This window comes from Euleptes europaea, chromosome 12 (genome assembly GCF_029931775.1).
Source record: "Euleptes europaea isolate rEulEur1 chromosome 12, rEulEur1.hap1, whole genome shotgun sequence".
Taxonomy (NCBI): Eukaryota; Metazoa; Chordata; class Lepidosauria; order Squamata; family Sphaerodactylidae; genus Euleptes; species Euleptes europaea.
This window is the reverse complement of record NC_079323.1, coordinates 18,534,270-18,596,641: the sequence shown is the minus strand read 5'-3', so window position 1 is coordinate 18,596,641 and position 62,372 is coordinate 18,534,270. Positions and strand designations below refer to the sequence as shown.

Below are 62,372 nucleotides of genomic sequence, written 5' to 3'. Positions count from 1 at the left end.
GGTTATTTTTAAAAAATGCTGGGAACTCCATCCATGCAACTCCAAGCGTCAGTTGTAGTTGACCTATGGGCTAGCATTTTCATCAGTTCTGGTTCTGACAATACCACAGCCCTCTCTTCTTATGAACCCAGACTTTGGGCTGCCCAAGGCTGGCATGGTCAGCGCTTGCCAAGGCCCACAGCCTGGCAGAGGGTGCGCTGATGACACTGGCTCCCATTTTCTAGTGGGGGAAGTCCCCAGTAGCAGCAGAGGAAACAGAACCATGCTCTGTGGCTTATTCCTCATAGGTAAGGACTAAAGGCCCAGAAGAAAGATAGTTGCTGCAGAAAAGTGACAGGCAGGGAACCAACTTCTGATTGGTATGTGCTTCCATTTTTTGCTTCTTCTTGCCAGAAAACCTAAAGGTGCAAAATGATAACTGGCTCCACCCAGCAGCATATTTATCTTTGCAAAAAGCATTCCATATAGGATGCTTATAAGAGTTTCCCCCTGAAACATCTTTCCTTACCCCACCCTCAGTGTTGCCAACTAAGGTTGCCAACTTCCAGGTGGAGCCTGGAGTTCTCTGGAAATTATGAGTGACCTCCAGATCACAGAGATCAATTGCTCTGGAGAAGATGGCAGCTTCAGAGAGTGAACACTATGGCATCACTTCCCTGCTGAGCTCCTTCCCCTCCTCCGACTCACCCCCCCAAATCTCCAGGAATTCCCCCGACTGGAGTTGGCAGGGGTTCTCTGCTGCAAAGTAACATAACTTTGTTACCTGCCGAGCATCGGTTGCAAAGGCCTATAAAGGTAGGGGTGCCAACCTCCAGGTGGGGCCTGGAGATTTCCTGCTGTTTCAACTGATCTTCAGACAATAGAGATCAGGTCCCCTGGAGAAAATGGCTACTTTGGAGGGTGGGGTCTATGGCACTGTGCCCTGCTGAAGTCTCTGCCTTCCTTAAACCCTGTCCCCCCGCTCCACCCCCCAAAATCTCCAGGTATTTCCCAACCTGAAGCTGGCAACCCTACTTCAGGAATAGAAAAGGGCCAGAGTCCAGTAGCACTTTAAAGACTAACAAAAATATTTTCTGGTAGGGTATGAGCTTTCGTGAGCCACAGCTCACTTCTTCAGATACAGCTAGAATGTGAATCCATCTGTCTTTAAGTAGAGAAGAGTGAATTCAGACAAGCATTAGTATGTAAATGTTAACAGTATGTCAATGTGAATAGCAGGCGTGATGGGATTAGGTGTGGTATGCAGAAGAGTCTGTGGTGTCCAGGGGAGAGACGGGGGTGGAGAAATCAGCACTGGTCATGAGCCATGAATGCAAGGTCTTTATTCAGCCCAGGTCAATGCATTGACTTTAGTTTGAATATCAACTGTAATTCAGGAGTAATTCTATTTCAGGAATTTACTTCAGTGTAAACGTGCCTAGGGCTGGCCTGCATGTCAGCATCACTGCGGAAAACAAAGCAGCTTTACTTATTGCAGTTTTGCATTAAGAAAATATTTATGTAGTGCTGAGGAAGTGTTTCAGAAATAAGGAGTTTCAGAAATAATGGAGGACGCGGCGTTTAAATCCCCCCCCCCACACACACACTATGTCAAACAAGGGGTTAATTCGGGCACGTCTGCGGGCATGACGGGAGTTGTAGGCGAAGAGCTTCATGGGGGTTGTAGTCCGCTTCCGTTCCAGCATGGCTGCCTCCGGTAAGGCAAGATTGCGCTTGCTTTAATCGGCGGCGTTTGGTCTTGATACAAGAAACAGCCTAGAAGGTCCCAACAGCTTAATCCAAGAGTTTAAATTGGTATATGATGTAAAACGATTTCAGTGCGTGACTTTGCAACCAGCGTTTAGACTCCAGCTTCTTTACAGCAAGAGTTTGTTCAGCAGGGATTGTAATGCACAATTTTTGGGGGGAATGGGAGGCTTGGAGAACTTGTTGTGAAAATCAGTTTTCAGTGGGATCATTTAAAGGATATTCTCTGATCTAATCCCTTATTTGTACTTTGTGTTAATTTTATATTAGGTCTTGATTTAATAATATTGGATAGGATAAGAACAGGTTAAAAATAATATTGGCATTAGCTCCTTTAGCGAAAGTATATACAATTTATTTCTAGATGGAAGAGGGAGAGGGGGAAGTCATTTTATTGTCAAATTAGTGATATTATTTTTTATTTTTATTATTACTATTTAGTATTGGATGTTGATTTTATGTTGATATATTAAATGAAGAAAATAAAAATTATTTTTTTTTTTAAAAAAAGAGTTGTTCAGCAGGGGAATCGGCCGCCTAGGCAGGTAGTGAGGCTCCCCCTGATTAGCAGCCTTCCAGCAGCGGCTGGACCTGTCAGGGATGCTGTAAGCTGATCTTGCGTTGGGCAGGGGGTGGGACTAGATGGCTGTGAGGTTCTCCAGCCAGCCTCGGCAATCCCAAAAAGCCACACGCTCAGACAGGCAGGTCCAAAGCAGGTAAACGTTTATTCAGGAGCCGCAGGTGCAACATGAGCAATCCACAGTTTCAAAGCTGCTAATGGCGACCCAAACTACAAAGCATAACTTTAAGCATGGAGTCATCCCAGGTGCAAAGCTAGGCGGCCTGGGAATTATGAGATAGCTGGTAGGAAGCAGGGAGTGAGCAAGCCAAAAATACTGAAGTTGCCTGCTAGCGAGTCAAGGTCAGAGCAGGGGGGCAGGGAAGGAGGGGGAACAGCTTGAACAATTCAAAGAAATAAACCCAAAGGATAACAAATGAACCGACATGGGCCTAACTCAGGTCAACAGCCTGTCTTCAGACAGCATGGCCATGTCAGAGAAACGAAAGAGAAACAAAACCATTAGAAATAAGCATGGCCCTTGGCATGACTCTTGTGGCATGCCTCTTGACATAGAAACACTCGAACAGCATGACACTTGTGGCAGGACTCTTGGCATGCCTCACTGGCATGACTCCTGACAATGGCCTCTATGGCCCCTTCCAACTCTATGATTCTGAGCAACTGAGTAAATGTAACATTAGCCAGAGCGCAATGGGCTCGATCGTTCCTTTGCTGCATATTTAAGTTAGTGTTTTGAGCATTGCAGCCGAAAAGACTCTTCACTGAACTGCTTGTATTTAAGGGTTCCTAATTCGAACTTGTTCATAATATTTATTGGGGGGGGGGTAATTGGGCAAAAGGAGTGATTTAGCTGCCTTGCCAAATATGTGTGTGCGTTTTAAAAAGCGAGAACACTCGTGTTATTACTGGAGTCAGGACATTTGCAATACATTGCTGAAGAAGAAGAGTTGGTTTTTATATGTTGACTTTCTGTACCACTTAAGGAAGAATCAAACTGGTTTATAATCACCGTCTCTTCCCCTCCCTTCAATAGACACCCTGTGAGCTAGGTGGGGCTGGGGGAATGTGACTAGCCAAGGTCACGCAGCTGGCTTCATGTGTAGGAGTGGGGAAACCAACCCTGTTCACCAGATTAGCGTCCGCTGCTCATGTGGAGGAGCGGGGAATGAAACCCGGTTCTCCAGATTAGAGTCTACCGCTCTAAACCACTGCTCTTAACCACTATGCCATGCTGGCTCTCATTGTTGAAGTAGGTGTTTTAAGGAAGAAACCTTGAAAATTACAGAAGATTACTGTAAGGAACACCAATTGAGGTTTAATGCGCGATGCATCTGATGAAGTGGTATCTAATCAGAACCTTTAACACCAGAATAAATGTGTTTGTCTTTAAGATAACTACAAGGCAATCTTTGATGTATTTGCAATTCTGACCTGCTGGAATTCAAGGGAACCAGTATCCAACATATCTGTATGTCTTCTGTATTTGCAGCCTGATTGTACGCATGTTTGTTGAGTGCAGTTCTCGAAGGGACTCACTCCCAAGAAATTGTACATAGGATCAAGGCCTAAGAACCGGGGTGGGGGATGGATAGATATAGGAACCCTTTACCAGAGGTCAGCTAAGTCTGCAAGCAGTTTTCCATGATAAGGTCTATTTATGTCATTTCAAAGATAAACCAGACATTTTTATTCTATGACTTTTTGAACTGTAGGCATGTTGTATCACTTTGTACTGGACTGAGAGAAATGATGTTTTGGACCTGCTTAGGAGTGAAGTCCTAGGGTGACTAGATTCGAAGGATAGCTGTTCAGAAGAGGGAATTTTATCTTGTGCAGTTTTCCCCCCCATTCCTTACACGAGCCAAAATGCTCTCTTCTCTACAACTGTTAAAGGTATAATAGCCCCAGCTTTCTCTGCATTTGACAGCCAGCGTGGTGTAGTGGTTAAGAGCAGTGGTTTGGAGCGGTGGACTCTGATCTTGAAAACCAGGTTTGATTCCCCACTCCTCCACATGAGTGGCGGAGGCTAATCTGGTGAACTGGGTTTGTTTCCCTACTTCTATACATGAAGCCAGTTGGGTGACCTTGGGCTAGTCACAGTTCTTAGAGCTCTCTCAGCCCCACCTACCTCACAGGGTGTCTGTTGTGGGGAGGGGAAGGGAAAGTGATTGTAAGCCGGTTTGATTCTTCCTTAAGTGGTAGAGAAAGTCAGCATATATAAACCAACTCTTTTCCTCCTCATAGGGTGAAAAGGAGCTGCATTTATGCTGACGTAGTCTATTTGTTGTGCTCATTATGCTATTTACTTGGACTGGAAGCTGTTCTCCAAGGTCTTGTGTATAGATCTTTGCCTGCCCTGTTTGTTCATATCTTTATGTGGACCTGCCAGGGACTGAACCTAGAACATTATAGATGCAATTACGATAGCAAAAAGCTCTCCAGTTGCGGGGGGGGGGGGGAGGGGGAGAATGACATTTGAGATGGACAGTGGCTGTAAAACGGTGCCCATGTGGGTAGAAGCTTTGAAAATCTGCACCTTCTCATTCACGTAGTGTTCAATCCAATTTGACTACAATCTTCCTGGAAATCAAAGCAGGGGAAAAGTTGAAAAGTACACAAAAATGGCCAACAATATCATGCAGACGCTCTGAGAAAGGCTGCTCCGGTTTTGGCACTGAGGCTGAGCAAAAAGCCACTTGGAAGAAGCCTTTGATGTATTAGCTGGCAGATACTGAGATCTTTAAAAAGGCTGAGCCATTTCACTCAGGTAATGATTATGACCAAGCTGGCTTTTATACTTCTGTGCTTGGAAACTAGGAATTAAACGGAAATGAAAAGTGTGAGGGAAAATTATAATTGGGTAGAGTCTGCCATCTGCTGGTACACAGGCACATCTTCCAGGTTTTAACAATACACCAATGCATTGCTTTGGGGGTAACAAAAGAAAAAGAATGGATCAGACTGTGACAGCAATGCTGTACGGTGCGGACTCATGTGTGTTTGCTTTTAAATAAGTCCTATAGTGAAAGATTCAGGATCATTACTTACAAAAACTAAATCTTTCTTTTAGTCACCTCTCTTCTTATAGGTATTGAAACCACTAACCAGCAGTGGGTCAGATAACTAGCATATCCCTTTCCAGAAGGATTAGGAAGGTAACCAATAGATTTAAAGAGGTAAAATGCAACTGTAGGATATGTATGCTTTGCTCTGAAGCACCTGCAACCAAGTGTCTGAGTAGCTAGGTTATGTCCTTTGTGTAATTTTGCAAACAAAACAAATTTTCATATGTTTACTCATTGTGCATGTTTTATTCTGCTTCTGCCAGTCATGAGAAGGGGAAAAGAGCGATACATGACACTAATATTGTTGCCTCTGGGCCCTGGAAACCCTTCTTAGCTATCTTTTCTAGCTTCGAAGATTTTCCTGTGTGTTGCTCACAGCTATTTCAGCCTGGCTTTGCAGCATTAAGGGTTCAAAAGATCTCTGGAGTGCTAGAATCTGTGCCTGATGGCAGTTTTTGCAGTTGAGCGGCAGGATTGCAGAATCCCAAAATATATTCTGCTACAACCTGTAATTGTAATCACTGTTCTTAGCAGACATACTGTGCATTTCAAATGTTCAAAGTTCCTCCTGGTGATGATCACTAATCTTTACAGGTAAGCCAAATGCAGTGATCCTTATGTTTATCATTTGACACTTGAGTTTTGACTGTCTTGAAGGAGAGGCAATTCCACTGTTGTGGCGCAGTGACTTAGGATGTGACTGAGCTGAGGATGAGTTCAGTAGATTTTAGAAATTGTGAAGGAGCACGGGGAAAAGGTTGTTGTGTAGTTTTTCACATTGATGACAGCAAGTGGCAATATCTGGAACTTGCTGTCTTTTTCCTGCAAGGAAATTTTGAAGGGGGTTATTTCTTTCTTCCAGTGGCCTCCGATGACGTATTCTACATGGAAATTGACAGCGTCAGAAAACTGAACCAGAAACTCAGTAAAACCGAGAAGAAATTGCGACAGAAACAGATGAAGGCCAGAAATACTTTACTGAAGCATGAGGGCATTGAGTGTGTCTCGTTGCCTACGAAGGTAATTAGCAGGCCTGATTGTTGCCATCCTAATGGCGAATGTGAGTTGTGCACTGTGATCCTAAGCATGTCGAATTGGAAATAAGTCCCAACTTATTTCAGTGGGACATAGTCCTTAGTAACTGTTCATATGAATACAGCTTTATGAGTGTTCTTAGAGCTTTTCTGCATTCTTATTTTCATCACTTGTGTCCCATTGCTTCATTCCCCCCCCCTTTTCTGTACATATTTTGCTCCCTGTAGTGGTCAATTCAATATTACTTCGCTGTGTGTCCGGCATATTTAATAAGGTAAAGGTCCCCTCTGCAAGCACCAGGTCATTCCTGACCCATGGGGTGATGTCACATCCTGACATCTACTAGGCAGACTTTGTTTGTTGGGTGGTTTGCCAGTGCCTTCCCCAGTCATCTTCCCTTTACCCCCGGCAAGCTGGGTACTCATTTTACCGACCTCGGAAGGATGGAAGGCTGAGTCAACCTTGAGCCAGCTACCTGAAACCAACTTCAGTTGGGATCGAACTCAGGTCATGAGCAGAGCTTCGACTGCAGTACTGCAGCTTACCACTCTGCGCCATGGGACTCCTCCCCGGCATATTTACCTACGCTTTAAATCTACAGGGAGATGTGCTGGACATACAGCAATGTAATATTGAACTGACCACTAGAGGGAGCAAAACACATATGTAAAAGAACACACACACACACACACACACACACACACAAGCAAGAAAAAGGAGAATGTGGAAGAGCCCTTAGTGTGAGGTAGGACATGAGAAAACCTTTAAAGGCCTTCATGGACTAGGCATCCATGCTTGAAGGACCCCACTTGCCGTTGTGTCCCTTTTTCTTGTGTAGGACTCATTATAACCTGGGACAACCTCATGGTTGCTAAGGCAGCCACAATGTCCTGAGATGGACCAGGCAAAAGGGGACTTGGTGTGCTAATATTATAAATTGTGAGCCCTCCAGCACTAGGCTCAAGACCACAGGACCAGTTTACCATCCAAGCCACCTACCACTATCTTTCCCACTTGAGATGGGAAACAAGCTGGGGGGTGCTGATGTAGGCGAAAGCAGCAGGTGTGCTGCACCTGTTGTTGTCTCTTATGGCACTGTTGCTGCTGTTGGAGTCCATGGCCTTGGGTGGTTCCCAGGTGGCATGATAGGCATGATGAGCCTTCTGTGCTTCTGCCCATCCCCGATCCTTCCATCCAATACAAACTAAAGTGGTGTTTCCTCTGCATCCTGCCTTGGAGCCTGGAGCTGGTCTCGTGAGACCGCCTCCATCTGCACAGCTAGAGGGTCTGTTGGGCAGTTAGGGGGATGCTAAACAGACAGCGGTCGTTTATGCATGGGTACTTTCACTCACGTTTGCCCCCGTCTGTCTTGGTTGTATCTTGGAGTTATACATGAGTTTTCCGTCCTTTAGAGATGACCTCGCTGCCAGCCCTCACAAATCTCAGGATTTCCTGTTCCTCTGTTAATCTGATTCTTCCCTCTCCCCTGAGCTCAGCCCGGGTGAAATCCCCATGCAGAAGGCGAAGCACGGGACACGCAAGCTTAGTTTCTCTCAAAGCAGTGTGTGAAGAGGCAGGGATTCAAATGCTTCCTCGGAACTCTTTCGGAGCAGAAAAAAGGCTTTTTAAAACTGAGGCTTGGATTCCCCCCTCCTTTCAGATTGCTCCGTTTTTTGTTCTTAAAATGCTTTATTATTATTATTTATGCAGCAATTGGGTTTTTTTGGGGGGATTTTCTCTCACAGTAAGCTCTACAAGGCTAGCCTGATCTCGTCAGATCTCAGAAGCTAAGCAGGGTCAGCCCTGGTTAGTATTTGGATGGGAGACCACCAAGGAACACCTGGGTTGCTGTGCAGAGGAAGGCACTGGCAAACCACCTCTGTTAGTCTCTTGCCATGTAAACCCCCAAAAGGGGTTGCCATAAGTCGTCTGCGACTTGATGGCACTTTACACACACACACACACAAGCTTTACAAAGTAAGCCAATTACAAAGTAGCATTTAAAGGGACGGGGACTTGATTTGAGCTTGGAGACTGCTGGTTCATAGATTCCCAACAGGAAACTGTGGGTCCAGCAAGCAACGAACCTCAGGTAAAACTCCCATGCATAAACCAACAGCGTCTACCATCTGTCTCTGGAACCCAGGGCAAGAAACACACAATTAAGGCCAGTTGCTATCTGCACTGCAGGCCTGAAAGATGTTGGCTTGGGTTCTGCAAGCTGCCAGAGGACAGCGCTGACTGTCTGGAATCTTAGCTGCCCTCCGGCCTTCCCGGAGCTCTTTCCAGTACCAGAAACATTTATTCCCAGGGAGGAGTAACTTGCATGTACCAGGAGCTTCAATGAATACCCCTCTCCTCCATGAACATGTCCACTCCCCTCTTAAAGCCTTCCAAGTTGGCAGCCATCAGCTGCTTCAGATGCCCATCATCTGAGCCTAGGTGGGTATCAAATCGAGAAAGGGCCTTCTTGGTCATTGCTCCAAAACTTTGGCACTCCCTCCCTAAAGAGATTGGTGTGTCTCCCTCTATCATTGTCTTCTGCCAGTGGGTAAAGACTTTTAAAATCTTGTTTAGCGTTCCCTCACTAACTCCTATTAACTATCCTCCTTGTTTGTGCTTTTATGTGTGTTTATATGCTTTATTTCTTTTAAAGAGTTCATATACACATGAATGTATTTTAAACACTGTTTTAATGTCTGGAATGTTTTAATGGTTGGATGTTTGCCGCCTTGGGGACCCTGTTTGGGTGGAAAGGCAGCACAGAAATGTTTTAAATGAGTTAAATAAATACTATCAGCTGCACAGGTTGGTTGGCTGTAGTAGAGGTGTGAGTGTTAAGTGCCGGCAAGTCGCTTCCAACTCATGGCCACCCTATGAATCAAAGTCCTCCAAAATGTCCTGTCTTTGACAGCCTTGCTCAGATCGTGCAAATTGAGGGCTGTGGCTTCCTTTATTGAGTAAATCCAACTCTTGTTGGGTTTTCCTCTTTTCCTGCTGCATATTTAGACATCTTGTGGCTAAACATTGTGAATAACTTTATGTGCGTTGATTACCCATTAATATCAGTGCCGTGCATATGTAAGCACTTTGGTTTTTTAATCATAATATACCCAGCTATTTGAAATCTAAACATTTCATTCAAATTATCAGGCAAAATTAACCACATGGCATTTCTGGGCTAGCGGCCTCATTTTCTCTTTATTGCTCTGCTGTGTTTATGAGATTCTGTTCTCAGAGGAAGAAATTAGTGTTGATTATTCATGTCTTGTTTATTTTTTTGCCTCCATCCTTTCCGCTGATTAGAGCCTGGTTGTTGCTAATGGAGGACTGGGTAATGGTGTAAGTAGAAGCCAACTGCTTGACGTGGTAGAAGAATGTGGATCGGTGGAAGCTCTCTTAATGCCACCAAATAAACCCTATTCCTTTGTGAAATATGGGTTGGTAGAAGACTGCAAGCGAGCCTATGACACTCTCAATGGGAAGGAGATAATGTTGGAGAACTCCAGCCAAGGCGTTGTTCTCTATGTCAACTTTGTGGGAAAAGGTATTTGCATTTTACACAGTTTAATACAGATCTGCAGGAGCCCCGTGGCGCAGAGTGGTAAGCTGCAGTACTGCAGTCAAAAGCTCTGCTCATGACCTGAGTTCGATCCAGACAGAAGTCGGTTTCAGGTAGCCGGCTCAAGGTTGACTCTGCCTTCCATCCTCCGAGGTCTGTAAAGTGAGTACCCAGCTTGCTGCTGGGGGTAAAGGGAAGATGACTGGGGAAGGCACTGAAAAACCACCCTGTAAACGTAGTCTGCCTAGTAAACGTTGGGACGTGACGTCACCCCATGGGTCAGTAATGACCCGGTGCTTGCACAGGGGACTATCTTTACCTTTAATACAGATCTGCTGACTGAGGCTGCCTGCCTCCTTTTCTTCTGGCTGCTACCCCCTTCTCTTACTATGTGTACTCTGCACCCCATTAAAGTTGGAAAGTTGTCCATTGATTTCAATGGAATTAGAATACAATGCAGCCAGCTCGAATACTTGCAAGTCCTATTGGTTCCCTGGGGAAAGAAGTAATTATATGCTTAAGGCTTTGGTCCTATTTGTACTTACTAGGGTGTAACTTCCATAATTAATCATAATGTCCTGAGTTTGTGTTTAACCACAGTTTGGTGTACAGAGTCCCCGGTTAGTTTGCTGGATGTACATCATACAAGTACAAGAAGAAGAAGAGTTGGTTTTTATATGCCGACTTTCTCTACCACTTAAGGAAGAACCAAACTGGCTTACAATCACCTTTCCTTTCCCTCCCCACAACAGACACCCTGTGAGGTAGGTGGGGCTGAGAGAGAGTGACTTGCCCAAGGTCACCCTGCTGGCCTTTTGTGTAGGAGTGGGAAATCCAACCCAGTTCACCAGATTAGCATCTGCTGCTCATGTGGAGCAGTGGGGAAATCAAACCGGGCTCTCCAGATTAGAGTTCACTGCTCCAAAGACCGCTCTTAATTACTACACCACACTGGTGGTGGAGTACACCACTAGTTCACTTGTAAAACCAAGTTGCTGTTTATCTTTTTTCCTGCTTCTGAGCAGAATCCTTGGATGCTATTCTGAGCTTCCTTGCACAGGTGCTTGCAAAGTCTCATTAGGCACATAGCCCACACACTGTAGTTCATCTGCAGTAAATGGGCAAAGAAAGAGTGGGGACAATGAGGGCAATCCAAGCCATAGTTGGGATGGTTGGTTACCTCCCTACCCCTTCCGTCTAGCTCTAGCTGTTTCACAGAATCACTTTTGTACTCTGGAAAAAGCCCCAACAATCTTTTACAGCTCATAGCCCCTCCTTTCTGTTTCACTGAACCTTTCAGATATAAATTAAACACTTGGGAAGCAACACAGTCTTGTGCTTGACTCCGTCTCTCTTTGAAAGGGGAGCCGTTGTGGGCTACTTTTGACTGCAGTAGCAGTGTTTGGTATGGAGGCAGTTTCTGTTGGATATTTTGCCCGGCTGAACAAAAGTATATGGTTCAGCAAGATGTTATGTCCTTCAGCCGCTCCCAAAGGGAAATTTTGAAGGCAGAATTCACACAGATCTGCGGGGGATGGGGTGGGGAGCATGGTGGGGCATAGAGAGAAGAAACCGGGAGTGGCAGGATTATTCTGAGAAACCACAATCAGTAGCTGGATACACATCAGAAGAGCCAGCATGGTGTAGTGGTTAAGAGCTGTGGTTTGGAGCGGTGGAGTCTGATCTGGAGAACCGGGTTTGATTCCCCACTCCTCCACATGAGCGGCAGAGGCTAATCTGGTGAACCGGGTTGGTTTCCCCTCTCCTCCACATGAAGCCAGTGGGTGGCCTTGGGCTAGTCACAGCTCTCTTCAAGCTCTCTCAGCCTCACTTACCTCACAGGGTGTGTGTTGAGCGATTTTAGATTTATAGTTGAGTGTTTTTAGATTTATATTTATGCTAATTCCAATTATGTAATATATTTAAAATTATGCGTTTAACGGCTTTTATGAGTGAGAGATTGTAAGATGTTATAGGGGCACGCACTTGATACTCTTTTATATGTGTTATGTTATGTATGTATATCTGGTATGTTTTTATGCTGGTCTTGGACCGTATTAAACTCTTTATTTTTTATACAGGGTGTCTATTGTGGGGTAGGGAAAGTGATCGTAAACTGGATCGATTCTTTCTTGAGTAGTAGAGAATTTTTTTTAATTTAGACATTTATATCCCTCTGCTCTCCCCATTGGGGGACCCAAAGCAGCTTGTGACATCATTCTCCATGCCTCCATTTTATCCACAAAGCAGCAACCCTGTGAGGAGGGTTATTCTGAGAGAGAATGACCGACCAGGGTCACCCAGCGGGCTTCCATGGCAGAGTAGGGATTTGAATGTGGGTTTCCCAGATCCTGGCCTGAAGTTCTGAGCACTACACCAGAGATCCCCAACCTTTTTGAGCCTGCAGGAACCTTTCTGACACAGGGTGATGGGTGCAACCACAAAATGGCTGCCACAAGAGGCAGAGCCAACCACAAAACATCACAGGGGGAGGTTATGCAAAACTAATAAAAACTCTTCCAACATTTCAAGCAGACGCTCGGCTTAACAGGATGGCTTTTAAAATGAACATACTGTTTAATAATATTTGTTTGCACACACACAGCTTACCTTCAGTCACAATACAGAGCTTGTGTAGCTACAGAGGCTGCTGCTGAAGCAATGTTTTAAAAAAAAATGCATAGCCAATCAGATGCCCTGCTGGGTGTGTGAAAACAATCCTGGCCCAGCCCACTTTCTAAAAACTTCAGGATCCGGCTGCCCGTTGATGAAGTGCTCATTGCACTGATATTGGTGGAACTTCCGAATCCAAGACCCCTTTTGGGGCTCCTATTGTTCTCAGGCATCCAAGCGTCTTTCTCCCGAAAGCACCTGGGGAGCTACATGTCTTAACTGAGAGACTCTCCCTTGTCAAAGAGATGGATTCATCTGCAGCTCTGACTTTGGAAAGTGCATAAGAACATTAGAAAGGCCATGATGGATCAGACCAAGGCCCATCAAGTCCAGCAGCATGTTCACACAGTGGCCAGACAGGTGCCTCTAGGAAGCCCACAGACAAGACAACTGCAGCAGCATTATCCTGCCTGTGTACCACAGCACCTAATATAATAGAATAGGCATGCATCATGACTAGTATCCATTTTGACTAGTAGCCTTGGATAGCCCTATCCTCCATGAACATGTCCACTCCCCTCTTAAAAGCCTTCCAAGTTGGCAGCCATCGCCACATCCTTGGGCAGGGAGTTCCACAATTTAACTGCGTTGTGTGAAGAAATACTTGCTTTTGCCTGTTTTGAATCTCTCACCCTCCAGCTTCATGGGTTTTTTGGAAATTTGACATTTTTGGCTTACATAAGAACATAAGAAAGGCCCTGCTGGATCAGACCAAGGCCCATCAAGTCCAGCAGTCTGTTCACACAGTGGCCAACCAGGTGCCTCTGGGAAGCCACAAACAAGACGACTGCAGCAGCACCATCCTGCCTGTGTTCCACAGCACCTAATAGTCATGCTCCTATTATTGCTGGCCCGGCTTGTGGTGCCGGGCCAGCGAGCTGCTCAGGAGGTGGTGTGGCTGTGCTGTCCCTGCCCCCCCTTAGGATTTCTCTTTTAGACACTCTGCTGCTTTGAACATTGGGAAATGGTCTATACTCATTTTTAAAAAAATACTTGGCTCCCGTTCTGTAGGTCATGTAGACGTTCTTTGCCTGTCATCAGCTAGCAACTGAGAAACCTCAGGAGCCCTGGAAATAGACAACTGCATTCAGCTGCAATCTCACCTGAAACAGCTGGGGAAAAGGATGACCTTTCTTTTGACGGAGGAGTCGGGCATTTGAATCTTCAAAACACTGAGATTTTTATGTCCCAAAAAGAGGTGTTGTGTGTGTGTGTATGTGTGTAACACATCACAATGTGTAGGGACTGTCCTGCGGTGTCTGGTAATTACTCTCTGTTGACAATTCCATTTGGCTTGACCACTTAATTCGCTAGTGGGTTTTCCAGACGCGTATAAGGCTTCTCCCACTTAGGCGAGTGTCCAGAGATGAGCAGGGGGTTAATAGTTTTATCTTGATGTGGTCTGTATCTAAACATTTTATCATTTTATCTAAACACAGGGCTTCCAGCCTAGAGGATTTGGGCACAGGAAAGGTTAAAAAATCTATATAAATTCAGTACTTCTTATTTTTTTAAAAAAATGAACTGTGACTCTGATAAGCTTGCTGCCAGCTTGCAAGGACACCAAGTGTGTAATTTTCATGGGGAGCCTTCACATTTTTATTCCTGCAGTTTCTTGGGAGGTCACAACTCCTGCAGCCTTGCCTCCGGGCCTGAGGGTAATTGAAGATCTGGTTTCTCCTGAAGAAGAAAGGCAACTTTTGGAAAGCATTGATTGGACAGAAGATGAGGTCATTCCAAATGGTAAGTAATACATCTGGCTTTCCGAACGTTTCTGGTGGACTGTGTTTTTTTGTGTCTGTTACTGACAAGAAGAACTGTTTTGTTTTTTACGTGGCAAAAATCTCCATTTGTGGGCTCAGTAGGGGATTTTTGGCACGATGAACTTGTCTTTGGCTCCCCCTCCCTACCAACTGATTGTGTCAAGATAGATGTTCACCTTGAGAACCAGCATGGTATAGTGGTTAAGAGCAGTGGTTTGGAGCGGTGGACTCTGATCTGGAGAACCGGTTTTGATTCCTCACTCCTCTACACGAGCAGCAGAGGCTAACCTGGTGAACTGGGATAGTTTCCCCACTCCTACCCATGAAGCCAGCTGGGTGACTTTGGGCTAATCACAGCTCTCTTTGAGCTCTCTTAGCCGCGCCTACCCCACAGGGTGTCTGTTGTGGGGAGGGGAAGGGAAGGTGATTGTAAGCCGGTTTGATTCTTCCTTAAGTGGAAGAGAAAGTCGGCATATAAAAACCAACTTTTCCTCTTCTTCTTCTGCTAATAATGCAGCAGCCAAACGACCTCCAGGGCTGTTGTTTGTACCACATTGCCTCCTTATGGTACACTAGGACTCGTGAGAATTGACAGTTTTTGGCAGGGTAGGTTGGCTTTGTCACTGAAACACTTGTTTGGCAGAGGGAGAAATTGGATTCCAACAATGCACACCCTGGGGCTCGCATCCCTTGGAGCCCAGTTTCCTCTCCACCACTTCCTCGGTGTGTGTGTGTTATTTTTTAATTTTTTTAATTTTTGTGATTTGTAGCCCTCCCTCCCTGGCCAAAGCCAGGCTCCGAGTGGGTAACATCATTTAAAAATACGACGAAATATTAGAACAATAAAAATAACAGTGAATCCTAAATTTAAGCAATAAAATCTCAATTTAAAAACAATTCCCACGAATCCCAAGATGGCGCCTCATTCCAATCATTCTGACAGAGGTATAGACAGAAGGCTGCCCCCTCAGTTGATATAATATATCATCTGGAGGGGGTGGTGTAGGGAGGCCAGCAGATTTGAGACCCACGGCTGCCCTCAACTATAGGTGATTGTAGGACTGTGAAACTCCTTAGAGAACCCCGGAGCTTTTTTTTTGGTGTGTGGTGGTACTCTCACCAGTACTAACTACTGGCACCTTTTGGGTGGGGGGCTCCCTCTATTCCTAAGGGGGGAATTGGTGGAAATCAGTGCAACCTGTTATATGAGTACCAGCACTTTTCTTTAAAAAACAAACAAAAGCACTGGAGAACCCCCTTAGTTTTCTCTCTTCATCACAAACAACTGAAGCTTACTGATACCAGCATGTGATGATTTTTTTTAAGAAGTGTTAAGTTACTTCCATTCCATTTCACAGCTCAGAAGTCTTTGAAACACAGGAGAGTAAAGCATTTTGGATATGAGTTTCGGTATGATAACAACAATGTGGATAGAGACCGCCCATTGCCCGGAGGTGAGCATCTAATCGGAATGTCCTTTATCTGATGTCTGTTGAATTTTTGTAAAGCCCTGCTTAGTGCTCTTACCAGTTAAGTAATTCACAGTGCAATCCTATGCAGAGTGACTCTGGTGTAAGCACTTTGATTCCTATGGACTTATACTGGAGTATCTCTGTGTAGAGTGGCACTGTAATCCCCGTGCCTTCATATAAAGCATGTATTTGAGCAAAATCCTGTTTGAAAGTGCTAGGAAATCATCCAGAAAATGCACGAAGCAGCATGTTTTTGTAGTGTTAGGAAAGTCTGACTTGAGTATGATACATGAACTCTGGGGAAGGCATCGGAAGTTTTCAAGGCAGGAGTTCCATTTCCATATCTGATTCGTCTGACAGAGATATGTATTTTGGTCATTTTCTTACAACTTCTCAATGTGCCAATGTAGGGAAGAATAAATAATCATCAAGTAACCATCAGAGTGGTAAGCTGCAGTACTGCAGTCCAAGCTCTGCTCATGACCTGAGTTCGATCCCAACGGAAGTTGGTTTCAGGTAGCCGGCTCAAGGTCGACTCAGCCTTCCATCCTTCCGAGGTTGGTAAAATGAGCACCCAGCTTGCTGGGGGTAAAGTGTAGACAACTGGGGAAAGCACTGGCAAACCACCCCATAAACAAAGTCTGCCTAGTAAACGTTGGGATGTGACGTCACCCCAAGGGTCAGGGATGACCTGGTGCTTGCACAGGGGACCTTTACCTTTTTTTTTTTTTACCATCTTCAAGTACTTGAAGGCCTGTCATATAGAGGATGGTGTCGAGTTGTTTTCTGCTGCCCCAGAAGGTGGGACCAGAACCAACTGGTTGAAATTAAATAAAAAGAGTTTCGCCTAGACATTAGGAAGAATTTTCTAACAGAGTGGTTCCTCAGTGAAACAGGCTTCCTCAGGAGGTGGTAAGCTCTCCTTCCCTGGAGGTTTTTAAGCAGAGGCTAGATGGCCATTTGTCAGCAATGCTGATTCTATGACCTTAGGCAGATCATGAAAGGGACGACTGTGCTGGCCAATGGCCATAACAATAAAATGTAATGAAAGGGAGGGCATCTTGGCTATCTTCTGGGCATGGAATTAGGGTCACTGGGGGCGTGGGGGGGAGGTAGTTGTGAATTTCCTGCATTGTGCAGGGGGTTGGATTAGATGACCCTGGTGGTCCCTTCCAACTTTATGATTCTATGAAATTTGGAAATAGCTCTTAGGCTATTTTTTCTGCTTTTCTTTTTCTGCCTTCCATCAGGAGTCAAAATCTTAAGTCGTAGCAGGTAGCAGGCATCTTGGGCCAGAATTTATATTTTAAGACAGTAATCATATCAATGACATCCCACAGCAAAATTAACTTGCATCAAATAGGAGGCGCAGGTTGGCTAAGTAATAACACAGTGTTGTCATAAGAACATAAGGAAGGCCCTGCTGGATCAGACCAAGGCCCATCAAGTCCAGCAGTCTGTTCACACAGTGGCCAACCAGGTTTTCTCAAACATCTCATTAGTATGTAAACAGATGCTACCATCAAAGAAACAAGCTTGTGGCCATAAGAGATGACATACTGCAGTGATTGTCTAGTCATGAATAGCTTGTTTGGACTTGCGGCTAGTGCTGTTTTTTAATTGTTCAAACCAAGTTCTGTTTAGACTAGATGGGTGCAGGTTACGCATGTGCCTTGAAGACATGTGAAAACCCCATGTGAGAATTTCAATATGCTCTTCTTGTACAATGGCATGACAAGTAACTTTTAAAACTATGCAGGCATTTACACAGCCATTAAAACTGGCTCAGCGTACAAAAAAATCTTAAGGCAGTTGAGGTATTCTGCTTTTTATGGTACCCGACTGGCCTTCTGTATGAAGTTTCCAGAGTTAAACTTTGCAGATTTGTTCATCTCCAGTTGCACAGAAATTCCCGGGGGTGAAAAAGACTTAGAAAACACTTATTTCTTTTATTTGCAACATCAGGTCTCCCAGATCTCTGTAACGTGCTTCTTGCAAAGTGCCTGAAGTTGGGATACATTAAGCAGAAACCTGATCAATTAACTGTAAATCAGTATGACCCTGGACAAGGTATGTACATGTATTCCCTTAACTCCCTGTATCTGATTGTCTAGCCTCAAACTTACCACACCCAAAAGAATCCAACATATTGATGCAGTAGTGAAGACTATCTTTCTGTGAGGCTTCTTTGTTCAAACTTAAGAAGATCTTCCTCATTTATTTAAAGATTGTGGCAGAATATAAAGGAGGATGTTGTTCTTCTGTGACATATCAAGGCTTCGTAGTAGAGCGTCCGCTTTCTGTGTAGAAGGGCCCAGGTTCAATGCCCAGCATCTCCAGCTAAAAGGAACATGTAGGAGAGGACGACCTCTGCCTGAGACCTTGGAGACAATACTGACTTTGACAGACCAGTGGTCTGGCTCGGCATAAGGCAGCTGCATATGTTCGTGTGGATGGGGAATACGGTCCCTGCTTCTCCAGCTAATGCCCTGTTTGTCCTCATTGAAGGGTCTGTAAAATGGAGTTGTTCTACCAGGCCTACGGTTGAGGACAGCTGCGGTTCTTCCATCTGAGCTGGCCGCCCTACCCCTTCCCCCTACTGTATTTATACCTGGTTTTCAATCCTTTGAGGGCCCTGGCTGCTTGAAAGCTGCAGTGGCTCTTTTATTTATGAGCGCCATCCATTATTTACTTGCTGATCTTGTATAGAGTTTTGTATAGTTTTGTCAATGATGATTTTATGGTATTTAATAGTTATTATTGTAGGGACTGTATGTTGTTAGCCACGCTGAGCCCGGCTACGGCTGGGGATTGAGGGTGAAGCGCACAATAAATAAACCAATAATAATAATAACAACACAGATAATTAATGCCAGTTAATGTCCTGCAGAGGCACAATAAAAATTCTAGCCTGTTTGTTCACTGGTTCAACAGTCAGTTGTATTGATTTGGTCATCTGTTGTTGCCTTAATCGGGTTGTCTGAATGGCCTGCTTTTGAAATGTACCAGGAAAAGAAAGATGAATCCTTCTGTGAGTGTATTAAATATTGCCTGTTTATTTGATTTCTAGTTCACCTCGTGGTCTACGAGCATCTTCGTACATTTTATTGCATACAATAATTACATCGGGGAGCCTTCCATTCCCTCTGATGCATAGTGTTGCTCTAGGATAGCATCTCCATACCCTTGTTTCTCCCTCCAGACCCCTTTGTTTCTCCCCAAACCCTTCTCCCCTTGTTTCTAGCACCTTCCCAAACCCTTTCACCCCATCTTCTGTTCCAGGTGCTGGCAGTTGGATACTCACTTTTCTGTCTGTGCATGTTACTCCCCTAAGTGGTTTGTCCCTTGGACTTACCAAGAAAATGGCAGTACTGTATTTCATTCTCTCTGCAATAATATGCAGTGATACGAAAATACATAACGTGACGTCACAGCTTTGTGAGTTTCCTCTCCCCCACAATCTGCAGCCAGTGAAGTGGAGCATGGGAAATTTATGGCATGATGACATCACACCATGCCTTTAGTTTTTCGAGACTTCATGGGGAGAGAGGAAGAGCTGTTTTGGGTCTCAGCATCTGCCGCAAGGTTTAGTCCCATCCTGAACACATGGAAAATTGCCTTATACTGAATCAGACCATTGTTTCGTCAAGGTCAGTGTTGTCTACTTAGACTGGCAGCAGCTCTCCAAGGTCTTAGGCGGAGGTCTTTTACATCACCTACTATTTGATCCATTTAACCGCAGATACAGGGGATTGAAGCCTGGGACCTTTTACCTGCTGTGCAGATGCTCTGCCACTGAGCCATTCCTAGTACTCACAGGTGTTGCTCTTTCACAGTGAGCGTCTTGCATCTCTGTTCTTAAAGCAAAACTTTGCTAGGAAGGCTGTAGATGGTATTGGACATTCTTCTGTGAGCCGATGAGGATGAAAGGTTGAAAAAGAGAGAGAGTGAGTGAGAGAGATGTTCTTTGCTGTTATTTACTTAGCTACCACTTTGTTTTATGTTTCAGGTATCCCCCCTCATATAGATACACATTCTGCTTTTGAGGATGAGATAATTTCTCTCAGTTTAGGAGCCAAGGTAATGTTAGAGATTTCTTCTGAATGTTTTGGGCTCTGAATGAGCTGGGGTGTTATTTCTCTTTGATGTTAAATGTAAATCAGATGTGACTTGAGCTTGCATGTACAGCTCTCACCACTAATGGTTAGATACCTTGGCTGAAAAGTAGGGGTGGCTGGAGAAGAAGAGTTGGTTTTTATATGCAGATTTTCTTGACCTTTTTAAAAAGGAGAGTCAAACCGGCTTACAGTCTCCTTCCCTTCCTCTCCCCACAACAGACACCTTGTGAGGTAGGTGAGGCTGAGAGAGTTCAAAGAGAACTGTGACTAGCCCAATGTCTCCCAGCTGGCTTCATGTGGAGGAGTGGGGAAACCAACCTGGTTTACCAGATTAGAGTCCTCCACTCATGTGGAGGAGTGGGGAATCAAACCCGGTTCTCCAGTTTAGAGTCCACCGCTCTTAACCACTACACCATGTTGGCTTCCCACAGTGTAGTGAAATGAAAAATCTGTGGAAAGTTTACTCAGTTCTGAACACAACAGTGAGGCTGTTCACAGAGGCTGGGTTGCAGTTAGCACATTTTCTCCATGACTTTAGTCGGTATGGGCTTTTTGCTCCTTTGATAAGTGGTTTTTATTATTTTTGGTAGCACAAGCATAATTTTTAGCAAATATGGAATGTGACAATGCAATTCTTTGTAGGATTGTGGGAGGAAGGGGTTAATCCACCCTGCATTTTTTTTCTTCCTGAGAGGAGTTCTACTTTGCCAGCATGGTGCAGTGGTTAAGAGTGGTGGTTTGGAGCTGTGGATTCTGATCTGGAGAACCGGGTTTGATTCCCAACTCCTCTACATGAGCGGCGGAGGCTAATCTGGTGAACTGGATTTGTTTCCCCACTCTTACACATGAAGCCAGCTGGGTGATTTTGGGCTAGTCATATGCTCTCAGCCCCACCCACCTCACAGGGTGTCTGTTGTGGGGAGGTGAAGGGAAGGTGATTGAAAGTCAGTTTGATTCTGCCTTAAGTTGTAGAGAAAGTCGGCATATAAAAACCAACTCTTCTTCTTCCTCTTCCTCTTTGCTGCCAGAGACTTGGCAGATTTAAATACCTGCCAGCAGGTTTGGCAGTCTTGTCTCCTTCCCCTTGCTAGTCAGTCATTCAGGGTTTGTTGCTCCTGCTTATTTTGGCGCTGCTTTCAGGGGCAGACGGGCCCTTTAACTTTACCTGGAAAGTCCTGTGGGGGGGGAACCCTGGGCATCTGTTACCTTCCCCAGCCTTCCCCAGGGGCTGAGCCAAGGGAGCCTTCAGCATCTGGGCCCCTTGATTCTCCTTTCTCTTGGGCTGTTTCGCTGTCCCAATGGCCACGTATCTCTGCCTCTTCACTACTGCGACAGTTCCCTGTGGTCTTGCCACCGCCAGTCACATTTCGCCTGCAACCCACAGCTAAAGCTTGGAGTGCAACACCAACCTTTGCTTGTTTTGTGCTGGTTCCTTTGCTTGCTTCGGATGAGAAACCAGGCCCCTGTCCAAGTTTCTTGCGTTGCTTTCAGGACAGCAAAAAAAAAAAAAAAAAAATTGTGCACAATGGACTTTCTCTGCCCTGAACACTCGTTATTTTAGACATTTGCTGACAGCTCATTTCAGAAAAGCTGATGGTCTTAATATATATATTAAAGGAAGTTGCCTAGAGGAGGAAGAAAGGATTTGCCTGCTCCTCACTTTGCCCTGGAGCCATTCTTAGCCCACCTGTTGAATTTTTTAATACAAGATGAGGATTTCTTAGAAGTAGCTACCAGAAGGATTCCTGCAGGGAGCCTCTGCCTAAGAAATCGTTGCAAATAAAGATATTTTATTTTACAGAGTTTAAAAAAATAATATACAGAGGCACTGATGCAGTTTTTCCATCTTAGTCCAACTTGGTAGGCAGAGACTCCTAGGGGCTTTTTATCTTCTGCTGTCAGTGATGAAGGCTGACATAGGTGTGTTCAAGAGTCTTTCTTTAGAGGAGGAGATAAAAGCAGAGGTGGAAGACTGAGGGGAGAGATAAACCTCTGCATTTCTAACTAATTATGCATTGAGTACACCATAAGCCAAGCTTTCTGAAAGAGTTTGCTGTAAGGGGAATGACTGTGGATCCATTAATTTAAATGCATTTGCGTTTTTATTATAGTGATCTCATTATAGGTGCCTTTTTTGGTTGAGATTTTGAAGGAATTGTAGAGAAACTTAAAACTTAAGGAAGAAAAGCTGCCGCTTAATTGCTTAAAAGAACGGACGAGCCAGTTTTCTGTCTTCAAAAAATGGACATTCATGGCAGCTCGCACTAAACAAACGTAGGTTGATAAAATCACGTACCATCATGGCAGCCATTCTGAAAACAAAAATGAAGAGTGCAGTTCCACAAGAGCAATAAGATTATAAATCTAGGCCGCCTCAGGCAAAAACCAGACTCCTCCCCACACCCCCTCTAAAATCACAGATGGAGTTTGCCTGGAGCCAACAAAGATGGTATTGGCTGAACTATCTCTTAGGAAGCAGTTTCATCCTTGGGGCACAACCACAGAGAAGGCCCTTTGTGATAGACGCCTGCTAAACCTCTCAAGGTTGGGGACATCTGTAGGAAAGCCTCAAATAGTGATCCCACCTGAACAGCCAGATTAGATGGAAAAGGAAGTCCTTCAGATAGAATTAAAGGTGGTCTTGCCTATCTTGTAGAATATTAAATATTTTCATTTTCACTGTGTGTGTGTCTTAAGTGCTGTCAAGCCGCTTCCTACTTACGGCTACCCCATGAGTTAATGACCTCCAAAATGTCCTATTGTTCAAGTCTTGCAAACTGAGGGCTGTGGCTTCGGTGATCGAGTCAATCCATCTCATGTTGGGTCTTCCTCTTTTCCTGCTACCTTTGACTTTCCCTAGCATCCTCATCTTCTCATATCTCATAAGAAGTGAGCTGTGACTCACAAAAGCTTATACCCTGTCAGAAATATTGCTAGTTTTTAAGGTGCTACTGGACTCCTACTCTTTTCATGTTCTCATAGTGTGTCCAAAGTATAGTAGCCTCAGTTTAGTCACTATAGCTTCTAGGGAGAGTTCAGGCTTGATTTGATCTAGAACCGATTTATTTGTCTTTTTGGCAGTCGACGGTGTCCATAAAACATCACATTTCATTTTCATTACCCATTGCAATAACACAACAGAATACTTTAGCTGTATTTTTAGTTGATTAATCTGCCAAGGAAAGCTTGCTGTCCTTTGGAAGCAGGTTTCCGTAAATTGAAACGGAATGCATTAGGTCTGCCTGTCTCATTATTTTGCCAAACACAGGAAGCAACATTTGGGGGGAAATGGTGATAATGTGTACCACATGTTAACCTGAGAAAGGTGAACATTTTCCTGTTCTACTGCTGAGATTATAGGTTACAGATGGGTTCTAGATCAAATCAAGCCTGAACTGATCCAAGAAGCTAAAATGCCTAAACTGAGGCTATCGTATTTTGGTAACATTATGAGAAGGCAAGAGTCACTAGAAAAGACAGTCATGCTAGGAAAAGTTGAAGGCAGCAGGAAAAGAGGAAGACCCAGCAAGAGATAGATTGACTCAATAAAGGAAGCCACAGCCCTCAGTTTGCAAGATCTGAGCAAGGCTGTCAAAGACAGGACATTTTGGAGGACGTTGACTCATAGGGTCGCCATGAGTCGGAAGCGACTTGACGGCACTTAACACACACACACACTGCTGAGATACACTTCCAAGTTCCATGAAAACCCAGTGATTCATCTGGCAGTAAAATAAAAAAAAAAGTCTCTACCTCTTCTTAAGAACAGTTTGGCATTCATATTCTTCTCTTGAGAAGCACCTGTGAAGTCTGTGATCTCGTCAACGGAATATCCCAAAGCCTGTGTTTCATCCAAATGTTTGATGGCTTTTCATAGTGGAATACTAATTCCCTTCTATGTTGAAAGCATCCGTAATTGCTTAGTTATAATCTCCAAGGAGATTGGTAGCTGCTCTTGTAGGCTTTTCCCTCTGGCACGGCTTCTGATGGTACTCTAATGTGTCTTGTACAACATCCAACACCTCGCACTGTGATTGTATAGGACTTTGCAAACTAAACAGACGTACAAATTATTAAATGAGAAAGGAAGAAGAAATTAAATTATGGGCAACTTTTTAGGATTGGGGGGGTCCATGAAGAATCAGGGGGGTACAGTTTGGGAATCTCTACTTGCAGGGAGTTCAGCAGATTGATCCCTTTATTTGACACTCAAATGCTTTCAGCATTCCGTACCTTCTAAAGCATTTTCAGCCCTTACCAGATTGTTTAAAATCTTTCTTCCTTTTGTTTAATTTACAAAGACATGTTTTTCTGCATATCTTGGGAATTTCCCAAATAGGTAGAGACCATTCTCTTGTCTGTGGGTGGCCCCTTCGTGTGGATTTTGTCAACTGCATGGGTGGGGGAGGCAGCAATTTTACTTTTAGAGACAGTTATTGTTTGTGATTTCTCTGAATGATGTCTCAGCCATAATGTTCTTCACCCAGCACATAGTTAAACTGTGGAACTCCCTGCCCCAGGTTGTGGGGATGGCTGCCAACTTGGAAGGCTTTAAGAGGGAGTGGACGTGTTCATGGAGGAGAGGGGTGTTCATGGCTACTAGTCAAAATGGATTCTAGTCATGATGCATACCTATTGTCTCCAAGATCAGAAGAGCCTGCCTATTAAATTCGGTGCTGGGGAACACAGGCAGGATGGTGCTGCTGCAGTTGTCTTGCTTGTGGGCTTCCTAGAGGCACCTGGTTGGCCACTGTGTGAACAGACTGCTGGACTTGATGGGCCTTGGTCTGATCCAGCATGGCCTTTCTTGTGTTCTTAATGGCACGCTACAGTGCTTTTGTTTGCTGCGTCCCACATGTTAACCTGAGAAAGATGAACATTCCTCAGGCAGTTCAACCCAGCAGAAGAGATCTACACGCATTAGCAGTCTTCTGTACGTATACCCAGTGTCGATACACATCTGTGTGAATATCTTGAAACACATTGCAATATTTGTCTAAGAGCCGCTGAGCTAATTAGATGCTTTGTTTGATGTGCATCCCTCATCTAGAATTCCCAGTTATTATGAGCCACGAGAACTAGATTTTTTGGACAACCCTTTTAGCTCTTCCTTTAAAATACATCTCCACTAAGAAATGTGACTTTTTTTTTAAAAGCCCTCTTCATTTTGCAAGTAGTTCCTTGGTCATTTTTCTTTTCTCCTCTCCTGCATTGAATTTTACTTTACGATTGCATTCAAAATGAAGAGAATCACATAATGAGAATGGGAAAGCTATTCATGCTTTTATTTTTCTCGAAAGGTCAAAAGAATCGTGTGTCCAGATTTCTATATTAGCTTCCCCAACTTGGTCTGTCTGCTGTTCAGGTTTTTAATCTGACCTCCAGCTATGAAGGCAAATGAGCACTTTGAAAGTTTGTTGCAGTTAATCACATTACCGTGAGGTGGGGAAGCAGCATTATCCTCTTGCCATGGGTAGAAAACTCAGTGGCTCAATATCTTTCAAGAAGTCTAGCGAGGTATTAAAGCCAGGTATTACGGCCAGAGCTTTGTAAGTGGTGATTATGCTACAATCTGAAATGTAGTGCAGAAGGGAGAATGCGGCACCTGAAAAGAAAAATATCACTGCTTTAAACCAGTGTTTTTGAAACTTTCTGCTGTCAGGGAACTTTTTTGACAAAAATAGACAGGATTCTAGCACTTCTTTAGGCAAAGTTCGACGCCTTCCTCCAGCCAAAGGAGCCTTTCTGCAACATTAGTGGCTCTTCCCTCAACTGAACAGCCACCTAAAATAAAAGCTGCTTAGGCTAGAAGTAAAAGGTAAAGGTAGTCCCCCTGTGCACGCACCGGGTTATTACTGACCCATGGGGTGACGTCACATCCTGTCATTTACTAGGCAGTCTATGTTTACGGGGTGGTTTGCCATTGCCTTCCCCAGTCATCTACACTTTACCCCCAGCAAGCTGGGTACTCCTTTTACCGACCTCAGAAGGATGGAAGGCTGAGTCAACCTTGAGCCGGCTGCCTGAAACCAACTTCTGTTGGGATCGAACTCAGGTCATGAGCAGAGCTTTTGACTGCAGTACTGTAGCTTATCTCTCCGTGCCATGGGGCTCCTGTTAGGCTGGAGGAGGACTCCTATAATCCCTACTGCCTGATTAGTTTATCAAGGAATTTCTGTGCACCTGCCATGGAACTTTTCTGGCTCATCTTAGCACACACAAGACAATCTACGCAGGGTGCTATTGAGCTCTGCTGCTACTTTTGTGAAGATTACAAGTGTCAGATCTAGGACTCTGGGGACGTTGGGCAGAGTGCCCTCAACGGTCCCCCTTATCTAGGATGAAAACTGGGGATTCACATTGCCTCTTACCTTCCTGGGAGCTCCCTAGACAGTGGTGGCATTGTTTGGGTACTGGGCTGTTGGCCAATTTGGGAGCGTTGGCAGATGTCCGACCTCCTCCTCCTCTGGAGGCTACACCTTAGAATACCTCCAACTCCCCCCCCCCCCGTGTCTGCACGTTAGAGAAGAAGACCAGTAATGATAAGAAAGCTGTCTTTAGGAGAAGACTGCCACGTTACTAATCTTCAGGGCTCCCCAGAATGTCATTTGAAAATACAAATCTGCAATCTATTAAGAGTTCATTAAGATCATTCATTAAGATGGGGTGGTGTAGTAATCAACAGGAGCTGCCAGATCAAAACAGCCACCTGTGACAGAAGGGGAAGAAACACCTCAAGCTGAGCTAGAAAGAAATGTGTTCTGCTTCTGAACACAGAGTATAGCATTCTTTTATTGCCAAATTTTGGACCTTCTGCCTTAAAAACTGTACAAATGAATGTAATGATATCTTTTTGGAGCCAGTACAACAAGGAAGATATCATGAGCATCCTTTTTGACAGAGGGAGCATTGACTTATACCCTGAAAATCTTGTTGGTCTCTGAAGTGCTTCTGGACTCGAATCTAGCTATCCTTTTTATGATTTGTAATTCATATTTTCATTACGCATGCAACAGATCCTTGACCTTTATTACATTTTTGAAATGTCCGATTCTAATGGAATGTCATTGTTTTAATAGCAAGGTGACTTAAACCGCAAATTCCAACATGCTGTACTGGTTAGAGTGCCAGACAAGGATCTGGGACACCCAGATTCGAATCCCCACTCTTCCATTGGAAGCTTGTTGGATGAACTTGGGCCAGTCGCAAGACTTTCTGCAAAACCTATCCTGCAGATTATAGTGAGGATAAAATGGGGGAGAAGAAAATGATGTCATCGGTCACTTTGGGTCCTCCTCACAGAGGAGAAAAGTGAGGTATAAATAAGTAGTACTAATAAACTCCTCTTCCTCCAAGGTCAGTTGTCTACTCTGCTGGCAGCAGCCGTCCAAGATATTGTGTGGCATAGTGAAAACCCAGATGGTGTAGTGGTTGGAGTGTTAGGCTAGGATCTGGGATACCCAGACTTGAATCCCCGCTCTGCCGTGGACAATCGGGGTGATCATGGACCAGTCTCACACTCTCAGCTTAACTTACCTCACAGGGTTGGTGTGAGGATAAAATGAAGAAGAGAAGAATGTTGTAAGCCACTTTGGATCCCCACTGGGGAGAAAAGTGGAGTATAAATGAATAGTATCATTAAAAAAAATAACCTAACACTTGGACTACATTTTGCAAATGTTGGGCAAATATCTCTTTGGCCTAAAGACGCTTGCCTGGAAAACATCAGTTTCTTAAGCTGCTTACTTAGGTGCAGCTGCTATATTCCTAGCTTCCATATGGTGTCTCCAGAGATACATAAACTACCAGTGTTGGTTTCAGGAGCATTGCTTCAACTCCAGCCCAACTAATGTAAAAACTACAATCTGATATTAGTGGTTTAAGTCTATGGGATGAGTTAGAATTAGGAAGAATCAGGATTTCCTTTAGCAAAGCTATGAAACGAGCAGAACCAATAATAAGCTTTTACTAAAGTTCGTTTTGCTTGGCATAAAATTCTGTCTCACAGTTTTCAATTTTCAGATCTGTTTTTACAAGTTGTGGATGTACAACAGAACCTGGAGTCATAACTGATTAAATTTGTAGGGCAAATGGGAACTTGAGTACAGGATCATATCAGTATTTCCTTCTGCCTTGTGATTTAAGCAATGCATACGTGTTGTGCAATGGTAACTTGTAATAAAAAAAGATGAACTAAAGACTATAACAAGCTATGTATGCACCAATTCCAAAATTAAATGTAGCAGTGCACCAAGTTAGAATTGTAAGCAGTCAGAACAGGATGTGGGGCTGAACAGATCCCCTACCTGATAGAAGGTTACTATTTTTTGACTAGAAGATTTCTACGAGTTCCTCGCTCATGAGTCCTGAGGCCACAGAAAGTAAAACTTTTGTTCTGTTGGCTGTTGGGCTTTAATGTATGAAAGGCCATGATCTATCCCCCAGGCAAATTGAAAACTACGTATAAAAAAGTGGCTCTAAAACATTTTGCCTACCCATAAAGGCGTTTTAAGGTTACCATCTGAGCATTTTCAAGAGTGCAAATTACTCTCCCAAATGGTAATTTTTACACAGGTGTTTGCGTGGTTGGATGACTTGTTTTTTTGCGCCCTGTCCACTGAGATGTTCAAGTTCTGTTTCTGTTCAGTAAAATCAGCTGAAGTGTTTGTTTGCTGAAGAAGCTTTTTGAGTGACAAGCTGTCACTCAAGGAGCAGAGCCCTGCTTGCTGACCCAAGATAGACTGAAATTGGCTGCTACTACTCTGTTCAGTTTTTCCTGTCCCCTGTGCCTCGAGACTTAGGCAGCCTTGTTCGAGCCCCATTGTTTATGGAGGGAAACTGCAGGCAATGTGTGCAGGGTACCCAGAGCTTGCAGTCAGAAGGAGGAATTCTAAGGCTAAGAGAGCCAGCGTGGTGTGGTGGTTAAGAGTGGTGGTTTGATGGACTCTGATCTGGAAAACTGGGTTTGATTCCCCACTCCTTCCCATGAGCTATGGAGGCTAATCTGGTGAACTGGATTTGTTTCCCCAATCCTCCACACGAAGCCAGCTGGGTGACCTTGGGCTAGTCACAGTTCTTTCTGAACTCTCTCAGCCCCACCTGCCTCACAGGGTGTCTGTTGTGGGGAGGGGAAGGGAAGGAGATTATAAGCCGGTTTGATTCTTCCTTAAGTAGTAGAAAAAGTCGGCATATAAAAAACCAACTCTTCTTCTTCTAACCAGGCTATTTGGGGTGAATTAAAGAGGGTGAGGTATAAGAAGGGAGAAAAAAGTTCCTCATCTGTTGGCACCTGGATAGCTGACATTATGGTGAGGTAAATTTCTGTTTGAATTAATGGAATTATGGGTAAATTTGCATCAATGGATAAATTAGCATATGGAAATTTTGTGCAAGTATTGTCCTCTTTCCCCCTGGGGATTTTGAGGGCTCTTGTCCTCTTGGTTTGGTCCTCTATCGGTGGCCACCCTACTGTAGGGGGATTTGTGATTTCTCCACGGTGTAAGCTCATTGTCTAACCACAATGCAACATTGGGTTGTGCGTCCGTATGACACAATTTGGTGTATGTCCAAGGTTTTCTACCAGGGTGTGCTTTTCCCCCAACCAGTATCCACTGACAGCCTGAGTGATTGATGAATGTGTCCTTAGAAACAGAGGGGAGCACACATCACTTCCCACATGGGGACAGCTGTATCATCACGTCTGGTGTGTGTTTTTAAGGTCAGAAAACTATTGTATTAAGTTTATTTTGCCTCTGGCTTTAAAAAAACAACCCTTCATTTCTGTAAAAAAAAAAACACATTCTGCAAGTCTTATTTCCTATTGTTCCTTTGCAAGACTACTGGAGAAGCAAGGTTTCCTCTTTCATTCCAGTTGTTCCAACGGGATCCCCGGCCATAAAATTCCATAATGCATCTTTCTCGCACAAAAATACCTGTTCGTTTCATCCCCTGCTGATAGCTACTTCTAAGCAAGCCTTTTCCTTTGAGCCAGAGTTATAACTATGCACTTGTAACAAGGTTTTATACTGTGCCTTTCTCCCCAATGCGTACCCAGAGTGGTTTACATTGTTCTCTCCTCCATTTCATCCTCACCATAACCCTGTGAGGTAGGTTAGACTGACAGATGTTGTGGAGGAATATCTGCATCAGGAAAGAGTTGGTAGTCGACTGCCAGATCTTGTGCAGGTATTGCTGGCAAAGCACTTCAGAGGAATTGGCCCGAGAATGATGATCTTCACGTAGGCTGTTATCGAAAGAAACTATCTATAATCCACTCTCCGAGTGAGATAGCGACATCCTACTTCACCCCCTTATCATACAGCTGAATTTTCTTTTTTAACAATTTCTTTTAAAACTGGCTTCTGGTAGGTGGAGGGGGGGTTGTTCTCCCCGCTATCTTGTTGTTCTGTTGGTTGGCTCTTCTGTACTTTCGACACAGTAGCCTTTCAACACTCTTCATTCTTTTTTTGGTTCTCAGTTCTAAAAAAAAGACTGAGGAAAACATCTTTCACCAAATATAGTCAGGGCTGTGTGTGTGTCACAATTCTGCTGGTGGGCAGGAAAGCTGCAGAACGGACCACGGAATCCAGTGTCCTGGCTATCTCGGGTTTTTATTTTATTTTTTATATTTTAAAAATAAAACTAATAATTTTGGAGCTTTTATTAACAGTTATGCTCACAGGCATGGGTATAATCCAGCCACTCCTGCTTCTGTATCATTGGAATGAAGCTTCCAGTTGCCTACAAACCTGATTTTTTTGTTGCCTGTCAAGCAATACTCAGATGAATATCACTAGATCAGAGCCAGGAGCTCATAAATGTATCTTTTTTTTAAAAAAAAGAATTTTTATTATTTTCTCATTTAATACCTCATATATACATCACTACTGAGTATTAAAAAATAGTAAATGTAAATTAAAGTCTAATAGAATGTCTAATACAAATAAAAATGACTCCCCCTTCACTTTCTTCCGTCTGAAAATAAATTGTAAGTACTTTTGCTAACAGCGTAATCCCCATCTATATAAAAAATGTATCCTTTTCCTGTTTTATCTAATACAAATCTTATGGTATCCTAGTTAGCCATTATACAAAATACATACATGGGATTAAATCAAAAATTATCCTTTAAGTTGATCCATCAGAAAATAATTTTCACAATAAGTTCTCCACACCTCCTTACCCCCCAAAAATAATATCACTAGGTGTTCATATAATAATAATAATAATAATTACCCAACATCTTTCCATTCATTAAAAGAAGTATATAATTTCCAACAAGATTCGCCCATTCTTTATTTTAAGCATTAATATTCTAATATATCAATATCAATTATGATTCTCTTTCCATTTAAACCAGTCCCTTTAACCCATTCCCTTTAATCATGTCACCAAGAAAGACCCCTCTTTTATATTAGTCTCTTCTCTCAGAATTTCCAACGGTATCTTTCTGATGTTACTAACCATAGAAACTGCAAATTAACTGAACAGTTTCTTTTAGTTTAATGCAGTGTTTCTTTTCTGTTGTGTCTCTCTGCTTCATCTCATCACTACTATTTTGTGGCTTGTTGCGCTGCTGAATTCTTCTAATAAATACTGAGCAGCCCCTCCTGTGTGTAATGGGCCACATGCAGTAAGGCTCTTCTAAGCAAGCTCCATCCACTGGAGATGACGGGAGTCACCTCTTCTTCCCAAAGATATCTTCCTTTGCATAGTTCTCTGCACCTTGTTTGTGATGCTCTTTCTGTTGAAGCTACTTCTACGGATCTGTCTTTATGTCTCAGGCCTGCTCTGAGGGAGGAGAATGCAGGTGTCAGTTGCTAGGCAACGCCTAGAGTAAAGGAGTATGTCAACAGTTGCCTAGCAACCCCTATGTCGTTGGTCCTCTTCCTCCTCTGTAACTGGTGGGGTTAACACAGGGACTTTGCGGTGGACTAGGATCTCAGAAAGTTTAATAGGTTACATAGTTCAGGTCGTTCCTCTAAATGATACCTGGTCTAGGGTGTGTGGTTCTCTTCTTCCTCTTGCCCCTTCTTTATTTCAGTTTTTCCCATTTGAAATCCGTTTCATTCCTATTACGTCTCCTCTCTGATAAATATGTTCTTGAAAGAAACAAAAAAAAAGTGATATCTTTAAAAAAAAAAAATTATCGGAGAACAACAATAGCAATTACACTAAATAACAGCAACTAAAAGAAGCAGAAAAAAGTGATATCTAATGCACTTGATTAAATGTGTCTCTCCCCTTTTCTTAAAAATCAGAGTTCAGAATCGATCTCTTTACTGATATCCATGTTTTCAAAAATTGTGCATTCTGTGATGGGTTTATGCAGATACCCAGGAATTAAACTATAAACCAGAGTAATCTTAATTTCTGGGTTTATCGGTAGTGGTTATTTTTATTTCCTGAGCTATTTTGGGCAGATCAGTACACGGAGCATGAAATGAACCTGCTGATGCCTGCCAGAAATTAACCGCAACCAAGCTGAACGGTGCCGCGTTAGAAAGCCGTCCTCCGCTGCTGTTGCGTTTCACTAATAATACCTCTGCTGTGGAATTCAGTAAAGAGGGCTAATTTCATCTAGCCCGTGACGTCATTCCCCATTGTTGTAGCGGTCTATTTTAAGGCTGTGGCAAATTTCATCGAAAAGTTTTTTCTGCAGGCAGATGAAGCTGCGGTATAGAAAAAACCAGGAGGAGGCACAATTGGTCTTTTAGGGGGCGAAAGAAGCTTCAAATTGGCAGCGCTACAGTTTGGGCAGCGTTGACTCTCTTGGACGTCAAATGGAGTTCGAGAATATCTCAGTTCAAAACCTAGGCCGATGAAGTTTAATTCTGCTGTCTCTGCTCTGTGTGCTGCAGAGTCTTTTTGAGCCGTGGGGTAAAATGTTGAGGGTGATAGGTTAGTGGCTAATAAGCCACTGTTAATTATGTGTGAGGGGCTGTGGCTCAGTGGTAGAGCATCAGCTTGGCATTCAGAAGGTCCCAAGTTCAGTCCCCAGCATCTCCCATTAAAGGGACTAAGTGATGTGCCTGAGACCCTGGGGAGCCGCTGCCGGTCTGCGTATACAAAACTGACTTTGATAGACCTAGGGCAGTGATGGCGAACCTTTTAGAGACCGAGTGCCCAAACTACAACCCAAAACCCACTTATTTATCGCGAAGTGCCAACACAGCTAGAAGTCCACATTGAGCTAGGGGTTGCCAGGTCCCTCTTTGCCACCTGCGGGAGGTTTTTGGGGCGGAGCCTGAGGATGGTGGGGTTTGGGGAAGGACTTCAATGCCATAGAGTCCAATTGCCAAAGTGGCCATTTTCTCCTGGTGAACTGAAATAGCAGATCTCCTGCTGCTACTTGGAGGTTAAACAATAAAAACGTATGCTGAATAACCACAGTTAAATCAATCAACAGCACCAGCTCACTATACACTTTCAATAGTAGTTCAGTTTGCTCAGGGAGGAGTTGGGGAAGACCCACCTACTGCTTGCAGTTCATGAGATGTGGTCCCACGTCTTGTTGGATTTCTCTCTTATTCACCTCCACGTGAGGTTGGACTGTAATGTTTATCGTCATGTGTGCTTAGACACTATATAGATTGTTATGTGTGTGTGTGTAAAGTGCCATCAAGTCGCAGCCGACTTATAGCGACCCCTTTTGGGGTTGTCATGGCAAGAGACTAACAGAGGTGGTTTGCCAGTGCCTTCTTCTGCACAGCAACCCTGGTATTCCTTGGTGGTCTCCCATCCAAATACTAACCAGGGATGACCCTGCTTAGCTGCTGAGATCTGACGAGATCAGGCTAGCCTGAGCCATCCAGGTCAGGATAGATTGTTATACGCTGTAGTATTTCTTGTATGTTTCTTGTCTATTTCATTACATCTTGTCCCATTCTTTAGCCTGATGTTTTTGTTTTTGTTTGTAACTACCTCTTGAATTTTGGAGTTCTCCTGGAGTTAGACAACAGAGATCTCCACCCTGGAGGAAATAGAAACTCCAGAGGGCAGACTCTGGCGTCTTGTCCCTGTTGAGCTTGCTCCCTTCCTCAAATTCCACCCATCCTCAGAAACCACCCTCAAATATCCAGGAATTTCCCAAGCAGGAGATGGGAACCCTATCCCCCCCCCACAGTGCTAAATTTATGAGTTCAAGGTGTGTTCTGATATTGCTAAATCCTGAAAAGTCATAAGCAAAATGAAGACTAAGCATAATTATATACTTGTTCAAAGAAAGAAGAGGGGGGCTGAGGAAACTGCTGGAGCCTTTTGTAAGAAGATGAGCGTGGGTGATTGGTGAAATTTAATAAACTAGGCAATGCTGGAAGCCTAACTGAATCCTTGGCTTTGTAATCACGGAAGGGGCTCGCAGCCCACATTACTTTTCCTGGAGGGATTAAGTCCTAGCTACACCAGTCAGCGTGAGAGATCAGAAGGCAATGAAAAGTGTTAAAACTTTCACCCTTAGGAGCCCGAGGTTCTCTGCAGCAAGCTTGCAATAATGAATCCTTTGTGACTTATGGCAGGCAGGCTCCAGTTCCGAATAAGCAAGAGGAAAAGAGAAGCAGGAAAAAATATTCTGGCTGACATGACAGGCATTTCAGACCGGTGATAAAACGACAAGCCGTGTCTTTCAAAACATGGGAAGGTTTCATCAAGTACTTACCGTCGAAGACAGCTGTCCATGTTCCCAGCTGGGCAACTTGCTATTCAATCAAAAATATAGGATTTATCCCTGTATTTGGGATATGGGAAAAACGAAATGACTTGTGATTATTTATTTTTATTTACATCCATTTTTCTCAATGAGACTCAAAATGTATTATACAGTGTAAATCAATGCAGTCAATAGGGTGACTGGCTGTAATAGTTGGAGTGGGGCCGTAGTTTAGTGTTAGAACATTTGCCACACATGGCAGAAGGTACTTGGTTCAGTCCCCAGCATCGCCAGCTTAAATGATCAGGTAGCAGGTGTTGTGAAATACCTGTGCTTGAGGCTCTGGGGATCTTCTGCCATTCGGAGAAAACAATGCTAACCTTGATAGACTGTGGCATCAGTCAGATTCATAGATCCGTGTGTTCACCGAGTTTGAGGAACAGCCATCAAACAAAGTGCTTTACAGTATCTTGCTCCTCTTGGCCTCTGAAAAGGAAATATGAAGATACCTTCAGCAAGCCAGCTTGGGCCGGGTTTGTTTCTGTTTGTTCATCTTCTGTCATTCTGGAAGCATTTTTTCCCCTGATGTGGGCCTGCTGTTTTTGTCCATGTTGGAATCAGTTTCCCTCTCCTAGCATGGTTTGCTTCCTTCTGATGGATGGATTGTTTGCTTTCAGCCAGATATACTTTATTTCATACATTCATTCATATCAGGGGTTCTCCACTTCTGTATTCTTGAGGGATGCTATGTTCTTCAGATAGTCATCCAGGAGAGGAGTGGGGAGGGCAAGAATGTGTTTTGGTATATCAGAGGTCCCCAACCCTGCTGAGTCTCTGCACATTTTCCAAATTTTGAGAAAGGGGAGTTGGCATTGCCATAAAAAAGGCTTTCTAGGGTGATGGGGCAATCATAAAACACTGGGAGGTTCTAAGCCAATTGCCCTCCTGTGATGGGGGGGGGGCTGTTTCTGAATAGATGTGTCCTGCAGACCCAAAGATGGTTTCTCCTGGAGTCTTCTGAAGCACCTCCTACTCCACTGAGGTGGAGAAAAGGCAAGATGGATGCTCTGTTTTGGGGAAGAGGGGCTTTGGAGAAGAAGGCACTGGCACCATGTTGGAGATTACAGCAGGAAACACATCAGCGCCCACTGGCACCACATTAGGGATCACTGTGCTACGTGGTCTGACTCCTTTGTATCTGGCCAGGTTGTATCACAAAATCACTGCTACTCAATGGAAAGAGCTGCATAGTTACTGAGCACATGTGTTTTGGGGATAGCCAAGGCACAGCATGCAAAACCAAGGTGTAACATTAAAATCTAGAATATGCCCATCTTTCCTTAGGAGTGATACTGTGGGACAAAGTTAACCAATGCTTTGATTTAAATGTGGTAAAGCTCCTCGGGGAACCAGATGAAATTACTTCCATGGCCACATCCAGCCAAATAGCCCCCATTGTCTGTTTTTGATACAGAGCACCTTCCAGAAACTTCTTTGTGCATCAGAGAGTAGCCGTGTTGGTCTGCAGTAGGAAGCTCTGACTCTTGAAAGCTCTGACAAAGGGAGCTCTGATGAAGGAAGCTCAGATTCTTGAAAGCTTATACCCCACAAATCTTGTTGGTCTCTAAGGACTACTGGACTCAAATCTATCTGTTCTTAATGTATGTATATTCTGGTCTCCAGGATCAGAGGAGCATGCCTATTATATTAGGTGCTGTGGAACACAGGCAGGACAATGCTGCTGCAGTCGTCTTGTTTGTGGGCTTCCTAGAGGCACCTGGTTGGCCACGGTGTGAACAGACCTCTGGACTTGATGGACCTTGGTCTGATCCAGCATGGCCTTTCGTACGTTCTTATGTTCTGGTCCCTTTCTGCACCTTTGAAGAGTTATATTCAAAATCAGCTCAGTGATATCTTCCCTTTCCGCAGCTTCTGTTGTTGGAGTTTGCAAGCTTTTGAGTAAACACATGAACACATGAAGCTGTCTTCTAAGAACATAAGAACATAAGAAAGGCCCTGCTGGATCAGACCAAGGCCCATCAAGTCCAGCAGTCTGTTCACACAGTGGCCAACCAGGTGCCTCTAGGAAGCCACTAACAAGACGAGTGCAGCAGCACCATCCTGCCTGTGTTCCAGGATGGTATTCTGCTGAATCATACCCTTGGTCCATCAAAGTCAGTATTGTCTACTCAGACCAGCAGCAGCTTTCCAGAGTCTCAGGCTGAGGTCTTTCACACCACCTACTTGCCTATTCCCTTTAAGTGGAGATGCCGGGGATTGAACCTGGGACCTTCGGCTTGCCAAGCAGATGCTCTACCACTGAGCCTGATGAATAGTTGTTTATAACCTAGCAGTGGACACATCTCTACACCCTTAGAATCTGGCCCAGTTAACAGTACCGCTTTGCAGGTTATTACATCTCTTTCTCTCTCGCTCTTCCCCCCACCCCCCAAATTGACATCGCATCTCTTATTCCCTGTGCCAACGTAACAGCAGCTATTAATGCCGTTAAACAATGACTCACTTTATGTAGCCTCTTTTAACAATGATTTCCCTGCTGTCTCTTTTTGCGCCCCACCAAATGTAATTTCAGCTTTGAGATAGCAGCTGCGCAGAACTTCCATACCTTTAAGTAATGCCCTTTTCTCCCACCGCTGTTCTTTGTCATTCCCCCCACCCCTCCCCGTGCATTATTTTTTCTTATGCAACTGGCCCAGCGTTCAGGATGCAGGTGCTTGCTTCGATGCCTTGGCTTCGCGTATTCCCTCATTACGAACGTCCCCTCCAACGTCATGTTTACACTGAGGAGGTTTATTATTAGCTTCGTATGTTTCTCTCACACTTCCAGGGGAGTGGCTGTGGGGTAAGCCTGGGCACGCCTACCCCTTTCCATACAGTTGCAAAGAAATATTAGAAAGGGTTGTATAAGATTGAAAACACCCCTCCCAGCAGTTCCATCCCACCCCCTTTGAAAAATTATTGACTGCACTCCCCGGCGAGACGCCATGGGCGAGCGGGACGTTTGATCTTTATTGACTTTGCCATCTCTGAGAATAAAGAAAATGGGCAAAAACGAAAATAGTAATTGGAAATAGCTCCTGTGGAGGAAAGCTGTCATGAGGCAGATTGATTTGACCGTGGCAGAAGTAGTGCTATTGATTGTGAGTCCGTAGTGAATTTTTAAAAAAGAGGTCCAGAAAACTTAATCTGCCTCTTCTTCTTTCGCTTTGTGTCTGTGGGCGTGGGAGGGAGCGGGAGACAAAGAAATGGCAACTTGGCATGTTCTGCTAGGAGAAAGACTTACAAAGAGCTATAGGAATGTTATCGCGCCTCCTTCGGCAATGGCCTCTCTTGAAGAGTGGGAACAGATTTCTTCAAAATCACAGCAGGGCTAATTTTTCTTATTATGGTGCTGTAAAGAATGATCGAAATTACTTTTTTTTTTTTGGAAGAAGTCTTCAAGATAACATTATCTTTGGTGTGGGGGGGAAGCAAACCTCTCACAGATGTGGAAACTGCAGGCACTAATGATGCATTGTGCGTGTGTCAGTTGCCAGTCAAGACGCTGAAAACGTCCAACTTTGTGAAGCGCCCCCTCTGAATCTCTTTTAAAGAGGGAAGCAGTGTTTGATCTGCATGAGGCATGCTCTACCTGTAATCTTCCCAGACAGCCATAGTCTACCAGCCAAAATAAGCAGTCCACTAGCAGATTGATAAATTTCTTGTTTTGCAGCCTGGCAGGCCACAGTTATTTGGCTGTCAATCTCCTCAGCGGTGCAGGCGTGCTCTTTGCAAAGGGATTACTCGGCCATCCTTGTTCGTTTCCATAAAGTATCTCCTTGGATTTGGCCTCTAAATGTCTAACAGACAGTTACTCCAAAGCAGGAACTCTGGTGTGAACAAAGTATTTATTTATTTAAATCATTTCTACCTAGGGTTGCCAGGTGCCCGGTGGCTGCGGGCAAGCCCCCGCAATTTGCCCCTCTGCCCGCCGACCACCTGAGAGTTGGTGTGCAAACATGCATGTGCACGCGCACACCGCTTTACCACTCAAACTAAGAGGTATAAGGACCCACGCGCAATCCTGACCTCAGCCCCATAGCCTCCCGCCGGAGGAGAGGGGGGACCTGGCAGTCCTATTTCTACCCTGCCTTAATAGCACATAAATTGTTCCATTTCTTCCCTGGGAATGTTCAGCGCATGTAACAGGCCTTCTGCTGCATTACAGAGATGAGGGTAGCCCTTTCCCGTAGTTTGCGTTCATTGGCAACTTTCTATCATGGCTGGTAAATATCTGGCATTATGTCTTAACCTTCCCCCTTAATCTGGGTTTGGGAGCTCTTGTCGTATTTATGCGGCATATTCCCTGATGTCATCTCTACTCTGCTAGACGCATGGGGAAGTGCCCTGATTGCCACAATTGTACGTGTGCTCTTTGTTTATTTCGATTAAAATGTTTATATTCCGCCTTTCTTGCTGGTCACGGTGGCTCAGGGCAGGGTACACAAACCTGCCCAGTTTTTGGCCATACCCAAAAAATGATTCCCAAACTCTGTAATCTGAAAAATGCAGATCTTCTCTACCAGCATAGTGTAGTGGTTAAGAGTGGTAGTTTGAAGTGGTGGACTTTAATCTGGAGAACTGGGTTTGATTCCCCACTCCTCCACATGAGCGGCAGAGGCTAATCTGGTGAACCGGGTTAGTTTCCCCACTCCTGCACAGGAAGCCAGCTAGGTGACCTTGGGCTAGTCACAGTTCTTGTAGAGCTCTCTCAGCCCCACCTACCTCACAAGGTGTCTGTTGTTAGATGAGGAAGGGAAGGTGATTGTAAGCCGGTTTGATTCTCCCTTAAGTGGTAGAGAAAGTCAGCATATAAAAACCAACTCTTCTTCTTCTTCTACATATGACTCATTGCAAGGAATGCTGTATCATTCTATCCTTTATTTGCAGATTGTGATGGACTTTAAGCATCCAGATGGACAGGCGGCAGCAGTGATGCTGCCTCAACGGAGTTTACTTGTGATGAGTGGAGAGTCCAGATACCTTTGGACCCATGGGTAGGTGTTAAAGTTCACATATTAATTATACTGCATACATAAACCAGAATGACGACTATCTTCCCCTGCTGTTCGTCAGGAGATAAACAATTTATCAACTGTACATATTATATTTGTAATACAACTCTGTGAAACAAGTGAAACCTAGGAGCTTGTTAACACAGGATTAACCTGCTTCGCGAAGGAGGCAACTTGCCGCACATAATACATGAAGAAGTGTTGTATGAAAGAAAGAAAAAACAATACAGCCTCCATTTATTTTGTATTTAGTCTGGATTAAAAGGTGTTAATTTGTAAGACTTGTATTACAAATGTAATATGTACCTTTGTTATTATTGAATTGATTTTCATATATACAAATACACTAACACATTGTGAGTTTTGAATGTAATTTCATACCATAAGTTGGGTACCAGTTGATAAATTGTTTGTCTTGCATATTTAGTACCTGACTCCCCCCATTATTATCATTCAGTTTGTCAAGAGATGCCCATGAATGAGTTTCTAGTTTACCTTTATGTCAGGCCTAGCCTGGGCGATGTGCAGAGAATGCCAGGCATTGTCTGACAGAGAATGTTGTGCTTTCACCAGGTGCTGCCCAAGGTCAGCCTCACCAACGGTCAACTGCCAACTATGTATTTTGACTCTGAACTTCGTGGGAACTTATTCCGGTGGGAGGGGGGTTGCCATGGTTTCCTGTGTTATTCTGTATTCTTTCATTTATACCCAGCACCAAGCTTTTAGTTCTCATAAGTGCCGTCTTGATTCCTAGCTACTGTTAACCTGTGGATTCTCCAATAAATCAACTCTCTTTTGGACTACTTGTCTGTGGATGTTGTTTATGGGACTGTCACGGGGCAAGTGCTTACACCTTATTGATTGGTTTTTATAGATATTTATACCCTACTGTTCTTCCCCAGTGGGGACCCGAAGCGGCTTACAGTATCATTCTTCCCTTCTCCATGTCACCCTCTCAGCAGCAGCCATGTGAGGAAGGTCGGGCTGAGAGTGACGGGCCCCAGACCACTAAGTGAGCTTCCTTGGCAGAGTAGAAATTTGGCGCTGAATCTCCCAGATCCTAGTCCCAACACTCTAAGCACTGCGCCATGCTGGTGTAAGCAAGCACTATGAACCTACATGGCACTTTGCAAAGTAATGTAAGTGGAAAAGGAAGAGTTTTTTCCCCCCTATCACAGAGCTTACAATTTAAATATTGACAGCAGGGAAGTGTATATATGTTAAGTGCCATCAAGTTGCTTCTGACCTATGGTGACCATATGAATCAGTGACCTCCAAAATGTCCTGTTGCTAACAGCCTTGCTCAGGTCTTGCAGACAGGCCATGGCGTCCTTTATAGAGTCAACCCACCAGTGTGGTGTAGCGGTTAAGAGCAGTAGTTTGGAGAGGTGGACTCTAGTCTGGAGAACTAGGTTTGATTCCCCATTTCTCCACATGAAGCCAATTTGGCAGACCTTGGGCTAGTCAGTTCTCTCAGAAATCTCTCAGCCCCACTTACCTCACAGGGTGTCTGTTGTGGGGAGAAGAAGGGAAGGAGATTGTAAGCTGGTTTGATTCTTCCTTATGTGGTACAGAAAGTTGGTATATAAAAAACAACTCTTCTTCTTCATGTTGGGTTTTCCTCTTTTCCTGCTACCTCCAACTTTTCCTAGCATTGTTGTCTTTTCCAGTGACTCTTGTCTTCTCATAATGTGTCCAAAGTACGATAGCCTCAGATTAGCCATTTTAGCTTCTAGGATAAGGTTCTGGCTTGATTTGTCAGCAGGGAAGACAGAGAAGAAAAGACAAAAGCAAAAGAAACAGGGAAAGAATATATACTTGCGCAACTGCATGTAACTGGGGCTCAGTTTCTACAAGGGTCAGGACTAAAGAGGCTTCAGAGAAATGGGGGACTTAGAGGAAAGGAGACCGGCATCATGGGGGTGATGTAGGAGGGAGAGCCCGCTGTAGGAGGCATCGATGGAGAAGTGGTGGAGCTGCAGACCTTTAAGGGAACAGGAGTTGTAGACTGGAGGAGCAAATAGTCACTGGTAGGGATACTTTGGGCTATGAGGAGGCCCTCCCCCATCTTTGAATATAGGATAATGCAGCTTGGACCTGCAAATATAAACTCTGAAACCTGATTAGAAGTGTGAGATCTTGCAAAGATGGCATGGGTGTGTGTGTGTGTGTCTTTTGGCTTTGTAATATTATTTGCCTTGCCGAAGTATATTTTGACAGGTCTGAATTTTAGTTCACCAGCGAAGAAGTCAATAACAGACTGACTGCTTGTCTTGCTGGGAGTCAAGTGCTGATGACTTTGAAGGCAGCAGTTCTGGGGGAATTTCAATGCAGACCTCTCCTCCATCAGAACAGGTTTTTTTTTTTCTTCCCGAGGCAAATTCTGCAGTAATATCACTGATCACTGAAGAAAAGGCTCCATACGAGCCAACTTTGGAATTCCGCAGGATGTCTCTGTGGAATGTGAATCACTCTATACTTTTCTATTAAACAACAACAACAACAAAAAATAGGATAAGACTGCTTGGGGAATTGGGTTTCTGTTGCTGTCTATCTCTGCTCTCTCTTCATTGCCTTTTAAAATTTCAGGGTTTCCTTTCTTTTTTTGTCATCTTCACTGTGAAAGATCTGTTTTTCGTGGAATTGTTCATTCGTTCACGACATTAACGTTTCACCCTTCCTCCGAGAAGCTCTGAGTGATGTACGTGGATGGGGGTGTACCTGTTCTCTCCCTCACAACCACCCTGAGAGGGTGGTTAGGTTGAGAGAGTATGAGTGGCGCAAAGTCATCCAGTAAGCTTTGAAACCTGAGCAGGGATTTGAACCCAGGTTTCAACTCCGTACCTTTAGCCACGACACCATTCTTATGTCAGATACTGAGATAACTTCTGAGAAACTTCTGAAGCCCAGTCCCACCTACCTCCCAGCACGTTTTTTCTATGCACAAGCTTGAAAGAACTTTATATGTACACACTTCAAATATATAATGTGGCCTTTAAAATTTACCTGGTAGAGTTATATTAGCTCTAACACCCCAATCTGAATTGCACAGGGGCTATATCATTTTCAATGCTGAAGAATGATCTCGTGAGTGCAGGGATGAAATCTCTGTTCCCTCTTTTTCATAGATTACAGTGGGAAAGCACAGACCCCTGTGTTCACATCAGAGCATGCGCATTAGAGAAAGGCAGTTGGTAGTGTTGATCAGATTCACTGAGAGCTGGAAAGAATTTGCTTTATCTTATTTATTTATTATTTATTATATTTTTAACACACCCTTTCCAGCTAAAGCCGGGCTCAAGGTGACTAACAACAGAGAATTGCAATTAAAAGAATACCATATAAATAATTAAAATATTACATTATCAATAAACAGTAATGGCGTCCTGTTCATGGCTCTCAGGTGATGGTGTCATTTCCTGGTTCGGAGAAACCATGTGTACCCAGCTTGGGGGTCACAAGGTGTTAAAGGATAGGCATAAGATAGTGTTAGGAAAAAAAACAAGTAGAGAAAAGGGGGAAGGTGAGATATTTATTTAGGGGCTAGATCTATCTCACAGGTTGCAAGTTGGAGGGAAACAGAAGTCCAGTGGCATCCTTAAAGACTATGACAACGTTTATTGCCGTGTGAGCTTTTGTGCGTAAGAGTTCACGAAAACTGATGCTTGGAATAAATGTTATTAGTGTTCAAGGTGCCACTGGACTTCTGTTTTATTTTGCTACAGTAGACTAACATGGCGACTGCTCTGGAATTATTGTGTAAATTGGCAGGTACATCTGCATATGTTTCTCCTTCCCTGCCTGCTGTTGGGATATCTATCCGTGTTGGTGTCTACCCAGTTTAAGCACGAAAAGAAAGTCTGAAAATAATCTCAGTAAATGATCTGTACAAATATTATGTGGCACAAAAGACTCTTGCATATACAGAAGAAAGGATATCTTTTTCACTTGTTTCTTGAGAAACTGGCCATAGATATCCAGGCATCGGTTCCAACATTTCACAGGTTTTTAAAGAATTGTTTCATCAGATAGATTGAATTCACAAAGCTGGCTTTTGTTGAGTCAGGATGTCGGTCTGTCTAGCTCAGTATTGTCTATTCTGACAGGCAACATCTCTCCAGTATCTCAGGCAGGGACGGGTCTTCTCTTGCACCTGCCACCTGCAGCCCTGTAATTGGTGATGCCAGGTTTTGAATCGGGGACCTTTTGCATGCAAAGTGGATGCTCAACCACTGAGCCACAGTCATTGCCTTAAATATAATTTAATTCCGTTAAGCTTTGTAAGCAAAAAATTGGTACCCTACCTAAAACCTAATCTGTGTTTTATGTTTAAGCATCACACCTAGGAAGTTTGATGTTGTTCAAGCATCTGAAGGATGGAAAGTTGGAACTGTCTCTGCAGACATTGGCGATTTAACCTTAAACAAAAGAGGGAAAAGGACATCTTTTACATTCAGAAAAGTGAGGAGAACCCCTTGCTATTGTGGTAAGTTATGGATCTCCTAGTGAAGTCTAGTGGCAATCATGTAGAGAGGTATTGTGGTTTTCGGCAGTGATTATATTTGGGTGTGCATAGCACAGCTGCAGAGTTCTGAGTTGTTAGCTGCTTTCCAGCAAACGTTGGTTTGCAAATTAGAAGCTAGCCTCAGGAAAGTGTGATCCTTCCTCCTTCCTGGCTGCTCTCTCTGCAGTAAAAATCATCTTCTCTTCCCTTGTTAGCATAAACCGTGGTTAAGAACTGCATATATACTGGTGCTAACCATGGTTCGTTGTGACCACGGTTCTACCAGAAACCAGAATTTGAAGCCATCATGTGGTGGGGTTTTGGACCATGATTTCAAGGGAACATATTTATGTATTTGAAATATTCACACCCCATCCATCTTCCTAATAAATGGGCCCTATGTTTTCAAGTCAGCATTATCCATAGATAGAGCTGGTGCAGAAACTATGCCTAGTGTTGAGAAAAGGGGATGGGTGTGAATTCACTCTGGAGTGAAGAGAAAGGAGTGTTGAGAGCACGCATACTTGAAGCTGGCTCCCAATTTACAAAATATGAATTTCTGGAAGACACTGTTATAACATCTGGTCCAAACCCACTACTTGGTGCCTAATCATACCAGTTTGGGGCTTTCACTGGAGCCCGTAAAATTATCAACCATCAGGTAATTTAATCAATAAAATGTGCTGCTAACCATTGAAAATCTGCCTATTTCAGCAAGCACACTTACTGTGATGCTGTCTTTTCAAGCTTGACTTAGCAATTTCACATTCTGTTGGTAGCCACTTGTACCTCTTGGGATGCTTCTCCTGAAGGTCTCCCTGGACCAGAGACTGGTGGTGGGGAGGGAGAAACTGAAAAGCTCCCATGTGCTGCCATACAGCTGCTGTGGAAGAGGGGTGAACCATACCCAGCATATGTCCATAGCACCACTTGGACCCTCTTATGGTGCCTCCATTTAAACTGATGGATGAGACTTAAAATTCCCAGAGGAGAAGACCTTTTCTGGGATATTTTAATTGTTAGTTTGCCTTTTAAAATTCAAAGTTTGCAGTACTGTTCACAGCTTTCATCATTCTCCTTTGTAACTAAAAAGGAATATTCTGGTTCAAAGTATGCTATTCCTTAAAAAAACCATCCTTTTTTTCTAGCCTACCTTTCTGTGTGTGACAGCCAGCGTAAAGACACAGCTCCTTCATTCCCTGTCAATGATAGTGAAGCCTCGAAGCTAGAGGCAAAGTATGTCCATGAGGTTTATGAAGAAATTGCCGGGCATTTCAGCAGCACTAGACACAGCCCTTGGCCACGAGTGGTTGAATTCCTTAGGGGCTTACCGTGTGGAGCTGTGGTGGCTGATGTTGGCTGTGGGAACGGGAAGTATTTAGGAGTCGGCAAGGATTTGTATACGGTAAGGCATTGTGTTGATAGCATTTTCCCCCTCTGCTTTGTAGGGAATAATATATGCAAGGAGCATCATATTCTAAGGGCTGGTTTTTATGTGCAGGAAAGATGTGAATCAATTCTTCATTTCCTAACTAGTTTATGAATTCTGATGAATAGCCCACTGGTAATTTATATAGAACAGCCGCTGTTTTCAGTCCATGAGTGTTCCAATGTATTTACTTAATATGTGATGGCCACATATGACAATAATCTTCATATTAACTACATGGTTTCCTACATGGAAGTGGGGAAGGCATAACACATGAAATCTCCTCAGTTCTGACCCTTGACTCACAGAAGCCTAGGTTGAGCGATGTCAACATGGGTCAATGAATGAAAATTGTAACAGTGATGTCAACACCAACCTCAGGTCAGGCTGTCCCCGAACTCCAAGGGACCTATCAGCCCTATTTATTCTTTTTTTATACTTGCTGTGTGGTTATATCTTGTTGTTTTGAATTGTAATATTGTCATGGGGACATGAATGGCCAAGACATGCACCCTAAACTTTCCTGCTCCACCCATCTTTTTAATCTGTTTTGTTCCGCCCGCTTCCCTGATGGCTGCATGGCTGGCCGGTTTCTACCCGCCCACGCTTGCTGTTGGCCCATTTCCGGCTGGGGCGGGCTGCTGTGAGGGCTGGGATGGTGCCGAGTGTTGCACCCGCCTCCACGGCCTATTTAAGGCCCCCTTGCCCGGCCATGTGGCCTTGTGCTTCTTGACCGTTTTGTCACCATACGTTTTTAAACCCATATATTGGCAGGAATCTAATTCAAGCAATGTTTGGTCACCTGTGATGTGTTAACAATTGCCTGTAGGTGAGCCCCCACCTTCCATATTGATTAGTTTATTAAGAAACCCTTGAACATCTGCGTTGGAATTGCAGAAGATTCTGGGTCATGTTCTGGGTCATCTCCAGGATCAGAGGAGCATGCCTATTATCTTAGGTGCTGTGGAACACAGGCAGGATGGTGCTGCTGCAGTCATCTTGTTTGGGGGCTTCCTAGAGGCACCTGGTTGGCCACTGTGTGAACAGACTGCTGGACTTGATGGGCCTTGGTCTGATCCAGCAGGGCTTTTCTTATGTTCTTATGTTCATCGGGCTTTCAGAGGCCTGTTGTTCTGACAGTTTCCTTGTGTGAACTGAACACACCCAATCCCCAACTCTATCTCTGCGCTGCAAGGGAAGATTAGTACGTCCAACCTGTCTTTTGGGAAAGCTTTACTGGTTCAAAATGGGGAACACCCATACATTTCCGAGGAATCCCTGGGATACCGTTTGAAAAATACTCTTAGCCCGACCAAAATAAATAGTTATTACTTCCATTCCTGAATAGTCTGGCAGAGTTCTGGAGGGGCAAAGGAGACATATTTTTGTTTACTTTGTCTCTCTCCCCTCGGCAGCCATCTGTCCTTATTAAGATTCCCAGATTTCTCTCCCTGGCGTACTCTCATTCAGGAACTTGAAGTCTGCAATGTAGTTAACATCCCCAATGAACTAATAATTATTTCAAGCCACGACATTCAAGGATAAACATGCCTGATTATAAATCAGTAGATTCCTTCTGGTTTAAAATAAATTGCTGGAAGCAGATGCATTATAATTCCAGGCAGGGTTTTTAACAGCAATGTGTATTTTATAAGAGAATAGAAACAGCAAAGATAAACATGTCTGCCAATTACAATGATAATAATAATAAACCTTTCAGTCTGAAAGACTACCAGGTTTTTACAATGTGCAAGCATATAGAGAGAGGGGGGAAATACTGCTGAAATGTTTCTGGTTCTGTGCAGTGGATAATAACAGTGGTGAGCACAGGGGCAGTTGTTTGCCAACAGTCAGGATAACAGCTAAGACAGTTCCCCAAATATCCCCCACCCCCAACTGCCTGGTTATTACTGTTCTATAAATTATGTAGGATTTAGAATCTATTTGAAACCTTTTTTGGGGGAGATTGTCCATAGCTTTGGAGTAGGGTATCTCCAGCATGTTAATGACACCCTTCGATGCATCTCACTTATCTAAGCCACCAGAAGGTGCTGTCTCTGGTCGCTTATGCATGGGAGTTTTACCTGAGGTTCGTTGCTCGCTGGACCCACACTTTCTTCTTGTGAAGCTATGCACCAGCAGTCTCCAGGCTCAAAACAAGAAGCTCGTGGGTCCCTGCCCCTTGAAATGCCTCTTTGTAATTGGCTGTAGTGCTTAGAAGTCCGTCCCTCCCCCCTGAAACCCAAGTGCCGGGTCAAAAAGCACTTTAAAAACCAAAAACAAAATGGAGCTACCCAATGAGGGGGGGGGAGAGAAACCCAAGCCTCATTTCTAAATGCCTCTTCTCTGCTCAGAAAGAACTCCCAGGAAGCGGGAAGCATTTGAATCCCCGCCTCTTGACACGCTTTGTAATTGGCTGTAATTCTTTCTGTGAGAAAAATGTCTCTCCCCCAAGCTTACTTGTCCCGTGCTTTTGCCTTATGCATGGGGATTTCAAGCAGGCTGAGCTCAGGGGAGAGGGAAGAATTGGGTTAATAGAGGAACGGGGAGTCCCAGTATTTCTGAGGGCTGGCAGCAAGGTCACCTCTAATGGGGGGAGGAAAACTCATGCATAACTCCAAGGAACAACTGAGACAGACCAGGTGCGAACATGAATGAAAGTACCCATGAATAACCGACCTCTGAGTCTGTCAGCCATGGTCAGCTGGCAGAGGGACAAGTCACATCCAGAAAAGATGGAGGTGATGCTGGTCGGTATCGCTGGAGAACACAGCGCTCCCCTCTTTTGTGGGGATGCACTTATCCTTGGTGTGACTTGCTTAAGTGTTGCAAGAGTGTTGCAAGAGCCTACTGTTCTGATGGAGAGACATGTTAATGCAGCAGTCCCAAAGCGCATTTTATATTCTGAATTTGGTATGGAAATTGGCCCCCCTATCTGGACTCCATGCCTGGCCGTGCTCATCCATGCTACAGTAACCCTGATGCTGGTCTCTTGTAGAAGTTTGTACACGGAGCTGCCACTGAAGTCATTTTGGAGACACCTCTCATTTCGGTATTTTGGTGCCATTTTGGTGGTAAACAAAATGAGTAAACTATAGGTGAAAGATTGTGCTATTGTGTTTCTCTGATATAACAGCATGTGTGATGAGATCAAACACTCCTCACTTCAGAAAAACGTTGTGTGTGTTTTTTCACAGGAGGTCACAGGTGAGAGTGGGTGATAGCCAAAATGATGTTGAAAGCCTTAGTAATGGAAATTAATGATGGATTTCCTGTGCTGGACATAGGACAAACAGAACATGTTCTCTTTAACTTATGATTCCCATTCAGTCAAGGAGTTGTTTTATTAGAAACAGAAAAGGTAGAATACCTAGGTCATTGACTGCTCAAAACAGTGACAACAAAAAGACAAAAAATAAGGAGCCCATTGAGTATATGACATGGTTTTGCTTCTCTGCCAGAAAGAAGTGAACTTCTAGTTTTAGATATGGTGCCTTATTTCCAAAAGGTGATGCGACTGTGTGTGATGGGAAACAAAACACAACGTGAAAGAAATGTTAAAGGTCTGACTCAGAACAAGTGAAGCAAGGGAATTTTTCTCTTTCTCTCACACAGTGGCTGCATGCTGTCATCTTTCTTGCTGTGTTTGTATGCATTTGCCAGAATTTAATTTGCTTCCTCAAGACTCTCATGCTATTAGTTATAGCTGAGATGTTTCTCTGGGGAGCCACATAATTTCATTTGGTGGCTGAGTTTCAAAATTAGAAGTAGTTCTCTCTCCATCAGCTTTCTGGTAAGCTCCATCAATCAAGTTTCAATGGACTTAAATGATCTAATTCCAACAGGTAAAGTTAGTTATTCTGAGGTAAATCTAAATGACCACAGTGGTTTCTTGGCCTCCTCTGGTCTCTGAGCTTGGGAGGATAATTAGACTCTTGGGGATTGTGCGTTCTCTTACAATTACTACCTTTTAATCTTTTGTTCTCCCGTACTAACTTGACAGTGAAAATTAATTGAATCATGGCTGAAATGCAGCCACATTTGGGGGTAAAACCACAGCCTATTGATTTCCTTCCTTTAAGTCCTAAAGTAATGCAGGCTCCTAAGTATGTCATAAAAAGGAGGAACAAGAAACTGACTTTCTGCCCCTTCCATGCCATCCCATTCTGTCCTGAATCCGCATGGATTTTATACTCCGTTTTGAACTCTGCTTGGTTTGCCCTATCAGTGTGGTTTTAGAATCTATAGATATTGCTGAGTTTCATGGGTGTCACACTCTGTATAACGTCTCTTATCATAACTGCATGTGGCCATATTGGTGATCCAGGTAATATACAAAACTGTCCTGCCTGCTGCAGGGCTCTTTAGAATGGTTTGATGCCACCTCTCCAAGAAGCTTCCTAAATATTTACAGTAGATATTTATACCCTGTTTTTCTCCCCAAGGGAGACGCAACATGGTTTAAAACATTCTCCCCTCCAGCTTGGTGTAGTGATTAAGAGTAGTGGTTTGGAGCGGTGGACTCTGATCTGAAGTACCAGGTTTGATTCCCCACTCCTCCACATGAGCGCCGAAGGCTAATCTGGTGAACTGGATTCCCCCCCGCCATCCTCCACATGAAGCCAGCTGGGTGACCTTGGGCTAGTCACAGCTCTGTTAGAGCTCTCTCAGCCCCACCTACCTCACAGGGTGTCTGTTGTGGGGAAGGGAAGGGAAGGTGATTGTAAGCTGGTTTGATTCTTCCTTAAGTGGTAAAGAAAGTCGGCATATCAAAAACCAACTCTTCTTCATCATCATCATCTACTTTATCCTCTTAACAACAACACTGTGGGCTGGTTAGGCTGCAACAGAATGACTGGCCCATGGTCACCCAGTTATCTTCCATGGCAGAGTAGGGGTCGAACCTAGGTCTGACCTTCCCATGCATCACTTGTCCCCAGACCCACAAGATTTCTTTGCCTCCTTGCTTCATCATAATTCGAGGCAATAAGAAGAGCCCTGTTGGATCTGACCAGTGGTCCATCTAGTCCAGCGTCCTTTCTCACACAATGGTTCCTCTGGAGGTCCAACAACAGGGAATAGAGGCCTAGGCCTTCCCCTGATGTTGCCTCCTGGCACTGAGGTTCAAAAGTTGACTGCCTCTGAACATGGAGGGTTCACTTCAGTCACCATGGCTAGTAGCCATTGATAGACCTATTCTCCATGAATCTGTCTAATCCCCTTTTAAAGCTGCCTATGCCCCTGTGGCCATCGCTACATCCTCTGGCAGCAAATCAACATTTTAATCACTCAACGTGTAAAGAAGTATTTCCTTTAGTCCATCCTGAATCTCAGGCCCATCAGCTTCACTGGATGCCCTCGAGTTCTTGTATTCTGGGGAGTGATAAAAAGTTCTCTTTATCATATCTCTCCAACCCATGCATAATTTTATAAACCTCTCCCTTTGTTATCTCTTTTCTAAACTGAAAAGTCCCTTTCAGCCTTTCCTCATAGCGAAGGTGCTCCAATCCTCTAATCTTCTTGGTTACCCTCTTGTGTACTTTTTCCAGCTCTGTAATGTCCTTTTTGAGATATGGTGACAAGAACTGTACACAGTATTCCAAATGAGGCCGCACCATTGATCTATAGGGGCATTATAATATCAGCCATTTTATTTTCTATCCCTTTCCTAATAATCCCTAACATAGAGTTTGTCTTTTCCACTGCTGCAGCACACTGGGTCGACACTAATTGAGCTACCTACTATGACCCCAAGATCGTTTCCCCTCTCAGTGTCACCATTAACCTATACTTGGATTTTTTGTCCCAAAATGTGCATCACCTTACCCTTATCAACACTGAACTTCATTTGCCATATTGTTGCCCAGTCACTCACTTTGTGGAGATCCTCCTGGAGCTCTTCACAGTCATCCTTGGTTTTCACCATCCTGAATAATTTTGTGTCATTTGCAAACTTGTCCACTTTACTACTCACCCCTAGTTCCAGATCATTTATGAACAAACTAAGTAGTACAGGCTCCATACTGATCCTTGTGGGACCCCACTGCTTACTTCCCTCCATTGTGAGAACTGGCCATTTATTCCTACTCTTTGCTTTCTGTCATTTAACCAATTTTTAATCCATAAGAGAACCTGCCAAGGTTACTCAGGAGCCTTTGGTGAGGTACAGTGTCAAAAGCCTTTTGAAAGTCCAAGTATATAATGTCTAACAGGTCACCATTATCTACACAATTGTTCACTTTCTCAGTGAACTCCAAAGGTTGGTGAGCCAAGGCTTCCCTTTGCAGAAGCCGTGCTAATTTTCCCTCAGCAAGTTTTGTTCCTAGGCGTGCCTAATAATTTTGTCTTTGATTACAGTTTCTCCTAATTTGCCTGGGACAGACATTAGGCTGACTGGCCTGTAATTTCCTGGTTCCCTTCTGGGCCCCTATTTAAAAATCGGTGTAACATTTGTACACAACGCCTGAATCTGGTGATAGGTTACACATACAGGTTAGTAGATCAACTGTCTCACATTTGAGTTCCCTAAAAACTCTCGGGCGTATGCCATCAGGACCTGGAGGACTTGGTAGTTTTTAGTTTCCCCTTTAGGTTCCGACCTTCAACTCTCATCACCTCAACTTGACTCAGTTCTTCAGTCTCCCTTCCTGAAAATAGCGGCTGTGTCATGGGTACACGCCTCACACATTCCACAGTGAACACAGAGGCAAAACAATTTGTTGAGCTTCTCTGTCATCTCCTCATCATCCTTTAGCGATCCCTTTATTCCTTGGTCATCCAAAGTCCCAAAGGGATGCATTCTATCTTGGCTTCAGTTTGTGTGGTTTTAAATAGCTTCCAAGCATCCTCTAGAGATGTGACTCTCTTGTGTTTTCCTTTCAGCTTGCTTTTAACTATTCCCATCATTTTTGCGAATTTCATTTCCTTGACTTGCCCCTTTCCTGCCGCCATGGAGCCTGTACCCCCCTGAGCAGCCAATTTTTTTCATTTGATTGGCTGTTGCTGCAAAAGTGCTGTCCTAGATAAATTGCCTGGAACTTCCTTAGAGGAATACCACTTTCTGCTTTCTCTGCAGTTTTTATTTTCCTTTCTTAGTCATCTAGCGAAATTTTGTAATCCAAGACACTCCAGGTAGTGTGAAAATATGTTATGAGTCAAAATAACTGTTCTTCGCCAGATCTCTTTGGCAATATGAGAAGACAGGCCACCTTTAAGACATAAACGTACCACTGCTGATGTAGAGAAACAAAAAAAATTGTGACTTACAAACAGCACTTTGGCTTTCGTTTGAAACTGGGGTTAGCTGTATAGGAGGGTGATCCAGAAATAGAGCAAGTGGGGGTTTGGAGTGGCATTTACAGGGAGTTCTATGAAAGGCTAGATAGCCAGGGTCGGCAGTTGTGTGAAAGGGGGGGTTAGAACTGGGCTCGCACTTTTGGTAGGATGAACAGGGATGTGAGGAATCCATCTTCTTCCCAGCAACGGGTATTGTTTTAAAGATGTAATAGATAGCTATTGGTGTGAGGTGGGAATCTGCCCAAGGAACATTGCTGCCATATCTCTCACCAGTTATAAGGGCAGGCATTTTGCTAATTAATATATGACTCCCACCATTACTTACTTTCTTGGTGTTCACTGGGGCACGTGTCTGCCTTGCCAGGAAACACGTCTATTATAAATTCCAATACCGGGGGCACCAAATATCCTCCTGAATCATAGAGTTGGAAGAAACCACCAGGGTCATCTAGTCCAACCCCCTGCACAATGTAGGAAATTCACAACTACCTCCCCCCACACACACCCAAGTGACCCCTACTCCATGCCAAGAAGATGGCCAACGTGCCTTCCCTCTCATCATCTGCCTAAGGTCATAGAATCAGCATTGCTGACAGATGGTCATCTAGCCTCTGCTTAAAAACTTCCAGGGAAGGAGAGCTCACCACCTCCCGAGGAAGCCTGTAGTTAGCTGTGATCCAGGCCATAGACTCAGAGGGTGCATCTAGAACTCTGAAGGGTTGTCATGTGGCCCATGGATTGTGCCTCCCCAGAGAGAGGCCTAAAAACAAATACGAAGCTGGGTGGAGAATAGCCCTGGCTGTGATTGCTCTGTAGTCAGGAAATGTCCATCTGCTCGTGCTCAGAGATTCATCATTGTATTTCTTGTACTCCATGGCTGAATCTTGGCATGTTGAAAAGGTTGCGGAGTTGAGTCCTGTGTCAAGATTAAAGTTTGGTTCGTATAACATGTTGAAACAAAGAAATAGCTGCAAGTGAGTTAATTACAATGATATTTCAAGTACTCTGGTACTCCTAGTGGGAGCGTTACATCTGCTTAACAACATTAAAGCACAGGTTTGCAATAATTATCTGTGTTCCGTCATTATGTGCATGCAAGCAGCGCTCATAATAATATTTACATCAGAAGCAAATTTAATCTGACACTGGTATACCATTTACAGTTTCTCCTATGTGTGTCAGTTCAGGTAATTGATGCACCAAGGTCCCTTTTCCCCCACCACTGCAAAAATCTAATCTTTTTTGTTTGGGGCAGTGGATTCACTTCAATACGTAGGATTGTAAAGGTAACCCCGACTTCACAATTATTTGATATAATTTAGATGCAAATTAGGACTTTCATATTCTGCCTGTCGTACGCTTTATTCCTCTCGGTTAGCTTTAGCGGCAGCTCATTACGTTTCCTCAGAGTACTGTGCTGCCCCTTTCAAGGTCATTTTGGTATTGTCTTTGTGATTGAATTCCTACTTCCCAGTCAATTTAATACTGTACAGACTGGGGACAGAGTGTGATTGAAGTCAGTGGAATTTGGTCAGTTTACAACAATGGGGAGTGTGTCTCTGTGTCTTAATGACTCTGCCATTATTTTTAGTCACAGAAGGTGACTGTTAGAGACTGCTAATGAAGCACAGTGAGCATACCCTGTTGAATTTGCTGGCTTGGCCCTCAGGCCGCTTTTGACATAACCGTTTCCTCTTGTAATATAATGTAATATGATATAACTTGTTTGCTTTTGAGGCTCTGGTGTGTTATTTTGTTGATTATATGAACTGTGTGCTCCGAAGTCCATATTCTTAAATTTGACAATTGCCTTTTGCTCTCAGAATGAGTGATGGTTTATATTTGAACGTTAAAAAAAAAAAAGCACTCTCTCGTGCCGTGAAGATTGACTCCTTTTCTCAGGATTTTCAGTGGGACTTTGAAATATCCATCCATTGTCCATCATAACCTTTATTAGGCGTTTGTCACACCATGTTTATAAAACAAAATTGCAAAAACCAAACAGTCTATAAAAGCATTAAAACAAAAACGTCAGTAGCATTATCTAAGAACATGTATAAGCTGTTAACATATTCTTGATGCAGCTAGCAGATATCTGGCTACTTGTTGAGTGATAAAAGAATTTCTGCCTGATAAAAGATACGCTGCCAACTTCTGGTTTGAGAAGCCCTGGCCACTAGACAACAGAGTTCTGATAAAAGCATTCCTCGGCCCTAAGTAAAATTTACAATGCAATAACACATGAATTAAGTGTTCAGGTACCCCAACTATACATGGACTTCACCTGTCGCTGGGAGAATGCTCTTATATTTACCATATAAAATGGCTGATGGGAGAATATTAAGTCTGGCTCTGCGGACATCAGGTGATTCCAAATGAAATAAATTGGCTCCAGAGCCATAATCCAAAGCAACACCATGAAACATGGGAGAACAATGTCTGAAATATGATAGGAGGCACTGATCTTAGGGGCTGCTCTATTCTCCAGACAATTATCTCAGAAACCGGAAGCTTATAAATCACGCACATTATCGGATCCTCTGAAATTAGGCTTGCCAGTCCTCCAGTTGGGGTCTGGGATGCCTTGCTCCCAGGTTCCATTGCACGCCGCCGGTCCAAGTGGCGGCAGGAGGAAGAAAAACAACTACCACCATCACATGCCCCATTACGTTATTTCCAAGAGAAACCCGGACTCTAGGCAATTCCTAGAGGTTCCAGGTTTTCCCTGGAAGTGATGTAACAGTGAATGCGACATCATGCCCCTCCCTCATGTCATCATCCCTAAACCTCCCACCAGTTGCCAGACATGGCCTGGCACCCCTATCTGAAATACAAATTTGTATTTTAGTTAAATGCTCACTAAGCTTTGCAGCTGTTCTGGCGACGGTAGTCTGCCTGTAAGCTTGATTGAAGTATGTTATAGTATGTTATCAGATAAGAATCATAAGAACATAAGTAAAGTCATGCCGGATCAGACCAAGGCCCATCAAGTCCAGCAGTCTGTTTACACAGTGGCCAACCAGGTGCCTCTAGGAAGCCCACAAATAAGACAACTGCAGCAGCATTATCTTGCCTGTGTTCCACAGCACCTAATATATTCGGCCTGCTCCCCTGATCCTGGAGATAATAGGTATGCATCATGACTAGTATCCATTTTTACTAGTAGCCATGAATACTCCTCTCTTCCATGAACATGTCCACTCCCCTCTTAAAGCCTCCCAAGTTGGCAGCCATCACCACATCCTGGGGCAGGGAGTTCCACAGTTTAACTATGCTTTGTGTGAAGAAATATTTCCTTTTATCAGGAGATGACTTTTAAGGTGGCAAAATTTGGCTGGCTGGCTGGTTTTAAAGATCAGGAAATCTTGGTCTACACAGGTTCAAGAAGGATCATAAGCAACTAATATTGTATATCTTCCTTTTTACTTATTTGTATCTGTTTTAGTATTATTTTACTTTATGTTTTAGTGATGACGAATGTTCATCTGTCATATGGAGACTGATTGAAGACATGATTTATATTTACAACATACGTAACACTTTTAATTCTATGTATACAATAGCATTCTGGTCTAGGACCGTAATAAATACTTACTTACTATAAGCTTGATCGGGCAGAAAGGCAGGATATAAATAATGTAAACAAGTAAACAAACTAACACAACATTGTGTGCACTGTACTCTTAAGCCCTGAATTTCTAAGCAATAGACCCCCCCTCCCCAGGAAATACATCAATATCTCAATTACAGCATTAGCTGCCATGCATGGTCCTGTATAGCGTTACTATTACTTTTCTGCCCCGTCCTTCCCCCGTGAAGCCACAGTGGGGATTATCACATTTTATCCTGCTGGAGACAGAAGTCTCTTAATTATATGAAGAAGGAACATTGCAGTAAATCTTTTCTGGTTTAATGTCTGTCTCTCACCAATACTGATTATACAGAATGACGTGTTTGCTATTGTCATGATGTCGAGGCTGGTTTGGTGCCTGGAAGAAGTATTCAGAAGTCTGAACTTAGCTCCTTATTATCTGGCTAGTATCTAATTGTTTTAGTGGAAAGTAAATATAATCATCTTACAAAAAGTGGCTAAAATATGGGTAGCAGACAAGAACCTCCCATTTTAAAAATAACATCTCTAATATCTACCATGCAAACAAAAGAAATGCAAAGGCTAGGGTTGCCAGGTGGCTTAGAATGGCCCGTTGTGATGCGGTGCTTTTTCTCCCTCTCCCATAATACTGAAACACGGGGTCATCTGCTAAAACTAGAGGGCGAGAGATTCAAAACAGATAAAAGGAAGTATTTTTCACACAACACATCGTTAAATTGTGGAACTCCCTGCCCCAGGATGTGGTGACGGCTGCCAGGCTGGAGGGCTTTAAGAGGGGACATATTCATGGAGGAGAGGGGTATTCATGGCTATTAGTTAGAATGGATACTAGTCATGCTGCATACCTATTCTCTCTAGTATCAGAGGAGCATGCCTATTATTTTGGGTGCGGTGGAACACAGGCAGGATGGTGCTGCTGCACTCGTCTTGTTAGTGGCTTCCTGGAGGCACCTGGTTGGCTACTGTGTGAACAGACTGCTGGACTTGATGGGCCTTGGTCTGATCCAGCAGGGCCTTTCTTACGTTCGTATGTTCTTATGGTGCTTCTGGGTGTAAACTGGAAATGCGTCAGTGCGGCTGCGCACACGCAGTCCTTGCCTCAGCTCCGCCCCAAAAGCCTCCCACCGGAGCTGAGAGGGGACCTGGCAACCCTAGCAAAGACAGCTCAAAAACATGATTTTTGGGGGGATCTGTCTATCCATCTAATACATTTTTATCCCTCCCTTCCTCCCAAGATATTAGGGTGGCATATGTGGTTTTCCTTTCCCCCATTTTATCCTCACAGCAATTCTGAGGTAGGTTAGGCTGAGAAAGTTAATTGTTTGGCCTGTGATCATCCAGCCATTTCATGGCATAGTTGGGATTTGAACTGTGGTCTCTCAGAGCATAGTTGGACACTCTAGCAACTACGCTACACTGGCTGTTTTAGCAGTCTGTCTTTATTATTAGGGTTGCCAGGTCCCTCTTCGCCACTAGTGGGAGGTTTTTGGGGCAGAGCCTGAGGAGGGCGGGGTTTGGAGAGGAGAGGGACTTCAATGCCATAGAGTCCAATTGCCAAAGTGGCCATTTTCTCCAGGTGAACTGATCTCTATCGGCTGGAGATCAGTTGTAATAGCAGGAGATCTCCAGCTCATACCTGGAGGTTGGCAACCCTATTTATTATCCCTTTTGTGTGTGTGTGTGTGTGTGTGTGTGTGTGTGTGTGTTAAACCAGCATCCCATAATGATTTGAAACAATATGTTGTAATATGGTGTGATCATTGCCCCTCAGCTGAAGAAAACGGGTTATGTCAGGATTCAAAATCCTCAAGTGAAAACTCAGTCAACGGGAAGGAAGTCAGATTCTTGCCCTCCACTGTCTGTAGGTTCATTCCTTCAGAATCAGCCTGGATTGGCATATTGTTCCTCATCTGCACTCCTCTCCATTTTCTCTTGCAGCTTGGCTGTGATCGTAGCAAGAACCTTGTGGACATCTGTGGGCAGAAGGGGTTTCAGGCTTTCGTGGGTGACGCCCTGTCTGTGCCAATACGAAGTGGCTCCTGTGATGCCTGTGTCTCCATTGCTGTGATCCACCATTTTGCAACAGCGGTAAGTCTTTGCCTATAGTTCTTTGCGGTATAATGGAACAGGAGCCGGGTAAGACGGTAGGAAGTGTTGTGGGGCAAGGAAAAAACCTAAACGATTTATCATGGATGAGTATGCTCTGGAAGTCTTGCTAAATGTCTAACTGGGCTTTAAGTGGCTAGGACTGGGACAGCACAGGGTACTTGAAAACACATTCAGATTTATTCAATATAAATAATTTATTCTCCTACACTGTGTGGGATTAGACTGCGGAAATCCCATGCTTTACATCTAGGGTTGCCAGGTCCCTCTTTGCCACCAGCGGGAGGTTTTTTGGGGGGAGCCTGAGGAGGAGCCCCTTGGCGCAGAGTGGTAAGCTGCAGTACTGCAGTCCAAGCTCTGCTCACAAATTGAGTTTGATCCTAACGGAAGTTGGTTTCAGCTGGCTCAAGGTTGACTCAGCCTTCCATCCTTCCAAGGTCGGTAAAATGAGTACCCAGCTTGCTGGGGGTAAAGGGAAGATGACTGGGGAAGGCACTGGCAGACCACCCCGTGAACAAAATCTGCCTAGTAAACGTCTGGATGTGATGTCACCCCATGGGTCAGGAATGACCCGGTGCTTGCACAGGGGACCTTTACCTTTACCTTCTGAGGAGGGCAGGGTTTGGGGAGAGGAGGGACTTCAATGCCATAGAGTCCAATTGTCAGAGCAGCCATTTTCTCCAGGTGATCTGATCTCTATCGGCTGGAGATCAGTTGTAATAGCAGGATATCTCCAGCTAGTACCTGGAGGTTGGCAACCCTATTTACATCTCAGCCATTAATGAGCTAAAACAGAATAAGGGATATGATGTTTCATTGTACAGATACAATGCCAAAGAGTGGCTCTGATTATTCTTCATTGGTCCTGCGTACCAGATAAAACACTGAGGAGCACCATTTTATGTAATTCTGTACTGATTTTTGCTGATTTTATTGGTTGTTGATATGTATGGAGCTGGCTTTTACTGTTTTATTGTTACACAAATAGTTTTAATATATTTTATTGAATTTGGTGTGCTGATTCTGTTGTAAGCCGCTCTGAGCCCGGCTTTTGTCGGGGAGAGGGCATATAAGAACAATAATAAATTAAATAAATACAGACGTTTCTGATTATATGAATCGCTGAAATATTCAGAAACCAATGCGACCAACTTTCAGTTGCCCGGGAGACGCTGTGGCTGATCTAATAGTCACCATTTCTCCTACAAAAAGTGTGAAACTGTTGAATTAGACTTCGTTAAGAAGTCTAATACTATCTCCCGAGAGCTTAATAAGGGCTTGGGACTCCTCAGCCGTTACAAGTGCTGACCAGCCTAGCAAAACAAAGGAGATTGCCGATTACAGTTACTCTGAACAGTCTCTGTACTTTTCTTCATTTCATTTGTGTTTTACGTAATTATGTCTTATCTTGTATTTCATGCATTCTGTGGCCTTTGGCCCTACTTCATAACCTTGTGTGTGTGGGTGTATATATATGTCTTGTGAGAACTCAATACATCCATCTGCCAAAGTGGGCTGTAGTCCGCAAAAGCTTATGCTGGAATAAAAGCCTTGTTCGGAGTCTTCTGGCCTCTTAAAAGACTATAATTTCAGGATATCTCAGTGCTTCTTCATCGTACCAAATTGTCGCCATTGTTTGAGTGCTTGCTTTTTTTAAAAAAAATATTTTATTCAGAATTTTATAAAACAGACAAGACAATAACAAACATACACATTTACACAGTCTTTTTTTTTTTTTTTTTACCCTTCTAGGGGTTCCAGTACATACTTGCCTTTTTAAAAATTCGCATTTTATATCTTTAAAAAAAGGTTAACCTTCTTAATATGCTGTTCTGTAACCATTGCCATTATAATTATAATTGCATTCATGACTATTCCAACTATTTTCCCATTCTCCACATAAAAATTATACAATATTTGTTATGGCTATTCTTGATTGAGCTTATTCTCCCCCTCTGGATTTGCTGCACCCTCTATTTCTACTTTTTATTACATATGAAATCCATTATCAAATCATCTCAGCTTATACCATTTAGGATATACATGTTGTGTGTGTGTAAAGTGCCGTCAAGTTGCAGCCGACTTATGGCAACCTCTTTTGGGGGGTTTTCATGGCAAGAGACTAACAGAGGTGGTTTGGCAGTGCCTTCCTCTGCACAACAACCCTGGTATTCCTTGGTGGTCTCCCATCCAAATACTAACCAGGGCTGACCCTGCTTAGCTTCTGAGATCTGACGAGATCAGGCTAGCCTGGGCCATCCAGGTCAGGGTGTATACATGTTACTATGCATCTAAATACTGACATTTACTAACGTCTACATTACTGTATTACACCTTGAGTTTTGCATATTCATAATATGACACCTATTTCTTCTGAAATACTTCCATCGATTCTCCTTTTAACAAATTGGATAGTTTCGCCATCACTGCGTATTCAGCCACCTTCTCTTGCCATCTTTCCAGTTCCGGGATATCTTCTTGTTTCCACAACATTGCCAATACCATGCCTGCTTGCTTTTTTAACACCCAACGGACTCGGTTTTCTTTTCCCTTTCCTAGGAGAGAAGGCTGGCTACTCTTTGTGAATTAGTCCGTTTGCTGAGGCCGGGTGGAAGGGCTCTCATTTATGTCTGGGCTATGGAACAGGAATACAACAAACAGAAGTCTAAGTACCTCAAAGGAAAAAGAGCTGTCAAGGGCCGGATGGAGGAAGTGAACAGCGAGGCATATGACGGTGGTTGCCAGTGTTCAGCGCACCCCAGTAATGGCACAAACCAGACAATCCATCCCCGGCTTCCTGTGCATACCAACAGAACTTCCTTTGACTCCCAGGACTTGCTGGTCCCTTGGCATCTGAAAGACGGCACAAAGAAGAAAGCGGAGCCGACCGAATCTCATCAACCTCTGTTGAATTCTGCAGACTCGTGTGAACCGAGTTCCGTTTTCCACCGTTATTACCATGTCTTCTGCGAAGGAGAACTAGAACAGGTCTGCAAAAGCCTGGAATGCATAAAAGTTGAAGAGAGTTACTACGACCAAGGAAACTGGTGTGTGGTTCTTGAAAAGCTGTAACATTAGTTGCGTCCCAGAGAGAAAGGTGGACTATAATAATGTGAATAAATTTTAAAATTTTAATTTTAAAAATGAGCTTAGTGGCCTCCTCTGGCTTGACTTTGATTCCAATAGGTTATAAATAAAGACCGTCTTTGTTCAAACAAAGTCTGTGCATTTTTTTACCCTCTAAACTTTTTGGGTAAAACAGAGGTGGGGAACATTAATGGATTGGAGGTAGATTAAAATGAGCAGTGGCCCTGAACAAGAGAAAAGGTTTTCCTTGCAAGGGTTCTGCTGAAGTGCGTGTCCCATATGATACTTGGCTACTGAGATTCCCATATCACTGTGATTTTGAGAGACCTTTGGTAATGGATGTGGAGAAGCCTATTGCTTTACTGGGAAGTGTTTAAAGTTGGCATAAATTACTGCGGTTTGAACATGCAGGGTGCAAATGCGTCCAAGATGCATGAAAGTAGAATGGAATCAATTTCTTACTGAGAAGATTATGGCAGAGAAGGGCACAGAAACTGCGTACAGTGCTGGGCAGACACCAGTTAGGGTTATGGGATGACAGAAACACCTTAACCACAATATTGTTTCTTCAGTACACTCTCATGTGGGATGGTAGAAG

General features: G+C 43.8%; 1 protein-coding gene across 1 annotated transcript; it reads left to right on the top strand.

The window, feature by feature from the left end:
- Positions 1-6,260: 6,260 nt before the first annotated feature.
- ALKBH8 (alkB homolog 8, tRNA methyltransferase) lies at positions 6,261-61,782 on the top strand. Its single transcript, XM_056858593.1, has 11 exons — positions 6,261-6,414; positions 9,736-9,976; positions 14,276-14,407; positions 15,786-15,881; positions 17,865-17,969; positions 19,909-19,979; positions 39,615-39,721; positions 44,074-44,225; positions 45,392-45,648; positions 58,520-58,669; positions 61,247-61,782. The coding sequence occupies exons 1-11, from the start codon at positions 6,280-6,282 to the stop codon at positions 61,757-61,759; spliced, it is 1,959 nt and encodes a 652-aa protein (XP_056714571.1). The 5' UTR covers positions 6,261-6,279; the 3' UTR covers positions 61,760-61,782.
- Positions 61,783-62,372: the final 590 nt, after the last annotated feature.

Excerpts from the sequence above, each read along its gene's own strand:
- ALKBH8 (XM_056858593.1), top strand. The coding sequence starts at position 6,280 with ATGGAAATTGACAGCGTCAGAAAACTGAACCAGAAACTCAGTAAAACC. Across the intron at positions 9,977-14,275 it reads TGTCAACTTTGTGGGAAAAG|TTTCTTGGGAGGTCACAACT; the intron begins GTATTTGCATTT and ends TTATTCCTGCAG. Across the intron at positions 45,649-58,519 it reads TCGGCAAGGATTTGTATACG|CTTGGCTGTGATCGTAGCAA; the intron begins GTAAGGCATTGT and ends TTTCTCTTGCAG.